Source organism: Ochlerotatus camptorhynchus, unplaced genomic scaffold, assembly GCF_037179485.1.
Source record: "Ochlerotatus camptorhynchus isolate MF236.1 unplaced genomic scaffold, CSIRO-AGI_Acam_v1.1 ptg001052l, whole genome shotgun sequence".
NCBI classification, from domain to species: domain Eukaryota; kingdom Metazoa; phylum Arthropoda; class Insecta; order Diptera; family Culicidae; genus Ochlerotatus; species Ochlerotatus camptorhynchus.
The window spans coordinates 1-53000 of record NW_027041466.1 but is presented as its reverse complement, the minus strand read 5'-3'; the positions used below and the strand labels follow the sequence as shown (position 1 = coordinate 53000).

Below are 53000 nucleotides of genomic sequence, written 5' to 3'. Positions count from 1 at the left end.
CGAGAATCGTTTCACAATAATATAATTTTCATTTTCTGGCCTAAAACTATGATATGACTGTGTTCCGGAAATTTGTTTGACATGATTATAACGGGTTTTAAGTTTTCTTTCCATCGCTTTATGATCTGCGTCTGAAAAAGGCATAGTGCATTTTTGAATCGATTTTAGAAATTGCCCATGTATAAAGCTCTTTAGCAGTTGTAATGAGATGCCCCTGCAAACTTGCTTTAGCAGCATTTTGTTTCAAGACTCCTCACATGGACCTTTACCGTGGCATGTGGCGAAAAATTTCCACTCGGCATCTATACCAAAATCCTTTTTTCATTTGGCACAAATTAAAAGCTGTCATTTTATTTTTGTACTGATCTGAGAAAAAGTGAATTTTCTTAAGGCTGGGTATCTTACTCTTGATGAAATTTATACAATTAACTACGAATAATCGAACTGAAACATGGTTGTGCTTGGTGAACTCCGCGATTGCAGTGAAACTAGTAAACATTAAATCTTTGGTATGATCATTTCCATAATAAATAGCAAATGGATGTATAGTGCACTGTGCGTTTGCCCAACGAAATCCTTGTACAGCGTCTTGTACAACAAATGAAAAGTTTTCAGAAAAATCACATATTATTATACATTCCGTTACTTTCAAGTTACTTTTGACATATTTCGAGTATTTACCTTGTTGTTCAGCTATAAAATTATATGGTGATAAATCGGATAGCTTTTCCAAAAACATGTCTATAAACTCTTGAGTTTCCAACTCCACTAAATCCATGATACAACGGTCAGCTTGACACCATTGTTTAAATTTTAAGGATTCCACATTTCCATCGGTCAGGATAGTAACCATTTCTGAAGTCAAATTTTGTATACCTGGCAATCAACATTTTTAACCAACACTGTTCTGTGGGGTTGGTGCAAAGAATTTAAAAAAAAAACAAATCATGGTATAATTTCACATCAGCTGTGGAAGTGACTTTCTATCTTGAAGAGTTTCAAAAATTAATTTAACATTTTGGTGGTAAACACACACACAAACAGTATGTGTGCCACTCGTTCCTGCCAGAATGCAATGCTTAGGGCGGTTACTTGCAAACATTGAAAACCCTATTTTAGTTGCGGGATATTGATCCTTGAAAATGGCATAAACTTCTTGCAAATTACACGATAGCAATCTTCGTTGTATATAAACCTTACCATCAACATTTTTTGTAAAAACATAGTCGCGTTTTCCTGGACAGGCTCGGCTTATTTCGTCACTGGTATAGAAATCACGCACGAGTGATAAAGTTTCTTCTGCTAAAGACGCCCTGCTCAGCCTTCTTCCTGGTGTGATCATTATCCCCTTGTCCTCCTGTAATGTTTTGGTCGGATCCGCCATATATTGAGAAACACCGAATTCCTTCGTTATTTTATTTGCTGACCAGCTTTTAGGTAAAGTCGTGAGAATCGATACTTCTCATTATTATCATGAGTTTCTAGAAACTTTTCCTTGAGTTGCTGAATGATTTCATCATCGTTTGTAGTAGGCACACTGTCAGTATTTCTGATCGATTGTAAACTGGGTACTTCTAGTGACTCTGAAAATGAAGTTAAAAAACATATTTGACATTACTGTTAACACTACACTACATTCGAGCCTGATGTTGCAAAGTTTTCAAAATGCTATAATGTGACGTCATGCTCGTTTGACTCATAGCTACCAATGTAAATACATTTTCAAAATACAATATTCACCTTGGCTGTTGACAGCAGGAACTCCGGATGGTCCAGCGGTGGGCTCTTCGGGTGCGGGTTTATACAGTTTGAGGTAGCAATTTCTGCATATGAAGGAACTGCCATCTAATTTCACTTTTTTCTTCACCGCATGAACTTGAAGAGCTTGGGTTAGATTCATCTTTAAAGCAGTTGAAACCCACAAACAACAATAAAAACACTTAAAATTCATCGTTTATAAAACACTGGCTGTACAGAATATCTTTGGATTAGCAGAGCTTTTGTTTCCGTACTGATTATTTCACTTCTAAGTTCATCCTTAAATATACCACCATGCATTGTAGGGTAGGATAGTGCAAACGCATCGTTTAAGCAAAATCGTCAATTGCTGGCGAATGGAAGCTAAAATCAAGAAAAAAGTAATGGCGTTTGGTTCATTACCATGTTTTCTACGAAGATCGAGTGATTTAGAACTACAAAAGGATGATTTTCCATGACTTTCAAGGTATTTTATAAATTGTTTCCAAAATTATAGCGGGGCAAAACGCCTGATTCATGATGCAATATGCACCACAACATTGGGGCAAGACGCACGACAACAATGGCCAAAACGCAACACAACATTGGGGTAAAATGCACCCCATGGTAGACAAACCATAACCCCTGCAAGTAGATAATCCAAAGGGATGCGGAATTTTAAATGATTATTTCTTTATGTTACATCAGAAATAAGGTCTCAAAATCTCAATAGAATGTTAAACTGTGATTCATCTAGTAAAATATCTAAAAAATATACAAAAAGTAAATTCGTTAAATGTTTTTGTGATATATGATGTTAAAAGCTTAATTTTCAGTCGATGATTTTAACAACTGTGTCCTGTTTTGCACAAAATGCTATTTTTTTTAAAGAAATCAATAGGTCAATATATGATTTTATGATCAAGAATTATTTGTGAAACCTCCAGTTGAAAACAATCACAAACCGTTATCCGGAAAACGCATCTGAGGAAAAGTTATCGATGTTTTTCAATAAGTGGGCATTTTACCCCAGGGGTGCATTATGGGCTGTTCTCCCTTACCTACGACCGAACACCTTACCTACCAAGTCTTCCGTATGATTTTAGCATGCCTATAAAAGCAGAAGCAGAAAATTGATATGGATTATGTGACTATGTCAGCTATGTACCAATGGAGACGCAGGGTAATCTAGTCGTATTGCAGTAATGAGCGAAATTTCCAATCATGTTTAGAAATTTCGCTCATTACTCCAATACTACTAGCTTACCCTGCGTCTCCATTGGTTTAAAAAAATCGTAACTAAAAAAAAAAGAAAAATGCATCGCTGATTTTTTTAAAAGTTGTGTAGAAAACCCTAAATTTAAAAAAAAATATATAAAAACGTGTTACGCCCATTGTCTACAAACCATGAAAACCATAAAAAAAAACAAATACAAGCAAATATATCAAATATATTTTTTCTGAAAATTATTTTTAATAACCTTTCATTTGATATTTTGATCATTCAAATCGGTTCAATGGTTCAACAGTTATAATTTTTTTTAAATGCCATTTTTGGAGAAAAAAATGAAAAAAAATTATTTTTTGGACCACCCTAACAGGAAAATGGTCACCCTAATGATAAAATGAAAAACAAAAATTGGGTCTAATATTTTTCGATAAGGATCAAAACTGCCAATTATTACGAAATTCTGAGAACCACTATATCGTTTTGCTATGGAATGGCTATATATATATATATATATATATTCATTCCTAACACTAATATTTCTTTTTACAGCCTAAAAATGCCAAGTAACGACGATGGCGTCATATCAAATGAACCTAAACGTCGTGTTAGTATAATCACAGATCCTGTTATGGAGAGCAGAATGGGACACGATAATTTTGGCTACGAGCCAAACACAAAACGAAAAATATCACAGGTCAGAATAGCTCAATCTCGAACGTTCGCTAACTGAATTATTTTTAACTGAAGTGAATTTACCCAAAACTTACTGAAACAAGCTTCAGTTAATGGAAACTGACGAATGAAATGCATTTAATTTTGCGAAAAATTTTCAGTCATCGAACGTTGATTGTATCACACAAAGGTTGTCCATAAATCACGTATTCAATTCTTAAAATGTATGGGTCTAAGTCACTTATAAACCCCCATCACTTACTGCCTACTCCTTATAAACCATCTACGTAGTTTATAGGCTGTTCCAGAGAAGAAGTTTTGAATATAATTTTACAATTTTCCTCTCACACCAGCAGCACTCCAGTCATTCAGAAGATGGACCCGTCAGACGAAAAAGCAATCTTCACAACGCTAACGTCGACAGCTCAGCTATAAACAGCTATGGTTAGGAACACTTAACCGTATTACCAAACATAAATATTGATTAATAATTTTTTGTTCACACAGATCAAAGAGTAAATGGAGATGTTAACAGGGTTAAAAAGCAATCATTTTCTGAAGTATTAAGCAAAATCAATCAAGAATACGAAACTGGACAGCAGAATGCACACCTTGAACAATCCTGGATTTATTCTCTCTGCATGAGGTGTAGGGTAGAATACAGTACACCTTCATGGGAACCACCTGGATGGCAAAAAATTTGCCCTTACCCGTTATGCCCTCCGTATAGGCAATTTGCAAGGATTATATCCATAATTCTCATAGGTAAGTTAAAATTACACCGTTTGAAAAAATCATGTAAATTTCTACGATAGCGCACACGTCCTTAATGTGTTTCCTTTTCTTATAAATATGTAAATTTCCAACCATGCTTGCTTCTCCGCAGCAAACAAGCTTCAGCTACATGCATTCACAAAAACCTTAATTTTTTTATCTAGTTCGTTTATTTGAAATGCACAATCGCGTTATCAAAACAGAGCTAGAGGGGTACATTCGAAGGATAGGATCAGGGGAGGAGCAAAAAATACCTTTATATTTTGACTTTTGAAATTGGAAAGTGTAATGCGAAAATGTACGCTAAATTTGGCGTGAATTTACACGATATTTCATGTAAACAATATTGTGCATATACGAGACATTTTTTGACGTAGGACAACGTCTTTCATTTCTATACTGGGGGTCACATTAAAAAAATAAAAATTCAGACATGTAACGAAAAACCCCAAAAACGGACGCAACGATAAAACGCAAATCGAACAAACGACACATTACGCATGTCCACATTAGCGAGCTCTATGCTCGGTTGATCGCTCACCATTTCACAAATGAAAGGAAGGGAGGAAAAAAGCAGCGATAGTAAAGACGCTTGCCAAATCTTTTTCTTCGTCATTTGCTTTCGAGCAACGAACTGATAAGCGTCTGACACGACGTATGAGTGAAACAACAAGCACCGCACCAATACGAAGACGACGTAGTGTTGGCACATTATTTCCATTTTCAATCTGTATTTTCACCGTAAAAAATCTTTTCACATTGTGATTTCAAAAATCACAACACATAACTTTTATTTGGATGTTTAATAGAATTGCATAGAATATTCTTTATTTATTTTATAACGCTAGTCAAATGTCCAGTTGACCGTTTGACTCACAGCTGTAATCAATCAGTGTGTGGGTTGTTCAAACGGCTTATTTACCGATTCGACCAATTTAAAAAAAATCATAGTAGGGGAAATGGCTCTAATGTTGGCCTATGGATCTAAGATTGGGCCCTTCGCTAAAAATCTGCAATTTATCAATTTAATCTGATGAACGCGTCATTGGGACGGTACTAATGGATATTTTTGGTCGCTATTGAACATTTAGTCGATTGCTGAATTTATACAAGGTCCCAAATCAGGAGCATTTAACCCGACATTACAAGAATGAAAAAAATAACATATCTTCTAACGAGCAATCAGAAATCAGAACATCTTAGTATCAGAAGCCCGTTCAAAATTAACGAAGATAATCAAATAAAAAGTGAAAATTGGGATTTGGCTAGGTGCTCGTACCTACTCAAAAGGAAAAAAGGATTATTTATGGATATTAATAAATATAATCAAGAGTTAAACATATATTCCACTTATTTTAAAAATCTGAAAATTCCGTAAATTAAAAAAAAAATCTGTGATCTGCAAATATGCAGATATCTGTTTCAAAATGTTGAGGAAAATCTGTATCATTACAGATAAATCTGTATATGTGACATCACTGAGACGACGACGAAAGCAGCCACATCGACCGCAGGAAAGGCTTCCCGCAATAGGCAGCATGACTAGGACGCCGTCATCAACCGGTGGAAACTAACGATTTTAAATAGGCTCCCTACTTGACTACCCAAGTAACCAAAAGTTCTGATATAAGGCTATTTGTGGCTTAAGCAGCTTGGTTGAAGGTGGTCTATAGAATTCTAAGCAGCCTCATTTTTAAGTCTTTATAAGAACTTGAAAGTTCCGGTACCATAATTGAAGAGCATTCTAAGCAGCTTCTGGTGGAACTTGAATGGAACTTTTAGAAAATAAATTAAAAAAGATTTTTGTCCTCTACACCAATTCTATATTAAGTTCGTACTTTTATGAAAGTTATTTCTAAAGGCAGGTATTAATGTGTATGGATGTATCAGCATTAGTAGTAGAATTGGAGCTGTTTGAAGAATTAAACCCAGTCCTAAATTCAAATGTTCGAAAATCTCTCTGTTTTTGATCGAATGGTTTTCAATTCAGTGCTTGTCAAATTTAGGTATTTGTCTGTCAGAAATGAACATGCTTTCATAGAGATTAGTGACGTTTAACGCACGCACACCGCATCACCGTGTAAAATTGTTTATGATTATTAAATGCATTTGACAGTTTGCAATGCAAATGCATATGACAGCGATTTGTTATGTATTTTCCTCGGATTTTCACTAACACACTATCACATATAGCATTAATACCACCGACAAACCGACATGAATCATCATACAAATTATATTAAATACAAATTTCTGATCAAAGCATAAAACTGACATCTGCCGTCGTGTTCGCGGAAAATACTAATCCTATACGGAACCGAAAAATTACCCATAATTAAGTTCTTTTCACTCATCTTCCATGTTCCGTTCAAAAAGCTAATTTTCAGTAAACCGCTTATAGTAGTTTACATGTGACTACGGCAAAAATAATTACTTATTCTTGAGTATTTTCTACCCAAAATTAAGTTCAATTGACTCAAATTTGAGAATATCTCATATACTCACGAGTAGCTTATTGAACGATAGTCATGAGAAAATCGAATCTCTCGTTCCGTTTTTGACAACAACAAAAAGTGAGAGTGGGAATCAAAACTCAAAATTACCCAAAATTAAGTAAAAAGAACTTAAATTTAGGGTAATTTTTTTTTCTCTGTTTAGCCACGAACACGCGTACACAGAGAAAAAATACCATAAATTTAAGTTCTTTTTACTCAATTTAGGGTAATTTTGAGTTTTGAATCCCACCACTTTTATGTTGTTCAAAAACGGAACGAGAGATTCGATTTTCTCATGACTACACTGAAACAAAAATAATAGTTAGGAATACTATTTTGCAGAAAACACTTATTTTCAGCATAACTACGCTTAATGCCGTTAAATCTACCATGATTTCAGTAAAGTTGACTATAAATATAATCAGATTTACTACCATTCTGTTAAAACTACTATGCTTACTCAAGCGGCACAGTAGTTTTGATAGAAAAAAGAGTAAAATTAAATGAATTTCGTTTCAGCCAAAATCTATTGGTGGGAGTATTTAATTTAAACCATCAATATAGTATTTTTGCTTATGCATTTTTTTCTGTGTACCGTTCAATAAGCTACTAGTGAGTATTCTGAATTTGAGTCAATTGAACTTAATTTTGGGTAGAAAATACTCACGAGTAAGTAATTTTTTGTCGAAGTCAAATGTAAACTACTATAAGCGGTTAACAGAAAATTACTTTATTGAACGGAACATAGGAGATGCGTGAAAAGACTTAATTTTGGGTAATTTTTCGGTTCCGTGTACAAAATTTATGGGTTGATTCGTGTCTAATCTATTTAGGACAAATTATTTTTATCTTGATAAAACATTTCTATGGTTTTGACAGATGGGATCGCTGCACATTTGAATCGGCCGTTATGGATTCTCAATCAGTAGTTAAGTTTAAGTTTCATTTCGGTTTGTAGGTGCCAATACAACCAGACGTGAAAATCTCAATAGCAGAGTTATTTTTAAATTTCTCATCTGTCAAATTTAATTAAATATTTAAAAAGTGAAATTCCGTCGACCTGAACTTCTCCACAAATCAATCACCGACAAACCGACATGAATGACCATAGCAAAAATAATAAAATTTCTCACTAAAGCACGCAACTGACATCTGGCTCCGTGTTCGTGGGAAATATTTAGCTAAGCCATGAACCCGCATGCAAAAGTTATGAATTGGTTCGTTTCTGATCTATTCTGGACAAATTATTTTTATCTAGATAAAAAAATTCTATGGTTTTGACAGTTCGTATCACTGCACATTTAAATCAGCCGTTTACGATTTTCGGGCATAAGTCAGAATTAAGTGTCATATCGGTTTGTTGGTGGATCAATCACGGAACTCATTTTCCAAGTCCTGTTTCTTACCCAATTTCAAGAAGGATGGGAAGGAGATCTCAAAATATCTGTATATGCATTTACCCAATCAAAAAATCTGCATATCTGAATATACAGATTCTTGGTTTAAAAACTGCTAAAAACTCTGTATAAATACAGATTATTCTGTATTTTTGGCATCCCTCCTGACAAGATCCATTTCAGGATCAATGCCCAGCATTGAAGCACAGACAAAGTTGAACCTAACATGGATAAATAAGAAAGCAACAGAGATATATCAACTTTGTCAAATGCTTTCCTAAAATCAGTAACTGATATTATAAGGCTTCTACACATAGTTTCTTTTAACCATTACGTTTAGCGAAAATGTTACAAAATGTATCAAATGAAGAGGTGTAGATCATCCTTTAACAAATCCATGTTGTTTACTGGTAATTAAAGTCTTAACCTGTGAGAATATATTATCATTAATTATGGATTCAAATAATTCAGGATTGTTTGATGATATAGCAACCCCACGGTACTTTTTTATATCAGATTTTTTATTCACTTTTAAAAATTGGGATTAAAAATGTTTTCTTCCAACTTGGAGGAAGGATGCCGGACTTCAAAGGTTGAATTGAACTGCAAAAAATAAAGCTCTACTTTTATCTAGTTCGTTTATTTGTAAGGCTCAATCGCGTTAGCTTTACGCAGCCGATAAGGGCCTGTTCATAAACTACGTAGACAGTTTTTTTGAGATTCTTGACCCCCCCCCCCTCCCCCTGCGTAGATAATTGTCCATACAAAAAAATTAAAATTTGTATGGGCCGTGGATAATTGTCAACCCCCCCCCCCCCATAAACTGTCTACGTAGTTTATGGACAGCCCCTAATTCATTGTTCTTTGTTTGTAACAAAATTCACTTACTTCCATGTCTTATAGGAGTTGGGCCCGAGGTTAGAGGGGTACATTTTCTAAATATAGGAAAAGGGGAGGAGCTTGGGGGTAGGGTTTCGTTGTATCATCAGTATTAACGGTAGTGTGGTTCTAGATTCGTCTGGAGTTCCACCGGCTATGATAACCAGTGGACGACGATGAGACTCATCGACACGGGGGACAAGACAAAAAAAAACTAATAAAAATATACAAAAGACAAACGAAATAAATTCTTATACTAGACATTTGCAGAAACACATAAATCGACTGCATGTAGCAGAGATCGCGGGTAACCAACACGTCTCTGATAGAGATATAGGGTTGTCTTCCTTGGGCCTCGAGGGTATTCAAAAGTCGCTCTCTGGCGGCGTCATTATCCGTACATTGCCAAACTGCGTGATCGATGTCATCGTACCCGTTTCCACACCGACAGATGTTGTTGGAAATCCTCCCCAACTCGAAGTTGATTGCTGCCACACCGAAAAACCGACATGAATGACCATAGCAAAAAAAATTAAATTTCTCACTAAAGCACACTACTGACATCTGGCTCCGTGTTCGTGGGACATATTTAGCTAAGCCATGAAGCCGCATGCAAAAGTTATGAATTGGTTCGCGTCTGATCTATTTTGGACATTTTTTTTTATCTAGATCAAAAAATCCTATGGTATAAATCAGAATTAAGTGTAATGTCGGTTAGTCGGTGGCTACCAGCTCAGCAACATAAACGGAACAAGGTTCCTGAAGTTTGCGGAAGGCGCTAGAGTTTTCATTGAAGACACCGAAACCAGTGGATCCATTTGAGACGTAACCAGTCTGTAAAATATCATGTCACGCTTGGTTGGTGATAATGGTGAAGTGAGCACGGTCTGGAGTATACCAAGGAAGACACACATCCGAAGATATGTAGTGAAGGTAGATTCTCATAAATCGAGATTGTGTCTTCAGTCCAAGAATTTCTACAAAATTTGCAATTATAAGTGTGTTCGTCACTCCGCATTTGATTAGTATCCTGAGAGAGAGCTCCCAGAAATGGTTCTGGAGAGGTGTTACTCCTGCCAGAACCTCGAGACTCATGTTATGCGTTGAGTACATACAGCCGAGAGCAATACGTAGACAACGATATTGAATTCGTTCCAATATTATTGGGTGACATTTTCTTGCCGAGAGAAACCAGAAAGAGCCGCCCAACTAACATTTTCAGCTTTATAAGCCAGCTTTTCTAGCATTGTGCTGTAAAGTAGTTGAAAAAAAGCTGCAGATACAGCTACAAGCAGAAGCTAGCAAAATAGTTTTGGAAAGCGTTAACTCAACTTTGTCACAACCATTATTCAATTTGTCAGTCGCACTGAATAACAGCAGCCAATAAACGCTAATGCCACTTATATGCAAATATTAATCAACTTTCAATGGTAGCTGCAAAACAAAGCTAATAGCGAAGACAACAAATCATAGCGTTCGTATGAGAAAATCGAAGAGTTGTCAGTCTTCTTGATTTGTTGTCTTCGCTAATAGATTGACATTTTTGTTTCAAATACGTAATATGGGTATTCCAAGTGCACTATGAATCTGCATTTGGGCTGGGTACGACTTTCGAGTAACCACTACCAGTTCCGTTTTCTGCGGCGAGAATTCGATCCCTAGATTCCTATCCCAAAAAGAAAAGTTATCTAAGGAACTTTGCAATGGTCCATGCAAGTCCACGGCATGTGGATCTCTTACGGAAACCACACCGTCATCTGCATGTTGTCTTAGCGTGCATTGTTCTGCCAAACAGTTGTCGATATCTTTGACATAAAAGTTATAACGAAGAGAGCTGAGACATGAGCCTTGGGGCAGGCCCATATAACTAATTCTGGAAGTTGTCAGATGTCCAAGGGAAAAGTTCATTTGCTTTTCTGACAGAAAATTGTACAAGAAATTATTTAAAATGCCAGAAAGTCCACATCTGTGCAGATTGTCCAACAGAATTTCAATGGAAACTGAATCAAAAGCCCCCTTAATGTCCAAGAATACTGAAGCCAATTGCTTCTTGTGCGCAAAAGCCAGTTGAATATTTGTGGAAAGCAGCGCTAGATAATCGTTTGTTCCTTTGCTATTGCGGAAACCAAACTTCGTATTTGATAGCAAGTTATTTGCTCCAACCCACTGATCGAATCTCCGAAGCTTTATTTTCTCCAACAATTTCCTAATGCACGAAAGCACAGCAATCTGACGGTATGAGTTATGGTCAGTCGCTGGTTTGGCGGGTTTTTTGATGGCTATTACTTTGACCTGTCTCCATTCAGGCGGTACAATGTTGTTTTCTAGTGAAGAATTGAATAAGTCTGGTAAGCGTCTTTTAGCGATATCTGGGAGATTTATCAGAAGATTGAATTTAATTATATCGCTTCCCGGTGAGGAGTTGTTCGATGAAAGAAGAGCCATAGAGAATTCCAGCATTGTGAATGGTCTATCCAGAGAGCCGCCGCTCGAAGACGCTTCTCGAAGCATATGTTGTGCTGGAACTGAGTCCTGACAAACCTTTTCAGCGAAATGTAATATCCATCGGTTGGAGTATTCTTCACTCTCATTAGAAACGAGCCACCCTCCACGAGGTGTTCATTGAGGTTTCTTGTGAGAATCCCCTTTTTTTAAGCTTTGATTAATTATGTCAGCTTTATCTCAAGCTTTGAATATTCCTCGAAGTATGTGTATGTCTACGAAAAGCTTTAAAAGCATCAGATTTTTCAACATAAAGGGTGTCCATGATGAAATTGCCACACACAAAATTGATTCGCAAAATTCGAGTTTTCATCCGATTGCCATCAAATTTTCAGGGATTGAGAAATAACTATTAAACTTCATTTTACCATTTTACTCGTATTTTATTTACAGTCCATACGCAAATGCCCGCACCTTGGCCTTAACCCCGGCCATAAGATTCTGCACAACCTGTGAATCAACCGTTTTTTGCATGTAAACCCATACTTTCTTCAGTTCCTCGACTGTCTTCACTACCTTAGGTCGTTTAAGAAGGTGCTGCTTCATAATCGCCCAGTACTTCTCGATGGGGCGGAGCTCCGGAGTGTTGGGAGGGTTGAACATTTTCGGCACGAAATTTACCTTATTGTCCGCATACCACTTCAGCACGTCCTTGGAGTAGTGGCATGAGGCCAAATCCGTCCAGAAGATTGTTGGGACGTTGTGGGCCTTCAGGAGAGGAAGCAGCCGCTTCTGGAGGCACTCTTTTATGTACACCTGTCCGTTCATCGTGTCCTGGGTCACGAAAGGTGCACTCCGCTTCCCGCACGTGCAGATGGCTTGCCAAACCAGGAATTTCTTCGCAAATTTGGACATCTTCTGAGTGCGGACATGCTCCGGAACGCTGAACTTATCCTTGGCCGTGAAAAACAGGTTGCCGGGGATCTGTTTGAAGTCGGCCTTCACATATGTTTCGTCGTCCATGATGCAGCATTCAACTTTCGTCAGCATGTTGAGGTACAACTTCCTGGCACGGGTTTTGGCGGACTTGTTCTGCTTCTCGTCGCGATTAGGGGCCTTTTGTACCTTGAACGTTCGAAGCCCAGCCTTAGTTTTGGCCTTCTGGACAAAACTTCGGCTTAGGTGCAGCTTCTTAGCCACATCCCTAACGGAGGCGTTCGGATTTCGGTTGAAGGCCCCAACTACGCGGTTGTGACTTTTGGTGTTGTACGGAATACTTTTTCCTTCACTTCTGGGCTTCCGATCGGTGGTCAACCGTTCCTCGAACCGCTTAATCACTCGCGACACCGTGGAATTCGCGATTCCCAACGTTTTAGCGATGGAACGATGCGAGAGATCCTTGTTCTCGTGATGAATGCGCAAGATTTTATCACGCACGAGCTGTTCTTTTGACTCCATTTCCGCGAGTTTTGATCACAGGACTTTAAAACTTGCAGGATGTAAATAATGCACTATGAACTAAATCCACCCAAATTTTCATTAAATTCTACCCAACGGTTAAAAAGTTAGACAATAGACAAGTTGAAATCGTCACATAAATCGTAAAAAATAGCCGCTCTATTAGGTTTTGCACCGTCGGGGTTAATCTCAATCTGATGACAGTTCAGTGGTACTGTTTACGTGGACTTAGTCAATGTTTTCTTGGGTGGATTTTCTCGATAATTTTTCAGACTGCAGTGAGATGTAAACCACACTTCTGCAATGTCCACGAGCAACATCCTTTCAACGCGCTGTTCCTCGACAATTTTTAAGTTAAAATTCGAAAATTTTAGAATTTTTTTTTTCGAAAAAAGGACTAAGTGCTTGTAAACAGTACCACTGAACTGTCAAAAAGGTTCAGCCGATTAACACTGAGTTCATTTATGACGTCACGCTGCAGTACCTAATTGTCATCGTATAGATCGCCCCACCTAGTACCATGGGAGTTCATATCACCCAGGTCATATAAGGTGTTTGTTCTTCACATTTATTTGGCAAGCGACGATTTCGACGCTTGATAGAGCAGGAAGTGAAGTTTTGTAGAAACACACAGAGAAATCTATCATCGAAACAAACATATTTAAGGTAAATTTAAACGTAAACTCAGTTTGTTCTGGCCACAAAAATAAATTAGGTTGATTTCAAACGTGTTCCATGTTAAAAGTCATGTGAAACCAATGTTTAAAATAAATATAAAGTTACGTTTATTTCAAATATATTCATATTCAAAATACATGAAATTCGATAGTTATCTAAAAAACTTAATTTTTTATACCTCAGCATAGCGGCATTTCTCTTATTGAATACAATGGTTATGGTTATAAATGGGCTAGAAATCTTTTGCAAGCAGGTAGTCGGTTTTTTGCGCATATCGTCAACCTCGTCGTCAACAGGTCAACAGGTCAACAGTATCGTTGCGAACAGTTTCTTCAAATGACGATACAAATCAGCCGGGTGTTGGTACTCTTCGTCCGGTCCCTTGTGTAAAAGTTCAAGTTCAAATAAAAAGGAAACCCGCTTCAGCAAGCCGCAAGTACGTAGTTCAATTGCATGCCCATAGCTTGCCTTTTAACGGCGCCGGTGGTGTAGAGGTAAGCGTGATTACCTCTCACCCCAGCAGGCCTGGGTTCAATCCCAGTCGGCGCCGCCGGGATGTTCTGAGGCATAACATCTCTGATCACGCCTTCCTTTGGATGGGAAGTAAAGCCGTTGGTCCCCGGTTCATGAGTTGATGGGTCGATAGGTAAGGTCCAGGTGTGGGAGCTGCCTTCCTGGCACGTCGGTAGCATTGGTGCTCAGCACGGAAAACAAGATCGACGGAAAAAACAAACCAAAGGAAAAAAAAATAGCTTGCCTTTTGATATTCCTGGCGCAGTGGCTCGACGTTTTTTGACTCCAGCACGATGGAATAGTTGATGCTGACTCAAGAGCTGGTGATCGAGCCGGTGATTTGATAATCGGAGTTTCCACCGGCAGTTCCGATCGCTGCAGCTTTCAGGCTTAGCGGCGCCGGTGGTGTAGTGGTAAGCGTGATTACCTATCACCCCAGCAGGCGCTGCCGGGATGTTCTGAGGCATAACATCTCTGATCACGTAAGTAAAACGCTGTACAGACTGGAGAGTTATAACACGTTATAACGGTTGTCAAATAATTGCAACACAGAAACCTCTCTGTAGTCTGAACGTACCATAAAGCCGTTGGTCCCCGGTTCATTAGTAGATGAGTCGATAGGTAGGGTCCAGGTGTGGGAGCTGCCTCCCTGGCGTCGGTAGCATTGGTGCTCAGCACGGAAAACAAGATCGACGGAAAACAAATCAAAGGGAAAAAAAAAGCTTTCAGGCTCGGTCGTACATGATATTGACTGAATGTACATGAGGGCACGTTGGAAATAAATTTTGGTTGAAGGAAAAATACCTGCCTGCGGCAGCACATAGGGTTCTCAGGGCCAATATTTGTATTTGTATTTGTATTTGTATTTAAAATAATTCATCTGACAATTTAGTCTTAATGAATATATTAGAGTTAATTTAACACAGACCTAATCCGATTTGCAAAACGTTCGGTTGGTTCATTGAACTCGAAAAACTCTTCGACAGCCGTAAACGCACGAATACACGCTGAGATTGGTTCGTTGTTCCCAAACATGGTTCGGTGAAAACTTGGTTGCAGTAGCGTTGTATTCCGAAGAGATTTGCTCGGCACACGAAAGTTCAACATCGCAAGCAGGTCGGGGGCATCAGTTTCACCATTCAACAGCTTAGCAATAAGCAACGATTGCTGTACTTTCCGTCGTTGTTCCAGTGTGTCTAAGCCCAATAGTCGGCATCTATCAGGATACGGCGGCAAATTGTCAGGATCACTCCACGGCAAGTTTCTCAGTGCCAGACGAATGAACCGTTTCTGAACCCGTTCGATCCTTAGGCACCACGTGACATGGTGAGGATGCCAAACGACGGACACACATTTTGATTTAAATGAACAAAATTCGTTTCCGTGACAGGTAGCACTTTTTGATCCCTAAAAGTGCTCCTCCATAAGAATCGTCTCTATCCAGGCGATTAATGTTAAAATCAAGGAAGTTGAGTTCTTTATCGGACGAAAGCCATGTTTCGCAGAAAGCAAATATATCACAATCAGAATTGTGAAGTAATAATTTGAACGAGTCTAGTTTAGGCACTAGACTACGGCAGTTACACTGTAGCACAGTGATCATATCTTCGACCTCGTTCGATGAATTATCCATCGAAAGATATGATTGATGCAAGGAGGGGCCATGAAACAGTAAATTGCTTTAGATATGAGATATGTTTCTAATATTGGAAGAAAGGCAGAAACTAAGCTTCTAAGAGGGTCTTGTATGTTGAACATATTTAATATGAATTCCATACTGTCCTGCAGCCAGGAAGAGTCACCCTCATCGGATGAGTCAGAGTCCGATTCTTCAGCTGACAAAATCGAAAATATGACCGACAATTATATACCCTCTGTACAAACAACCGCACCGGAACACCACACAATGTTTGGGAGAACTGATCCAGCGAAAGTCACCCGAAACGATTTTAAATGCTGATAAACTTTCTTGCTATCTTGCAAAGATACTGAATGCAGTTGCCTGACATCCAGTATCTGTACCTGGTCTCCAATTTTTGAGTTTTTGAAGCAACCCGTTGCTCGTTTTAAGTCCCCTACACTCAGACTCGTGTCGTAGACCCCGCCTTCTATCTCCTCATCTCAAGAAGGGATGTAGATGTTATGCTCAACACTAAACAGCTCGTGCTCAGCAATTTTATTGCTGCTTCATAAATCGGTGCTTCTACACGCAGTTTGTTGAAACTCTCCTTATGTACCAAGATTCCCGGATACTTACGCAGCAAGTCTATATTGACACTGAGTTTTCAAAGCCCAAGTAACCACGAAGCCCGCTAATAGCCCGATAATCGCCCTTTGTGCAATATAAGGTTAATATAGGGCTTCCATACTTTTTATCAGCCGTATATCAGCTTTATATTGCAAAAAGGGCGATTAGCGAGGTTGATGGTTACTTGGGAGGTTTATTTTTAGGCCGAAAAAAGACAACCCATGGTCCTTTCGAAGACGGTTGGTAGTATCTAGTTCACGCAACATACGTATCCGAATACACTATAAGCAAAGATGAATACTAAGATGAAACTGTCGGAAGAAAAACTTTCTATTTTAGTGTCCTCTTTCACGGTCCCTTTCATCCAATGAATACCCCCCGTATGCTATAAGTGTTGCGCAAATGCGGTGCACAACCGCTTAAAGAGAAAAGAAATACCTTTAAAAAACCTTCACAAATTAATTCAATTGCCTACTAGTTGTGAATATTTTGTTGCCCAGTGTATGAGCAACCAAACAAAACAAAACAAAATATAAAAAAATACTACAGGAAGTTGCACCACTATAGCCCTCACAACCCATGGTGACCAGCAAAAGATGATTAGCGATTTCTCGGTTTTTTCCCGGTATGTCCAATATACAATTGAAAAAGAAATAAATCGAATTTCAAGATAGCAAAATTGTGTATTTGTGGAAATGTATACCAGATACAAGGACCGAATCTTTTTCAAACCAAAAATAAAAACTTACAGTGAAGTTAATGAAGCATATTCTTCAGACGCTTATCGATCAGAGCCGCCTCTCGCTGAGCATCCGCCAATAAACGTGCTTTTTTGGTCTCGAGCTCCTTCATAAGCCGGGTTGCTTCTCGTTTTCTTTGCTTCTCCTTTTCAATTTCCGTGTTTTCGGCCTTCAGATGTTCCTTAAAGTCTTTGTACCGTTCATACGCATTCCGAGCGTAGTGCATCATTGACTTGTTGATGGTGATCTTAAAAACTCCATCTGTTTTCAACACTACATCGTACACAACGCGCTGCGCGACGAGGCTTACTTCCAACTGGTTGACTACAAGGCACTCCATGTTAACCGAAAATCCTCTTTCGAGAGTGGCGTTTCCGTGGCTGATAATCAACATTTTTTTCACGAAGTTTACGAAGTTAGGCAACTCTGCAGGCGAGCTTTTGACTGTATCCATCTAAAACTCATCCAATCGAGTGTGTTGTCTCCGATAACTGGCAGCAGCAGCTTTCGTTGTTGGCAACTTATGTCGTTTTCGTTTTTGCGGTGTAGCACTGGTGTAGTGTAAGCAGGAATAAGCGCGAGTCTTTGACAGCTCAACATCATTTGTTTGTAAACAAAGGTGCATCCTATATCCACACCCTAAAATATTTCGGTGTACGGCAGTGTAGCACCGGTGTAGCTACACCGCAAAAACGAAAACGACATTAGAAAGCAGCGAGAATTCTTGCTTTACTTTGTCTGCTACTGTATCAGATTGATGGTTTCTCGCCACAAGATGCTCTAGACAGAGATCTAATCGTTTTTTTACAAATATCGAATGAACTGTTCAAAATCTGTGGGTTGAGACAAGATACATATCTCGTTAACGGATAACCCAATGGAAATCGTTCAACAATTTTTTTTTTCAATTAATCCTTTGTAAAATGCCTTGCACTCGTTACGAAATAGTAAATACTTTTGTTCAGAAATTGTTTCCTTCTCTTTATTTCCGATTGATGTTAGAGCAGCTTTTGTAGCGAAACCAATGTCAATTTTGGAAGACGGGAGAAAATTATGTTCGTCAAGAGATTGTAGGCATGAGAGAAATATATAAATAATTAAATATGAACGATTAGATACTGTAAACATATGTTTTCGCAGAGCTTGGCCCCCTTTGAATGGAAGGTTACTCCAGACCGACCGAGCAATCATCTCGCTCTTGTTGGAAGCTAATGGTTACATGGTCCACCCTGCATCAACTCGCCATCATATGAAAGACACATTCTGTGTTTGTTCTCAGTGCTCTCACAGGTGAAATGAGGTTAAATAGTAACCCAAACAACCACTTATCAGGAAGAAAGCTTCTTGTTCAACATCAGTGCTTATTACGTCTGCGTTTTCGCGGAAAATTCTCGCCTGATCTCGATTCGACTCGATTACAGCAGCTGCTACCGAGAATTTCAATGTGACGTGTGATTAATCACAAAGCGAATTAAATTCCACTCGTTACTTCCTTCCACGGTGATGGGCGCTGTATTTGATTAAATATGTGTAATCTCCGAGGATGATGACGACGCCTGCTCGGAAGTCATCAACAGATTAGGAAAGTTGCTTGTCGCAAATGTGGCTTTAAGCTGACAAGGTTTGCGTCGGACATATCTGCAAACCACAATGCCAAAGTTTGCCCACATTGTTTCCCCAATACTGGCGAAGACACCGCCCACCGATGCATTTTGCTATTAGCAATGTTGCAAGTTTTAGCATCACTTGGGGGGTCCTTATGCCGGCTGATCAGGGTGTGAGTGTTTGTTCGGTGTAGTTTTGGACTATTATCTGTTCCGAGAACTGTACATCAGTTCCGAGAACTGTAGATCTCCGAGGAAGGATGGCGGTTGGAACCACAAACGAATTTCGAACTGATTTCAGCTTCGGTCTCTCCTGTGGCACATTAAGCTTTGCTGTGCTTGAGAACGTTGTTATCGAGATGTTGAATCAATTACATTGTCTTGCTTAGTTCTTCCAGTGCATACTTTGTACTTGTTCCGGCATGGGATGGTCATCTGAAACTCGTTAAAAACATATTGTAGTCAACTGGGGATAGTTGCTGTCGGATTTCTCGCCTCTCTTCATTTTGTTCGCTGTTTTCGATCCACTCGTTACTACAATAGTCTGAAAACTGATCCTATTTTTTATTTTTTTACAACTGCTTGCTGAGATCTCAGAAATATTTTTTTTTAGTATCTGCTTCAAAATTGAACGCATTCTAACCAATTTATTTTCGACTTTTCAAAAGGGAGTAAACTTAAATCTTTTACATATTTTTAATTTGCTATATAATCTACTAGAACTGCATTGGTATTTCTCACTTTATTTTGTTATTTGTTTGCTGATTATTATTATTTATATATGTATTATTATTTGTATGTATATTTATATATAATTATTTATAGATGTATATTTTTATTATTATTTGTATTTGAATTCATATTTAAGTATTTATATATTTCTCTCATGCCTACAGAGATTTTTCAGAAAGCGCTTTTGATTTACCTTTAATTGCTTCTGGTTTTAAAGCCTTTTCCATTGTCAATCTCAGAAGATCCTTAAGGTCGTCATATAAAAAAGGAGCCATTGGAGATTCTGATTGAAACCCCTTTAAAAAAGGTTCCACACTTGCAGCTGCAGTAATTGCTACTGTCTCGAATGCTTTAGATTTCACCACTGTCGTAAAGCTTCTCTTATAATCAGTGCTCGATTCTATGAGTTTTTTGTCGTTTTGGTTCTTCACAGCGCGTACGTATTTCTTCAAACACGGAAACATATCATTGGCTCTTTTTGCCACACCTTGGTTCTCCACCCATCTAACCGCACAAAATTTGAAGGGGAATACATTCGATCCAGTAACGGCAGTGAAATCCGCACGACGTAATGACACGTTTTTAAACAAGTTATACACAGCAAACAAGAAATCATCAATGCACCACTCTGTTTTTTTCATCCCGTTCTTGAAAGCGTTGTGTACGACATGGAGGCCACAACTCCCGATGTTCAACAAGCTGAAATTCGTACCCCACAGTTCCTTCAATTCCTCATTCAATTCGTGATGCAGGCATAAGTTGACGTTAGGACCGTCCATTGATATTTGAATTGTTTTTCCGATCAAACTAGGATTGGCAGAAAAACAATCTTTCAATCCTTTTAACAGATCCTTTGCTCGCATTGATGAAAGAAACACAGAACCCACATATCTACTAGCGACACACTGGGTTTCTTCACACCAGAATCGTATGCCAAAATCTAGTTGCTGACGCTGCGAAATCTTGTTCAACGTTTCATCAAATCCAATTACAATGTCAGAACAGACCTCAATCTTCTTCAGCAAGTTGTCAGAAAAATACGGTGCTAATCCATGAGTAATAAGATAGCTGATCTTTGTCTGACCCATTCGAGCTTAGATACAATATCGCTATCTTGAAACATCAACCGGAACAAATCAACCTGATCTCCAGCTCCCCGATACGAGTTGTGAGTCATAACAGTTTCCAAGGACCACAAAATTTCAGCCGTAGTAACTTTCTTGTTGAGAAAATACTTGGACATAACACCTGAAGCATTTGGAGTAACGTTATCAAGTTTGGCACTCATGAGAGGGACAGGTTCCACGAGTTTTGTGGTGTCGTGTGGTGTTAAGGTTCAGAAAATTAAAGTAAATCATTGCTTTAACCATCAGTCAATCGATTGGCAGGAGTGCGTATTGTACTTAAGGGGTTACGCCTACCTGCAAGACCGAAAACGACGCAACATATTGAAAATCGGTTTTCTGCCGTTTATTGAACACACATTAAATGGTACATTTATCAGTCGATGCTGTAAAAACGAGGTCCTGATGCCCCACACGGCTGCTCCCCGTGGACGATGTTCTGAAAAACGCTTTTTGCGGTGCCAACTACGGTTTGTGATGTAATCATCTGAAATAAAAAAAAAACCATGCCAAATCGTTAAGCATGTGTTAAACTAGTCCTTGATCATTCGGTTTTTTTTTTAATTTTTTTGACAAAATGGCGGCCTTGCAAAGTTGAAGTACCGATTTTTGATCCTTAAAATTTGTCTTTGATCGGCTGTAAAAAATCGAAATTAAATTATAGACGAAATCCGAACGATCGTGGACAGCACAAAATAGCACTGAACAGAAATCAAAACGAATCGGACGAATCGAATGTATACATTTCGAGAAATTTTTGGCACCGGTTTTGAAAATATGATTCCGAGATAATCGCGTTTAAAGTTTCAAGTTGGGTTTAGTCCACTATAAGTGAATATTTTTGTACGTCGCATAACTTTCACAATTTTCATCGGATCAACTTGATCTTCTGAGGAAATATTCTTGACTTTATATACTTTCGATTAGGACAATAAAAAAAAATCGATTTTTTGAAAGTTTGCAGGTAGGCGTAACCCCTTAACATTCAGTAGTAATAATGTAGTACCATGATCTACACTGGAAGCACATTAATTTAAATTTGGCACTTACCGATAATCGGTGGCTCACCGCCAGTAGCAACTGTGAATGCACTCAAGGATACATTGGTGCTATGAGTTTTCAATTCTTGTTGATGCTTTTTCCCTTTCTCATGACTTGAGAACGCCACTTTTCCCATGGTGTCGATCCTGAAGGATTTATCGCACCACACGCATCTCGCAGATTTTTTATCTTTAGCATCAGCAGCACACCATGGGCATAATTCCTTGTATTTTGAAGAAAATGTTGTAGACATTTTTCCATTTTTATGCTTTTCTGACTATAGTATACACTACCACCGATGCGATGTACGGTATACATAGGTGAGGCAGAAGAGAGGTGGTCGACTCTTTCATTCTCTCGGTGTTATGTGACGTCACGTCGAATCATGTACCCTAGCAGCACGCTTGTTACAAATCAATTGTAGAAACTTATATACGACTTATTTCAGTCATAAACAAGTTGCTGTAACTTATTGTGATGAAAGTGTGCTACTCAGATATAAGAACACCGGGAGAATGAAAGAGTCGACTAGTTTCCTTCTGCCTCACCTGTAGATTTCACACATCGACCTTTCACACCGCTGTCGTTGTCAGGCAGCCACTCGCAACAGAGTACATAATGGGAACGAATGAAAAAAGGAACAGTCAATCCGAACGGGTTTACCCTGGAAGTCGAAAGCTAAAAGAGAATAAAAACACACGGTTAACCAGTTTAACTCAGAGGAGGTTTCAAAATGACTCAGAGAATTTCCTCCCTATAGGAAAAATAACTCAGTATCGTAAAAAGTGGGGTGCTATGAGTTAGCCGTGCATGTTGCTGATGTAATATTTTTCCCGATGTTTTATCAAATTTCCCGACTTTTTCCCGGTTTTTTCCCGGTGATTTAGAATTCCCGGTTTTTCCCCGGTTTTCCCGATTTCCCGGTTCACTGGTCACCTTGACAACCCTATCAGGGAAGAGGGCAAAGCCACGAGCAAAATTTTATAACAAAATCGAGGCAATTGGGCTAGAGTATTGTATAGTATACTTATACGGCGCCGGCAGTGTGAGTTGGTTCAGCCACTCCGTTTGCTGCTTGCTTTTTGTTGCTTGCACGGAAACCGCAAAATACGCAAACATGACTATAAAGGATTCAATTTTGACTATAAAGTATGCATATTCGGCTATAACGGGACTACACCTAAAATGTGTGTATTTTTTACACCTTTTATGAATATTTGTTACTCATAAATGCATAAATATGTGTGCTGCTTTTGAGTAGTAATGAGATAATGATGGTGAGATTATGCGGCAATGATGAATAGTTCACCTATCCAGCTTTCCATGTTCGGTAATGGCGGCCTGTTTGTATGAATAAATGTATCCTTCACTGTGCTTTTTGACACTATCTGGATGTTCGAATTTCAACCCCTTCCCTTTCCCTCTCCCAGGAACAGTAGAAAATGGAACAACATACGCCCTCCAGTTAGTGTCAAAAAGCACAGTGAAGGATACATTTATTCATACAAACAGGCCGCCATTACTGAGCATGGAAAGCTGGATAGCGTCGCTAATGGGGTGTTTACACTTATGCTATTTCACTAGCGCTAATGAGCTAGCTGCTAGCAAAAAAGCTCACTAGCATAATACAAACAGGGCATCAGCGTCTACCAGCATGAAATTCCAGGAGCAACTGAAATTCGTGCTAGTTAGCGAGTACACTAGCGCGAGTTAATCCGCACAGATGTAAACACCCCATAAAGGTGGCTACTTCCTCTGCTGACTGTGGTTGCCTTGGGCACTGAACTTCGTCCACGGTATGTAGTAACGCGCGATATAAAAAAAAACTGGGTGGGGAAAAAACTTCACCGGCTACGAAACCAATACCCGCAACGGAGACACGAACAAAATACGTCCGGCTAATTCAAGCTATCGGCGAGGAATCAATAAAGCTCTTACTAACTCCTACGACAGAAAATGTAGAAATATAGGTGGTAAAGCATCTGATCCAGCAGAGTAAAATTTTCATGGATTTTCCTCATATTCGAGAAGTTTTTCCTGGTCTTTCACGGCCCGGAATATTCAACTCACTTTTAACTAAATCCAGTTTTGCCGAAATTGAGTCAACTTGAGTCGTTCTGAATGGCCCTGTGTACCATATAGACAGGCCAGTGACAAGGCCTTTACCAACAGCAGCGTTTGACAGTAGGCAGCATGTCCCGGGCTCAAATCATTTATTTTGCTGTGCTGGGCCCGCTGTCACCGTATAATATGTTGCCTAAGCGCCTGCCACTGGGCTGCCTATAGACGAGTGCACTGATGAATTTGAGTGCACTCAATCGATAAAAAGTGACACAACAGCGGGGCCCTGTTTATTAAAAATGAACACATTAATAATGCTCGCGTAATATTTGAAACGGGCGTATACACTTTTGTACACAAAACTTGTTAAGCCCTTTTCACGCGAACCGAATACGCCTACGCATACTAAGGCTGTGAACCATTTGCCAAGTTAAATTTAACTCGTGATTAAAAGTGACATTTCGAAAGTTATTTTCTATGTTCGAAAATCCCCGCGCTATCGATCGACCGGTTTTCGACCCACCGTTGTCAAAATTTAACTTCTTGTCTGTCAGAAATAACCATGCTCGGATAGCAGGGTTCATCGATAACTTTCCATCTGTCAAATTTTAACAAATAGTTTAAAAAAATCGCCAAATGGTTCAGAGCCTAACAACACCATCGGGTAGGAGAAATTCCTCCCTTCTCGATTGTATTTTTGGTATGCGTGGCCGTACTTAGGTTCTCGTGAAAATTAACTAGCAAATTGTGTGCAATAGTTGATAGGACCTTTTTAAATGTTACGCGAGCGTTATTCATGTGTTCATTTTTTGTAAACAGGGCCCCGCTGTTGTGTCACTTTTTGTCGAGTGAGTGAACTCAAATCCATCCGTGCACTCGTCTATTAGGTTTTGCACCGTCGGGGTTAACCTCAATCTGATGACAGTTCAGTCACAGACATAACACTCGCAAGATGTTCATCGAACAAGCATTTATCGGTCAATTTAAAAGTATCTTAGTTGGTAGTACCGCCACCTGTGGCGCGCATAGTCAATTCCCTTGCGTTTGACGTTTACACACTACCGCCATCTGTTCAGCGTAATACCCACCACAGTGTACTCAACAGATGGCGGTAATGTTTTAACGACGATGTTTTACAATGAGAAATATTCAATGTGTTATGTCTGTTTGTCAGTGGTTCAGTGGTACTGTTTACGTGGACTTAGTCGATTTTTTCTTGGGTAGATTTTTTTTGATAATTTTTCAGATAGCAGTGAGATGTAAACCACACTTTTGCAATGTCCACGAGCAACATCCTTTCACCACGCATTTCCTCGAAAATTTTCAAGTTAAAATACGGAAATTTTAAAATATATATTTTTCGAAAAAACGACTAAGTGCTTGCAAACAGTACCACTGAACTGTCAAAAAGGTTCAGCCGGCTAACACTGAGTTCATTTGTGACGTCACGCTGCAGTACCTAATTAGGTTTTGCACCGTCGGGGTTAACCTCAATCTGATGACAGTTTAGTGGTACTGCTTACGTGGACTTAGCCGATTTTTTCTTGGGTGGATTTTCTCGATAATTTTTCAGACTGCAGTGAGATGTAAACCACATTTCTGCAATGTTCAGAAATTTTAGAAATTTTTTTTCGAAAAAACGACTAAGTGCTTGTAAACAGTACCACTGAACTGTCAAAAAGGTTCAGCCGATTTACACTGAGTTCATTTAGACGTCACGCTGCAGAACCTAATTAGGTTCTGCAGCGTGACGTCACGAATGAACTCAGTGTTAATCGGCTGAACCTTTTTGACAGTTCAGTGGTACTGTTTACAAGCACTTAGTCGTTTTTTCGAAAAAAAAAATTATCGAGAAAATCCACCCAAGAAAAAATCGGCTAAGTCCACGTAAACAGTACCACTAAACTGTCATCAGATTGAGGTTAACCCCGACGGTGCAAAACCTAATTAGGTACTGCAGCGTGACGTCACAAATGAACTCAGTGTTAATAGGCTGAACCTTTTTGACAGTTCAGTGGTACTGTTTACAAGCACTTAGTCGTTTTTTCGAAAAAACAAATTCTAAAATTTCTGAATTTTAACTTGAAAATTGTCGAGGAACAGCGCGGTGAAAACATGTTGCTCGTGGACAATGCAGAAGTGTGGTTTACATCTCACTGCAGTCTGAAAAATTATCGAGAAAATCTACCCAAGAAAAAAACGACTAAGTCCACGTAAACAGTACCACTGAACTGTCATCAGATTGAGGTTAACCCCGACGGTGCAAAACCTAATAGGAGTAACGAGCTAGAAAGCCACCGTCAGCGTCAATACTTACACGTTATTTCAAAACTACTTCAATTTGGGTAGAATCCTCCCAGATCTGTCACAACTGAACCTGAGAATGAAAACTCGCGCAAGTAAGCCACCACGATGTTTGTGTATATACCATAGTAGTAGTATATAGTCCCCATAACTGATAGAATTGCTAGGTTACATGGATTGACTTTGAATTACAAGATATATACAAAAGAGGCCATTGAGCCATTGCTTATGTTTCCGACATTGGCCCATATGAAGACTCAGTGTCGAATCACAAAAATTTAATTTTGGCAGATCGATCTCCAACTATACCAGTTATACCACTGAGGAAACACAAAAAAGGGGTCAACTTTTAGTCAGCAGTTTTGCATGAAGTTCCACACATGTTATGTGGTAATAGGGTTGGGTTTGCAGCAGGGTTCGTTTTGGTAAACGATAAGCGGAATTGATGTCCTAACCATCATACAACACGAAGGAGCTTGGGATTGAACCCACGGTTTTCTGCTCAGTAAGCAAAAACGTTTGCCACTAGGCTGACGAGCCCCTTTTTAATCATCGAGTTGCTGTTATTACCATGTAGTCATGTTAACAAATAAAACGATTGAAGAATCTTGAATGTGGATGGGCTTGAGATTAGACTCATGATGTTCTGCTCAGTAAGCAAAACCGGTTGCTCTAAGGCCACCGAGCCCCTCATATCACATTGTAGCGTTACTCAAGTTTTTATAACTATTCAAACCCGGCACCGACGACACCGAAAAGTTTTACAAAGTACACGTTAAACAAGCGATCTAACCATACATTTTTAATATGAAAGGACCTGGAACCGTGTTTTTCTGCTCAGTAAGCAAGCCACTGCAACCGACGATCTTTGAATCCTAAAACTAAAAGCTACGAAAGAGTACTTAGGCCTTCATTAAGATCCACTTTCACGCGACGTTCAATGTTTCGATTTTCTCTTTACGCATGGTTCAGGCAATCATAACAAGCTATGACCGACGTGACGATTTTTAAGACCTGGTTAAACAAGCTATTCAAATGAAATTACGTTCTCGAATTTCACTTGGCATGTAATGAACAACAGAAATACGCGATAATTCATATTTTCAGCGGTTGATGGGTAATTTTAAATATACTAACGGTACTGCCTACGACTACGACGGCGATTACGACAGCGACTATGACGGCGCCTACGACAACGACAACAGCGAATCTGTAACTTACCATTTGTCTAGGATAAACATCTTTGCCCGGCACCTCCATTGGTTCTTCATGTCCGCTATCTGTCACTGTTTGCAAAAAATCTAATAGCTATTACCTTTGTTGCAATACTTCCTGTATTGCCATGGTCATCTGGGAGGCATCTAGTGGTTTCCCCAGGAACCTTTCACGGCCACCACTACCGCCCGTCCAGTCTTGGGCGTATCCAGCGAGACATCCTTCAGCTTACTCACATCTCCGACACTCAATGCAAATCGCAGGCACACTTATAGCAACAATCAATACGAAACTAACGATTTTAAATTGGCTCACTACTTGACTAGCCTATTGGTCCCAAGCAAAACGATTAACGTACCACATTCTAGTCAAAATTCTAGTACTACACAATGTTTGTTTTGATTCGCTATGAAAGTTTGACAGATAAAATAAGGGGTTTGTCGATTTTCCTATGTTTCGAGGGGTGAATCGATTAGCTTGGGACCGAAGATAGTACCAGAGCTGAGCCAACAAGTTGAGCACGTTTCTTCGGGACCTACTAGTCTTAGAGTTACCTCTATGCTTATAGTACGTTCAGACTACATTGTTATAACATGTTATAGCGCTATCTTGATGGTGGTTTCTGTGTTGCAATTATTTGACAACCGTTATAACATGTTATAACTCTCCAGTCTGTATAGGGTTACCACACGTACTCCTTTTAGAGTACATGTACTTACTCTTTTCTGGCGGAAAATTGCGTGTACTATTCTTTTTTGCAACATGATGCCGTTTGTACTCTTTTTCTAGTCTCCATCCCTCCTAGCAAAAAAAAATATTTTCTCTCAGTCTACATATGCCATTATTTTTCCCAAATAGTACATTTTCTCTCGAATTTATGAGATAAATGTTCATTTATTAAGACATGATACGAAAACGTCGCGAATTGCTTCGAAAAAAATATGGTTTGCTTGCACGGCTAGCACCTGTAACAAAAACACTTTCACTTGCCCCTCAGAATATTGTAAATTGTAATTTTTATTGCAGTAGCACCCTTCGTTTGACAGCTTGTCGCAAATCAGTCCGCTCGCGGGTTTTTAATTGTTTGTTTTGTTTACCACGTTCAGCCACGTTAAAAAATGTTGTTGTCTTCGAGGGAATATCAATGTGAATTTGCTTTTATTTGTCCGAATCTAATATTTACTTTTTAACTTGCATAGTTTTAAAGATCGGTAAGTGAAAGAGTTTGTAATTGCAACACAGAAACCACCATCAAGATAGCGCTATAACATGTTTTAACTCTGTAGTCTGAACAAGGCATAAGTTGGCTTACTATGCTGTGCAACACAATTACAGTGTCCTAAGCTGTGATTGTGGAAATAAAATGTACAAGAAGGTATTTCTAGACTCAGAGGTTGCTGTTAAATTTGAATGTGCTAAGACTAAAACTGAGGCGATCGTTAATGTAGAATTGGGATCACATTCCGTCAAAATGTGCCTGGATGAGATGCGTGAATTGAATATTCCATACATCGGAGCATGCACCGATGGAAGCAACCATGGATCGATCAAAATGTTTCCGGTGCTCGTTCAGTACTTCCATCCAGCAAAGGGGATTCAACATGTAATGCTGTCATTTGAGTCTCTGGAGAATGAAACAGCGGTACGTATATCTGAATTCTGACCAAAAATTTGAAGAAGCATGATTTGCTTAACAAATGCATTGCATTTGGCGGTGATAATTGCTCCACAAATTTTGGTGGCATCAATCGTGCAGGGCATAATAACGTGTATTATCACATGAAACAAGTAACTCAGTGTGATTTGGTGGGGATCGGTTGCCCTGCCCATCTGTTGCATAATACTGCTCGCCATGGATTTGATCGCTTGAATGTAGATATTGAGGCTCTGGTTTTGAAAGTTTACGGATATTTCTCGATATACACAGTTCAAACAGAAGAATTGAAAAAAAAAATCTGTTCTTTTGTTGACACCGAGTACAAGAAAGTCCTGAAACACTCGAAAACTAGGTGGCTTTCTCTAATGCCTACCGTCGAGAGAATTCTTCATCTTTATCCGGCTCTCAAAAGTTATTTCAACTCGATCGACAGCCCACCAAAACTTTTGGAGGATTTCTTCAAGGATGAAATCAATGAAGCATACCTATGGTTCGTGCACTCCCTAATGTCAATGCTTCACATTAACATCCAAAGCATTGAGGCGGCAGACAACAGTTTGATCGAAGCTGTTTGTGTTATCGAGAACGTACGAAAGCAACTTGGGGAAAGATTTTCTCAGAAGTTTCTACCTCTGCAAGTCAAGAAGATTCTGCGGGATAGCCTCAAATCATACGTTGCAGAAAAAATTTATAATTCCTTTGTGCAAGTGTACAAAACCTGCATCGACTATCTGTATAAATAGGCGAAACACTTCAATGAGCTTAAAGTTTTCGAATGGATGGTTCTGGATAAACTACCGCAGTGGGATGACGTCACAGGATCACTGGAGTACCTATCTGATAAAAATGTCCAAATCAACGAAAGTTTGCTATTCGATCAAGTGTCGAATTTGTCTTCATTCTTGGAATCCAGCGGCGATGACGAGGATTTCAGGAAGTTACATGCAGTTCACAAATAGACCAAATATTTCAAAAGCGTTGTTTCTAGTGCTAGTACGGAACTTCTCAAGATTGCGCAATTCTTTTTCGCAATACCAAGCCAGAATGCGAACATCGAGCGCCTGTTCAGCTTCATGAACAACTACTGGTCGGATGAGCGTAACCGTTTGCTGCCAAAATCTGTTGAATCGTTGATCATGGTTAAATTCAATTACAAGATGGATTGCATGCAATTTTATGAGATGATCGAAAACAATAAAACATTGTTGGATAGTGTCAGAAGCAGTGACAAGTACAAAAGGTAGTTTTTTGTACGGTTTTATGAGTGTGTATTTTTAAAATCATATGCTTGATCACAATAGAAATGTTGTAAATGTTAACTTTGTGTTTTCATTAATTCTAAGAAATTATGTACTCTTTTGTACTCTTTTCCACAAAAATCATATGTGTAATCTTTTCAGTTGTGTACTATGTGGTAACCCTAAGTCTGTACAGCGTTTTACGCTAGTTACAAAAAAAACACACCCGTGCAAAGAAACGGATCCAATAAACGTCACTCGATCTCGCGAAAGCACACCCGTCATCGTCGAACGGCAAAAAAAAGGAATCGGTGGGCAATTTTGTGATACGGATTTCCAAAATCAACCGGGAATGCACGAATTTCATCACACCCAACTACGAAACACGTTCAGAAGCACTTTTGGTACACTTTCGTTCGAAAACACTTAATTTTTTTTTCAAAAATAGTTGCGAGTGAACCAACATCATCACCGCGTAAATAAACTAAAATTTGAATTATCACTCGCGATGCCACAAATTTCTGGACCGGGAGAAAAAATAAAATCTTCTGTTGCTTGCAAACATGATGAATCATGTTTTCTTTCTCGATTCTAAAACTTCCGAAAGAGAGAAAACCACCACTCACACACGTATAACCGTCCGGGAGGCAGAGTGCCAGCGCTAATCCGGCAAATGCAGCCGAAAACTATGAAAGCGAATGCACGCACAAAACTGAGAACAAACTTGAAACACAACCGTATCCAAAGGCTTTCGAAACTCGACTCTTTGGCAACATTAGAAGGCAAAAAGGAGACAAACTCATAAGAGATGAACCAGCCCAAGGCTAAAAATCTCTCTAATAAAGCAAAAAAAAAGGAGGCAAACTATCAAAAGTAAGAAAAAGTGAACTGGTCACTGGGAACCATTTTCTAGTCGTGTACTATCATCATATCTATAATATATGGCTTTTAAAAACTGATACTAGATGGCATTACAACAAACGCTTCAATTGGTTGTTATCTCGCCTATTTTTACCATTCTATACTGGGTGAATAGTAAACCGGATTTAAAGCACCTGAAAGTTTTTGGGTGCTCGGCATACGTACGCGTTCTGGATGCTAGGCGCTCTAAACTGGATCACAAGGCAGTTAAACCTAAATTTGTCGGTTATTCGGAGGAGCATAAAGGGTATCACTTCCTCGACCCTTGCACGAATCGCATAACTGTTAGTCGGGATGCGAAGTTTTTAGAGTTTGAAGATGATACGGAAATACAGAAGCAACAAAGTGAGATATCCGCAGTTGAAAATCCAGAATGTGAAATCGAAATTCCACTGAATACCTCTGAGGACCAGAATGAGACAACGGAAGCAGGAGCATCCTTTCGTGATGGAAATAGCGATTCGGAGATTGATGGTTTTGTCAGCGCCGATGACAGCTCGAATGATCCTCGAGGATCCAGTGGCAAACGTGCGCAGGAGGAGCAAAGATTGCGTCGACAGGATAGACGAACAAGGGGTGTTCTACCACACCGGTTAGATGACTATGTGGTGGGTGTTGCCAAAAGCGCGACAGAAGAACCCACAGATTATCACGAGGCAGTCCAAGTAAAGGAGTACAAAGACGCCTTGGACGCCGAAATGCGGTCACATGAAGAAAACACAACAAGGGAACTTTTTCCGTTGCTAAATGGAAAGAAGGCAATAGGTTCACGATGGGTGTTTAAACTTAAGCGAGATGAATGCGGAGACATCGTTAAGCACAAAGCGAGACAGGTGGCACAGGGTTTTTTTTTCCAGCGCTACGGTGTAGACTATTTAGATGTTTTTGCATCGGTGACTCGTCATGAGACCCTGCGCGCACTACTGGCAGTAGCGGGAAAGAACAAAATGAGCCTCAAGCATTTTTTTTGCCAAAACGGCTTATTTACATGGAACGGTGGAGGAAGAAATATTTATGCGTTAGCCTCCAGGGTATGTAGCCTCAGGAAAGAAAGAGTTCGTTTGTCGCCTTAAAAGAAGCATTTACGGGCTCAAAAAAGCGGTGCGATGCTGGAACCGTGCCCTCCATGCAGTGCTCATCAAAATGGGTTTCAACCAATGTAAGTCCGAAGAGATGAACTAGCCAATGGCTAAAAATCTCTATAATAAAGAGAAAAAAAATGTAAGTCCGACAGTTGCCTGTACGTTCGACATGAGGGGCAGACCACTATTTTCTTGATCGTTTATGTCGATGACCTCTTGGTTGGATGTGAGAATCAAGCGAAGATTGATGATGTATTCGAAGCGCTGAAGAAGGAGCTGGACATAGTCAACCTTGTAGTGGTGAAGCATTTCCTGGGCTATGACATTTAGCTCGAGGAAGGAATTTGTAGTTTGAGATTGAAAAGTCACACCGAATCGCTGGTAAGAAGGTCGAATAATCAATTAATCGATCAACGAACCGAAAAGTTAAATATTTGTTATCGGTTATATCATGCCGACATAAGCATTAACTTCTCCAGAGGATCATCAACCATCGTTTCAAACATGTGCTGTACTCTCATTGTAGTACAAATGACAGCACAGCGAACAAAAAATAATCGATTAGTTATTAATCGAGTAATTAAAAAATGAGACATCTCTGATTTTGGTGTGATTGTTTTGATAAAAAAGAGCGCAAAATTTCATCTCTACCGAGGGGGCAGCAAATCCACTAAATTACCTTGCATTCGGGGGGTATTCATTGGACGAAAGGAACCGTGAAAGAGGACACTAAAATAGAAAGTTTTTCATCCGACAGTTTCCTCTTAGTATTCTTCTTTGGTATAAATGCTAAAAGGTGGTATAAGTGTAAATAAATTTTGAGTGTAAAAAGCATTCTCTCCACCGCTAGGTGTCACTACCAATTGAAATTTAAATGCCTCCGTTTCTGATTCCCATGTTACCTATCTGTTCTGTGAATGGACGCTAGCTACACAAGGTCCATAAGTGACAGCAAACCGTTTGCGAATATAACCTTGTACCGAAGTTTAGTTGCTGCTCTTTTATATGTCGCGGTTAACGCTAGACCGGACGTGGCCGTCAGTGTATCTTTTCTCGTACGGAAAGCTAACGGACCAACAAACCAGGATTGGAAAGCTACCAACACGCAGAAAAAAATATCGTTGAAACAAACATATTTGAGGTAAATTTAAACGTATACTCAGTTTGTTCTGGCCACAAAAATAAACAAGGTTTATTTCAAACGTATTCCATGTTTGAAGTCATGTGATAATAATGTTTAAAATAAAAATAATGTTACGTTTATTTTAAAAATATTCGTGTTGAAAATAAACGTGAATATTTTTGTTTGGTTTGACAACTATGCGAACAAAAAAAATATGTTTATTTTATACATCCTTCTTATGTTTGAAAGAAACATACTTAATTTTAAATTATATTAGCATTAAGGATAAAGCAAAAAAAATGGATTGCAAAGATATGAAAAAACGAACTGCAGACAGGGCATCTAAACTCCTGCTCTTTTTCGGGTGCGATTAAGGGTGGGTTCTGGATGTTGGGGTCCTGGTGCGAGATGCGTAGACCCGTCGGGGTGAGTGTCCGGAGGTTCCAGTTCAGTAAAACCAGTGAAACTTTGTGATATTAGCGTCGTTTTGTCGTTTCTAACGCTGATCCTCATACCGGCCTCTTTATACGTTCGGTGTTGAAGGAGGCGCCGCCCCGGTTGATCCGGAATAGATTCGAAATCCATTTAGGATTTTTGTTTTTCTTCTGACATCAGTTGTGGAGGAGGATGATCCAGGGATTGGCATCAGAAACAACAGAGTGACGTCAATACTGTGGGGTTCTTCCGGTTTTATCGAGCTGGAACTTTGTTAAGACACTTACACGCTCATTCATTTTTACTCTAAAGTGAGTAGAAATCCACTCACTTTCGGTAAAAGTGGAACTACTCTAAAGAGAGTAAACCCAAGTTACTCACTTTTGAGTAATGGATGCATTTGTCAAATTCAGAGTAACTTCTACTCAGTTCCGGTTTTCGGGAAATTAGCAAAACTGAGTGAATGTTACTCAGTTCTTGTAAAATATATCGGTATTTAAAATGAGTAATTTGAATTGACATTTAGAGAATGTGAGAAAAGTAAACACATTTATTAAGAGATAAAATAATAACATTAAGGTTACATCTCGTTACATTGCAAAGATACCATTAATTTTAAAGACTTCTCATATGGAGAACATTGGTACATCAGTCCTCTGAAAGTTGATTCGAACTTTCTATACATATCATTGCTCACAAAATCAGATTTAAGAAATCTACCTTCTGGCTTGTTGATATAAAGTCGAGTATGAAGTGCAAAGTAATGCTGGCGATTGAATTGCTCCAGACATTGAGATCATTCGAACGTCTCCCGATCCTACACAATAGTTGATTGGCATCTTGCCTAATGTTCCTCTTTCGCCAGGTCCAAAATTTCCTTCTGCTGCAAAATCCACACATCCTCTTTGTTCTGCAATGGTTCCTGTTTGGTTTCGAAATAGTTGGTTTCTGAAGATGCTGCAATGCTCGTCGATGTTGATTCTACAATTTTAAATTATTATATCTATAGGAATTTCATGATTGAAGAAAAAACGGGGACTACGAACATTTTGTAACTCTTTGACAAATGCACGATGAGTGATTTTTTGGATGGTTACTCTAAATTGAGTAATCATTGATTTAAGATAAACAGAGTAAATGTTACTCAGTTTGCTAAATTAATGTTACTCAGTTTTTGACATTTTGAATAAAAATACCAAACTGAGTAGAAGTTACTCACTTTAGAGTAAAAATAAACGAGCGTGTACCTAGGTGTGCCGTTTTCAGTTGATTGGCAAAGCTGGGGCAATTTTTTTCCCAATGTAAACAAGAAGGGGAAAAAAGGCAGGGCACGCTAAAAATCGTTTACCCAAATTCTATATTGTTGAAATAAACATGCTTTTGACTTTAATTCAAACGTATATATTTTTGTAGCAAATATGTTTTTAATTTATTTTGAATTATTCATATGTTTATATAATGAACATTTATATTTTTGATTTAAATGAACAAAATTCGGTTCCGTGAAGCAAGTACTCAGATACCTTAAGGGGACAAAAGCGCTTAAGTTAAAGTTTGGACCTGGTAACGATGGATGGAAACTCATCGGCTACTCGGACGCCAATTGGGCCGGCGACCTGGCAAGCTGGCGCTCTACAACGAGATTTGTTTTTTTTTTCGGTGGTGGACCTATAGCCGGAGCCAGCCGTCAGCAATCCTGTGTAAGTCTGTCTTCTATGGAGGCAGAATATATCTCTTTGAGTGATGCCTGTCAAGAAATTAGCTAGCTTCGTAGATTTATGGCTGATTTTGGAGCACAACCGCTTGAAACAACTACAGTGTTCGAGGACAACCGAAGTTGTCTTAGTTTTGTCCAGGCAGAACGGGCTACAAAACACTCAGCATATCGATACAAGGCGACACTTCATCAGAGATTTGTGTGATCGAGACGAGGTGAAGCTGTTGTACCAACAATCAATACGAAACTAACGATTTTAAATTGGCTCACTACTTGACTAGCCTATTGGTCCCAAGCAAATCGATTAACGTATCCCATTCTAGTATAAATTCCAGTACTACACTATGTTTGTTTTGATTCGTTATGAAAGTTTGACAGATAAAATGAGGGGTTCGTGGATTTTCCTATGTTTCGAGGGGTACATCGATTAGCTTGGGACCGAAGATAGTACCAGAGCTGAGCCAAAAAGTTGAGCTCGATTCTTCGGGACCTTCTGGTCTTAGAGTTACCTCTATGGTTGTACTGTCCGTCAGAGCAAATAACAGCAGATGCACTTACGAAGCCGTTGCGTGCCATTAGGTTTTGGCAACTTCTTGAACAACTTGGAGTATCAAACTAAGCAGACTCGAAGCACGTGTTGAGGAGAAGTGTGGGAGAGAGCAACACATCTACCTTCTGCACTAATCATCTTGTTACAATCATCCATAGTTTTTGCAGTGGACAATTGCCAACTTTAACAAAGTAAAACAAAGATGCTCCGAAGTAGCGCGAACCAAATTTTCATTATACCTTTTCAGTACTTTGTACAGTTAACACTCGAATCAAACTTTTGTTATATCCTACGTTTTCTTGTGCTTTTATTATCAGGGATATCCCTTTTCCACGGTCTATTACGTGTAGTTCGCTTTGCGTTAAGTGGTTTTGCACACACTGTCTTCTACTCAGTAAGCAAACCAGGCAAACAAGCTCCTTTTATTACAATACACTAATGGGTATTCCAATGTATTTACATTATCAAATAAAGTAATTAACGAATTTTGAATGTGAAGGGGCTTGAGATTAAACTCATGATGTTCTACTCAATAAGCAAAAAGGGTCACTGTAAGGCCACCAAGCCCCTCATATCACATCATACAAACTACGACCGCGTTGTTGTTGCAACTATTCAAAACTAGCCCCGACGGTGACGTTGATGACGATGTTATGCTTCACAAAACACACGATAGTTAAGCGATGTTACTATAAGGCTCCTTAATATGATAGGATTCATCAATTTTCCGAAGACGAGTTATCCAACGACCTACTAGAACTAGTTAACTAACTATTAATTATGAAGTTCATTCAAATAGAGTCCCGGCCAACCATTTCGTTAATTCTCTTCAATTTTCTATACATCGATCTTCAAAGCCATTGATAAGAAAAATCGATAGCGATCGTCACCATTTCATGAATAATTGTAGAGATGCTAAAAGTCTAATCGTGAATCGTTTATAAAGATCTTTCTCAAAATATTGCTACCAATCGTTACCAATGTTTAAATATCGATTGTGTTGCCAGATCAAAATATCGATTTCTGTTGTAAAATCAAAATATCGAAACACAACTGCTGATTTTATTTGTGATTTTTTATCTGCATAATTTCTAGTTTCGATCCCATGTCAACTGGGGTGTACTGATTTCGTTGTTGGTTGCTAATCCTTGGATCCACGGCTGCTGTTGATGAGCTTATCAACGACAGCAAACACACTCTAGTATGTGGTGTATTGACATTTCTTTAAATCTTTTCATACATGAATTCAATATGTATTTGTCATAACCATCAGCCATGTAGGTGTAATAGAGGTAAAAAAGGTATTAATTTTATTCATAGGGTTCCAAATGCCGAGAATCCCACCACGCATGCTATCACGGATTATAAAATATATAGACGTAAACTTGAAGAACTACAATGGTAAACATTTGCTGCGTCGCGGCCATCGGTCTTCTCGTTCATTTACCGGCAGATTGCTTCTTCCGATGAAATGCCGAATATGTCGATAAATAATATAAACATTGCCATCTGTCACCTGGTGTGTCTCGAACTCTCTTTAACCAGCGATGCAAATCGATAACAAGGAGATTATAAATGTGCGTCGACGGCAATCTTTGTTGTTCTTTGTCAAAGTTCAAAGCTACGATGATATCAGTATTTAAATATTTAATGATGAATATTTGTAAAGAATACTAAAGTCTATGTGACAAATCGAAATTAAAAGAAATTTAGTATGGCACCTTTATAGATTAATATCATATGACCGATGAAGAAATAATCTTAAATGTAAGTATCGATTAATAAAAATTTGTAAATGTGTACATCGAAATCATAGAAAATTTAAAGTAAAGAATTGCCGACGTAAAGCTTTATTTCTGTATAAAGAACTTTGAAGAAGTTTCACGAACGGTTGGTCGGGGTTTTGTCTATGAGTTTATTGCAGGTTTGACAAACGGTTTGAAAACCGTGTAAACTGGTATCAAGCCGACATTAACATTGGTAAGAGTGTTTATTTTATCGAATTCATTGACTCTAAAATAACATCATCTCCCAGCAAGGGCGTAGCCAGGTTTCGAACTAGGGAGGGACGAAAAAAAAATTACCATGGAAAATTTGGCCGAATGCCATTTCACCGAACGCCATTTTCCCGAAAACCTTTGTGATGCTGAGTTTAGGGGGCAGTCGTAAGGTCGACTAAGGTTTAGGAAAGCTTCAAGAAGCCTGGCCTGTAGTGAAGTTGGCACGGTGTGGTATCCACTACTTGCCTAGTGCAGCTCCACTAAAACCCATTCCTTACTCTCTCCTCTGCCTGGATGCCCGGTGGACCAATGTGAAGCGACTACTTCGGGGTGGGGGCTATGCTCATGCACTTGTCGTTCTCTCATCGCTAGCTGGCGTTGCTAGATCGCTGCTCTTCTCTCCATTTACGCTGCAACTCCGATATAATCTGCGTGACTGTCCTGCTGACGGCATTCCAAGTGCCCTCCTCTCGACACATTTCAACGACGACATTCTCCACGTTAAGGACGGGCATCTCCGTTCGCACTGCCTCGAACCTTGGACAGTCGAAGACCACATGCTCCGGCGTTTCATCGATACTCACTCCGGACAAAGGGGTGACGCTGTGGACACTCCGGACAAAGGGGTGACGCTGCGTGTCCGAACCGATGCAGGTATTTCCTGAAGCAGCCGTGGCCAGACAGGAACTGCGTTAGGTGGAAATTGACTTCTCCGTGTGAGAGTGTGTGTGAGAGTGTGTGTGAGTGTATATGAGTGTGTGTGTGTGTTTTGTTTTTTTTTTGGCAAGGAGGAAACCTTCAAAAAGACCATCGTGCCACCGCTTGACGACTGGGTGCACAGTCGCGGTGACACGGTGTGTGAGATTTTTACCGCACTAAAACCTCCTTGGACGCCTTGCCCTTTTCCCCCGGAACCACTTGTCGTATTACAATAGAGGTAACTCTAAGACTAGTAGGTCCCGAAGAAACGAGCTCAACTTTTTGGCTCAGCTCTGGTACTATCTTCGGTCCCAAGCTAATCGATTCCCCCCTCGAAACATAGGAAAAATCACTAACCCCTTATTTTATCTGTCAAACTTTCAAAGCGAATAAAAACAAACATTGTGTAGTACTAGAATTTTGACTAGAATGGGGTACGTTAATCGATTTGCTTGGGACCAATAGGCTAGTCAGCCAATATAAAATCGTTAGTTTCCACCGGTTGGTATTACTTCGGAGGGGGCCGTGCTTTACGCACCTCACTTTACCTCAGCTAACTTGCGCTTCCAGTCCGCTGATCGTCTCTCCAATTTGTGAGCCATTTAGCTCCCAGCGTCACGTTCTACTCGGTTATCCCCGGTGGTGGATTCAACCTACTCCCGGCTTCGGCTTTCAGTTCGCACTTGTATGAACACATTGCTACTTTCTAGTTGGTCCTCTCGCCATTTTCGCTGCAGCGCTGACATGATCTGCGTTACTGCTCTGCTGACGGCGTTAAAAGTGCCCTCCTCTCGACACATTTCTTCGACGACATTCTCCGTGTTAAGGGCGAGCATCTCCTCTCGCACAGCATCAAATCTAGGACATTCGAAGACCACGTGCTCTGGTGATTCTTCCACATTCCCACACTCCGGACAGAAGGGTGACGTTGTGTGTCCGAACCGATGCAGGTACTTCCTGAAGCAGCCATGACCAGACAGGAACTTCTTCAAGTGGAAGTTGACTTCTTCATGCTTCCTGTTCACCCAGGTCGAAAGAATCGGTATTAGCCTGTGTGTCCATCTACCGTTCTCTGCTGCATCCCACTCCTGCTGCCACTTAGCCATCGACACTGTTCTCACCATTTTTCGTACTCCTCTGGTTTCTCTCGTCATATAGCACTCGTAGTCCTCCGCCAGGGTGATGCCGATTGGGATCATACCAGCGATAACGCATACTGCCTCCATCGAAATGTTTCTGTACGCACACATGACTCGCATGGCCATGAGCCGGAACGTACTGCTCAATTTCCTTTGGTTCTGCTTCGTTTTCAGCGCTTCAATCCAGGCTGGACCTCCGTACCTTAGTATCGATGAGGACACACTAGCCAGAAGACGCCTCTTGCTGCTGCTTGGACCAGAATTGTTCGGCATGATTCTGGCTATTGCGTTGATGACCTTCACCGCCTTCTCGCAAGCATATTCGATGTGGCTGTTAAAGTTTAGCCGGTCGTCGATCATCACTCCCAGATACTTCAGCACGCGCTTCGAAACAATGGTGTGCTCTCCAACGGTGATTTCTGCCCGCTGCACTATCTGCAGCTTCGCTCCTTGCATCCAGTTACCAATCGTATCTATCGCCTCAGCCGCCAGCATTTCCACTTCTTCCAGCGTCTCACCGGTTACCGTCAAGACGACACACACTGGGGCAGATCAGTGATTTTCTCGGAAAAAATTAATAACTTTTGAACAAAGCATCCAATCAGAATACTGTCTTGGGTAAAGTTGTTTGTATTAGTTAAGCGCTTCTTCTGAATAAATTAATTAGTTCGCAACTTGGTCGTAGAGATGGCGCGCGAATCTAACTTTTGAATAAAGCATCCTAGACGTATAGTGTTTTCAACAAAGTTTTTTATCTATTAAAATGAAGGAAAGTTGCAGAAGACATAAAACTTCCATAACCTTTAGTTTCGGAGATATAGGGTATATTGAAAAATATGATGTCAAAATTCGTATTTCTTAACTTTTTTGTATATTTTCATATGTTTGCTCTGGTTTCTGCATTTATTCCAACGAAAACAAACTAGATGCAAATTTTCATTGCACTATTTGTGGAATTTAAAGTGGTTTTAGTGAAATATTCTCGAAAAACATGATATTTTGCCTCTATTTTAGGTGGGTGGGATTCTCGTAGGGGCAGCTAAGGGCAGCTGGACTTTGTCTCTTTTGCTAGCTCATGTCATTGTCTAACATATACCAGAAAACTGAAGACATGATATTCGATGATTTTTTTTAATTTCACCTTTTGTAAACCGTTACAAGTATCTCTACTAATAAGGAAACCTGTCAGTTATGTATAATTTTAATTCGTTAAACTTTTTAAATTGCAGAAGCAGTAATGGTTTAAAGATTAAACTATCTCTTAAGTTGAAGTATTTAGAAATCAGTTGTCCTTAATTATCACTATTTGTCAAATGAATCCGGTGGTTGTAATAATGCCAATACCTCGCTATTTTTTTTATTAATTGGGCTGAATTTTTCTTCGGTCTTTTTCGCAGACTTGTAATTAATGGATCTGGTTGTAAAAATAGTTTGATGTGCTTGTGTGATCTATTATCTTTACTAAAATTAATTTTGAGACACCACTAAACGAAATGCATGTTGAGCATATGGCATAGAATAAACAACTGTTGAAAATTTACATTGAAGGTGAATCCATTATAGCAACTTTGTGGATTATTGCTCAACACCGGAAATTGATCACTGAACTGAGACGAGAAAAAAATTCACGCTTATGGATACCAACTACTGAAACATTGACGCACATTAATAATTCTCGATTACTTTTTCGAGAGATGTATCAGCTTTGTAAACAATGCATTTGATCGTCGTTTTGGCGTAACTGGTAGTTCGCTCACGTATACTAACACTACCATCAGATAGGGGAAATTTTCTCCTGCATGATAGTGGTGTTCGTATGCGTGGATGAGCTACCAGTTACACCAAACCGACGATCAAATGCATTGTTTACAAAAGCTGATACGTCTCTTCGAAAAAGTAATCGATAATTGTACGTTGTACCAGGGCTCTACAATTTCGAAGCTCTAAAATGAACTCGTGTTTTGTTTCTCTCATACATACGTGTTCGACGCTTCATTTCTATAACGCCTAGCTAGACTATCAGCAAGAAACGAAAATAAAAAAGAAGGACGCTTAGAAGGAAAGGCTGGCTGTGGAACTTCTCGTCGTTGCTTTGCTCATAGCTTTCAATGTAACTAACGTCGATTTTCTAGTTAAACGAACTTCATTATGGCTTTCAATCCCCTTTCACGAACACTCTATCACCGCTCTTTCAATTTGTTTAAAATGCGTTAGGTCCCGTTTTCGATCATTTTTTTTAGATAAATATATGGATGGAAGATAAATTAGAAATATGACGTGTAATCTTCAAGTGTTTTGACGTGAGAAATGCTTTAAATGTGTTATTTCATTTTCCGTCATATACGTCATGAAACCTCTGTTGATGTGTTTCATGAAAGAGAAAACTATCAAACTCGAGCGTTCTTTCGCTCATCCATTTCGACGAAGCTTGAAAGGAAGACCAATGGAGCGACGGGAGAAAGAGAGACAAGCGATTGAACATTTGTTTGTGCACGCCGACTGAGGTTCTAGAATGCTGCGAAGCTGTTCGACTTTAACAGAAAAAGAAAGCCAGCAGTCTCTTCGTCGCATCTATTTGGTCGATTGAAGCTGATATTGTGACGCCCTGCGTTGTACACGATCACGTTGGCACGGCAGCACACAGCGATGATGTCACATATACAACTATACCTGGGTAATGCAGCTGATTGAGCTGACGTATACATGGTGGAAAGGGACGGATAATCGTGTATTAAGCAGAGAGTCAAAAACAGATGATAGCATCAAAAACATGGCCACCAGCCAGGCCCCTGGTTCGCTGGCAGCTCATAATAAGTAAACAATCTCAAAATTCAGCACAGCATTTAAAAATGGTGACATGTCAAAAATTTATATAATGTTTTTCATTATGTGAAACAGTTCATTTCAATGTAAAGGATGTTTTTATCGGTATATATAAAGTGAAATTAAAAAAAATCATCGAATATCATGTCTTCAGTTTTCTGGTGTATGTTAGACAATGACATGAGCTAGCAAAAGAGACAAAGTCCAGCTGCCCTTAGCTGCCCTTTCGAGAATCCCACCCACCTAAAATAGAGGCAAAATATCATGTTTTTCGAGAATATTTCACTAAAACCACTATAAATTCCACAAACAGTTCAATGAAAATTCGCACCTAGTTTGTTTTCGTTGGAATAAATGCAGAAACCAGAGCAAACATATGAAAATATACAAAAAAGTTAAGAAATACGAATTTTGACATCATATTTTTCAATATACCCTATATCTCCGAAACTAAAGGTTATGGAAGTTTTATGTCTTCTGCAACTTTCCTTCATTTTAATAGATAAAAAACTTTGTTGAAAACACCATACGTCTAGGATGCTTTATTCAAAAGTTAGATTCGCGCGCCATCTCTACGACCAAGTTGCGAACTAATTAATTTATTCAGAAGAAGCGTTTAACTAATACAAACAACTTTACTGAAAACAGTATTCTGATTGGATGCTTCGTTCAAAAGTTATTAATTTTTTCCGAGAAAATCACTGATCTGCCCCAGTGTGCGACATCTTCCGCAAAGCCAAAGATCTCAACTCCTTTGGGCAGCTTGAGCGTCAGCACGCCATTGTACAAGTTCTAAAAAAATTAAAATTTTCTCAACTCGAGGGAGTTGCCTCTATCTTTGAGGCAGGAAATATTTCGAAAAGGAAAGTTGAGCAAGTTTCTTCGGGACCTTCTGGTCTTACAGTTAACTATATGGTATAAGCATGTATAAGTATCACTCAAAAATGCCTACATAATTTGTGGATGAACCATGTTTGTCGCAGTAAATTATTAATTACTGTAATTATAATTTATAATCTTGGTATAGTAAAATGCTTAAGATTTTAGTAGAGACTCACGTTTTCTTTTTGACATGACTGAAAGCCATACCTACCAAGAAAGCAAGTTGAAAAATTCATTCTCCACTAATAAACGCTTATAGATACCTAGCAGAGTGTGTCCGGCCTTGCTCGGGATTTAATATAAGCTTGAGTTTATGCGCCGATTAAAAAAAAATGTTATATTGTACGTAGCTCCCCCCCCCCCCTCTTATCTAAGGAGCTACTCCCTATGACCACCTCCTTATACCTCCACATGACAAATTTGGTTCCATCTGCTTGACTAAATAGTTCTCGAGTTATGCAGAAATTTCTGAATAAAATAATCTTCAAAACATAGAACCGCCAAACATAGGACTTCACCAACGACATCTCGTGGGCTTCCCGTGGAAAAAAGCTTTTTTTATATATTTATTAAGGAGACTTGCAGCCCTGGGAAAAAGCTTGCTCGCTGATTCGCAAACAATGTTGTATGCAAGAAAAATCGAATATATAGAAACGTCAAAGTGATCCGATGCCAGCGCTGCGGCGAGTAGTTCGCGAAAACGATAACATTTAAACCAATAGTTAAATGCGCAAACGATGATCCAGAATGAAGAGTTACGTCTATTTGTCAGCAGACAGACAGGCAGAAATTCATTTTTTTATATATATAGATGAACTTGATCTGCCTAATTTAATTTCAGGATTATTGCTATGGACAACAGCCTACGTCATTATAGGCGATTCTGCAGCGCCAGGCGGCCAACTATTTCAATTAGCGGTGTTAACCGTAGCAGCAAACTTCGGAGGATTTCTCATATCGCTAACAACGCTTCCACGACTTATTGGCATGTTACTGGTTGGTTTATTATTTCAGGTAGTCAAGTTATACTAAATAGTTTAATGTAGAGTAATTAATATCCCAAAATGTGTTATTACAGAATGTCGGGTGGGTAAACCTAGATGGGGAATTCACCAAAGTTACCGCAGAGCTTCGGAAATTTGCACTGGTCATCATTCTGACCCGCGCTGGGCTAGAAATGGATCCTAAAGCATTTAAAAAAGTGTACGTCACCATTCTGAAGCTGGGTCTTATTCCTTGGACTGTAGAATTCGTATTAATCGGAGTATTGACGCATTATCTACTTGATCTACCATGGATGTGGGGTATGATGTTAGGTTCAATTATCGCCGCAGTGTCCCCAGCTGTAGTAGTACCTTGCCTATTCAGATTGAGAACCAAAGGATACGGTGTTGCCAAGGGAATTCCAACACTAATCATTGCTGTAGCCGGTATCGACGATGCAGCTTCCGTTGCCGTCTTTGGCATCATTTCTAGCATTATGTTCACCTCGCAAGGCTTAGCGTTCCAAATTGCACAAGCACCAGTTTGCGTTTTTGGTGGACTAGGATTCGGTGTGTTTTGGGGTTTCTTGTGTAAATACATTCCAGAAAAAGGAGACGCTTATGTAATTCCTATTCGTACATTGATGCTATTTGGTGGAGGATTACTGGCAGTATTTGGAAGTGAGAAAATACACTTTGAAGGAGCCGGTCCCCTTGCTGTTGTTTTCGCAGCTTTTACCGCTTCGTGTTTTTGGTGCGGAGAAGGATGGGACCTTGAAGACAATCCTGTATCAACGGCATTTGAAATTTTCTGGATGATTTTTGAACCCATACTGTTTGGAATAACCGGTGCTTCAATCAAGGTAGCTTTAAAGGTAAATATCTTATTCCACACATTCACTTTCAAATCTAATTCCAGATACGTGAACTAGATCCCCACATGGTAGCCATAGGGACTGGCTGCATATATTTGTGTATAATCGTCCGAATTGCTGTAACTGTTGGCATTGCATTTGGAGACAAATTAAACGTCAAAGAAAAGGTAACTTCGGGATCCTCGTGAAAACATGTTTAACTCTCAATTAAGGCTCAGAACCATTTGGTTGATTATTTTAACTTTTGGTTAAAATTTGACAGATGGAAAGTTATCGATTAACCCTGCTATCCGAGCGTAGTTATTTCTGACAGACAAGAAGTTAAATTTTGACAATCGTGGTTGAGTTCTTCCCGAAAACCGGTCGATTGACAGCACAGGGATTTTCGAACATAGAGGATAACTTTCGAAATGTCACTTTTAACAACGAGTTTAATTTAACACGGCAAATGGTCCACAGTCTAAGGTCACAGTCTCTGAACCATTTGGTGGATTTTCTTAACTTTTGGTTAAAATTTGACAAATGGAAAGTTATCGATTAACCCTGCTATCCAAGCGTGGTTATTTCTGACAGACAAGAAGTTAAATTTTGATAACCGTGGGTGAGTTCTTCTCGAAAACCGGTCGATCGACAGCACAGGGATTTTCGAAGATAGAGAATAACTTTTGAAATGTCACTTTTAACCACGAGTTAAATTTAACTCGGCAAATGGTTCACAGCCTAAGGACACGGTTGACAGAATCTTTTTTTCATACTTCATGCAACTTGACATTTTCCAGAGTCCATTTCATCCAAGAGTCCAAGAGTTCATTCTTTTTCTTTGTAGGAAACTTATACCATGCCTTAACTGTCTACGTATTTAGTTAATGAACAGCCTCTTAGGCTGTGAACCATTTGCCGAGTTAAATTTAACTCGTGGTTAAAAGTGACATTTTGCAAGCTATTTTCTATGTTCGAAAATCCCTGTGCTGTCGATCGACCGGTTTTCGAGAAGAACTTATCCAAGGTTGTCAAAATTTAACTTCTTGTCTGTCAGAAATAACCACGCTCGGATAGCAGGATTAATCGATAACTTTTCATCTGTCAAATTTTAACTAAAAGTTGAAATAATCCACCAAATGGTTCGGAGCCTTAGGCTGTGAACCATTTGCCGAGTTAAATTTAACTCGTGGTTAAAAGTGACATTTCGAAAGTTATTTCTTATGTTCGAAAATCCCCGTGCTGTCGATCGACCGGTTTTCGAGCCACGGTCGTCAAAATTTAACTTCTTGTCTGTCAGAAGTAACCACGCTCGGATAGCAGGGTTAATCGATAACTTTTCATCTGTCAAATTTTAACCAAAAGCTAAAATAATCCACCAAATGGTTCAGAGCCTTAATACTATGTTCAGACTGATCATACCCCGTTCACATTACAGCCTATATCACGTAATATAGGCTGTCTTGCAATGAGCACTCATACATAGGATTTCCAGTGAAAACTAGATGTAAGAGTGTTCATTGCAAGACAGTGTATATCACGTGATATACGCTGTAATGTGAACGGGTTATGAGCAGTTATAACATGTTATAGAGATTAGTGACGTTTACCGCTCGCACACTAACGGGGGTCTATCGTCGTTTAAATTTATTTATTATTTTCCTCGGACTAACCTCAAAATGTATCTAAGGGCCCATGCATTAATTATGTCACGCTAAATCGAGGATAAATTTACCCCCCCCCCCCCCCATTGTGACGTTTTTCCTATACCTAATGCATTGCTTGTCACAAAATCTTAGACCCCCACCCCCCCTTGAGCGTGACATAATATATGCATCAACCATAATTACCCTAATAATATGCATCAACCAAACATATCCTATTTCAAAAAGGCCACAATGAGATTCACAGCGATTTCTTATGTATTTTCCTCGGATTTTCACTACCAAAGTTTCACACAGCGCCCCAATACAACCAGGCGTGAAAAAGCTAACTTGATAACATTTTTCTTGTCGATTAATTATTATAATATGTTATAACTCTGTAGTCTTAACAAGACATAGGTTTGCTTCAAGGTGATTCCTTTTTCGAGTCACACTTTGCAATTTCACATGTAAAAATTATAAGGTTTCTGTGAATGTACGTAGCTAAAACTACTACTTGTTGTTTGCTGCGGAGAAGCAAGGAATGTTTGAAATTTTCAGATGTATACACCTCGTAGATCTTAAGATGTGTGCTCTTAAAATTGCGAGGCGTAAATGTGTTTCCTCGTAGAGTCCGTTTTTCCATCACACCTCGCAATTTAATTCTCCGCAGCAAACAACAAGTAGTAGTTTAAGCCACGTATTCACAGAAACCTTATTTTTTGTACATGTGAAATCGCGAAGTGTAACACGAAAACAGGACGCTACAGGGAATAACCTTAACAGTTTTTAATGTATCTTGATAGATGGTATAAAATTTTGGAAATTTGCTTTGCTAAACGTCAGTGCCTTTGAATAATTACACTTTACGAAGGAGTAATGCTAATCTATGGTATGCTTGCAGATTTTTGTGGCTATTTCCTGGATGTCAAAAGCAACTGTGCAGGCAGCTCTTGGACCAGTCGCTCTTAAAGCGGTTTCATCGCAACATCGATCAGAAGACGAGAAACACTACGCAGAGCTAGTTAAAAATTTCTGCATTCTTAGCATTATACTTTCCGCTCCACTGGGAGCGTTACTAATATCAATAAGCGGTACTAAACTGTTGAAAAAGACGAAACCGATGCTGGAGCCACCAGAAGGTAATATTTCAAAACCAAATAATGTCTGTGACTAAATCCAGGATTTTCTTAATCTTTTAGGCTGGCGAAGAAGTCATCGACCATCACTACACGACATCAGTATTATTGACGAAGAGGAAGAGCGTGAAGATATTGAGGGTATCGCTGATGAAGACACTGCTGCCAATACACTATCTAACGCACAATCAGCCTCTGTATTTACGGTTACGAAGTAAAATAAGATTTATATGCTATTATGTGACAAAAAAACATTCCTTATAATTGTACTTTGTTTAAGGTTCTAAAACTCATCGGACCCTGAAATTTTACTATCGCACTAGTGTGTATCAAAATTCCAAACAATTTATCTGCACACTCTTCATCCGGATGTATAGCACAAACACTTTACACAATCTAGGCAAGCCAAAAACAACATTAGGACACCAAAAATCATTTGAAACATCATTGAAATAAATGCTCTAAAACATAATCAACTTATTGCTTAATTGATGATTCATCATCTTACATACAATGAGCTTGTACCCTTCCAAACACAAATAAAATAAAATAGAAAGGCAACTTGAATATTTTTGATATTTCGCTTTCTAACACCCCAATGGATCTGGGTTCAATCCCAGCCGAGGTCGGTGGGATTTTTCTGAAGCATAAAAATCTCTGGTCACGTCTTCCTTCGGAAGGGAAGTAAAGCCGTTGGTCCCGGCCCGGTATGTTGAATGGGTGCGATATCCTACGCAGGTGTGGAAGCTGCCTTCCTGCACATTCGATTGCCGTCAATGGATTGACACTAGATTGCGGAACAGAGACCGACGTTAAATAAAGGAAAGAAGAAGATTTTTGATATTTCTACTTTCAGGTACAAGCATATAAACCTCAAAGGTGCAAGCATATAATATAGAGATGAACAAGCCAACGGCTAAAAATCTCTCTAATAATGTTAAAAAAAAAATACAAGCGTATAAAAACTTCCATTTACTGCGATGTTAAATCGTAATGATTCAGCTACCATTCAAAAGGTATGGCTATCTAGTTTCATTTGGAAACCCGATTGTACCGGAACGGAAAAAAAACCCGGAAGAGTGCCGAGCACAATGCGTATCGATTCATGTTGACATGACTAGTTTTCGGAAATTTGATTACCAAACTTTAATATTGACTATCTACTATCAAACGGAACACACAAGGAACCGATTGGACATGTGGTTGGTCAGTCGGAATTAGAAAATTTGTCAGAGGTGGCTCTGCGCAAATTCGGATTCAATTCCTGGAAGTAGATCTAGAGATTCGCGATTTTTTCTAGATTGCATACAAACATGAGCATAGGGAAATATGCCTTCATTATATACCGAGTGGCAAGAAAACGGTCCTCTGGATATCCGAGGTCTCCCTTAGCTCAGTCGGTAAAGGTGCAGCTACAAAGCAAGACCATGCTGGAGGTGGCTGGGTTCGATTCCCGGTCCGGTCTAGGAATTTTTCGAGTTGGAAAATTTCTAGACTTCCCTGGGCATAGAAGTATGATTGGACTTGTCACGCAATTATATTAATGCAAAAATGGTACAGGCATCGAAAGCTCTCAATTAATAACTGTGGAAGTGTCTCTAGAACACTAAGTTGAGAGCACGCAATAAGCTAATATGCGATATGCAATAACTTGAAATGCGAAGAAGAAGAAGAAGGATATCCTTAATCACAGGGAAAATGGTCAATTCCTGAAAGTAGACCTGGAGATCCAAGATTTTGTCTAATTTGCATGCAATCATGAACATAGAGGAAATATGCCATCATCATATCGATTTTATTACTGGGTGGCCAGAAAACGGTCCTCTGGATATCCGGAATCTCCAGCAAAATCGAGGGGGGGCGACACATCTAAATCTCAATTCTAGATGCTAAAAAAATCTCACACTAGCGAATCAATCTTCGAAAAATCATCTTTAAATTCTCGCATCTACTTGCATCGTGCTTCATCTTTTTGCAGGAAATCTTCAAAATCGACATAAATCTCCCTTTTATCTACTCAGCGTGCGTGCAGCTAGCCACAGCAAAACACAATCTTTTCTGCATCGTAGATAGAGTTGTCCCCCTCGGGCAAAATGGTCAAATTTTTACGCAGAAAACAACATTATCGAAATAAAAATATTTGAGGTAAATATACACGTAAACTCAGTTTGTTCTGGCCACAAAAATAGATTTGATTGATTTCAAACGTATTTTATGAATTAAGTCATGTGACATCAATGTTTAAAATAAAAATCATCCTACGTTTATTTTAGAAATATTCGTATTAAAAATAAACGTTGTAACCCTCGTCCAGGATGACAATTATTTATATGATTTGAGTAGTAGCTATACTGAAGATCCGAGAGATGTCGCCCCTTCAGTGGTAGGAAAATCATTTTTGCAGTATGGAGAATATCAGAAAATCCACGATTTGTGACTAATGCCCTGGACAGACTATGGCTTATATCATGTTATATAGACTGTCTTGCAATGAGCACTCATACATAGGATTTCCAATGAAACTAGATGTATGCGTGCTCATTGCAAGACAGCCTATATTACATGATATAAGCCATAGTCTGTCCAGGGTATAAACATGCTTTCACAGAAAAAAAAAAAAACAAATAAACGAGTGTTTACCTTATCACCATCGTAATGTACACATGCAATTTTTGTGCATCTAAAACTGCCCATAAAGATAATGAATAAAAAATGAAAATTTTCATGCACTTCCAAATGGCTTCCTACCATTCCCATAGACTTCTCTGTCCCCTTTAGTATTAGTAAGCGATTTCACTACTACATATGTTCTACTGATGGAAAATAAAAAAAAAAAACAAATCGCTGTCAAGTCCACTTTAGAAAAATGGTAGGAAATCAAATTTATATTTAGTTTGTTTTTATTTAAAGCAAAAACTATTAATTTCAAGGATTGTGAAGCTGCAGCACAAAGATATCGTCGGAAATTGGAATGTGCTACGGTATCGACCCGTCAACATTACAAACGACACCGCAAGAAGTGCCGTTAATGATAACATTTGCCAACATCTACCAGTTTCTGGTTTTGGATCCCAACCCGTTTACTGGTGGTAATAATCATAAAACTGCAGAACTTTCATTGCTTCTTTTCCGCAGCTTTATTCTGCTTCTTCTCCCCGCTTCCAACTTTCTTTTCTCTTCTTCCTTTTCTTCCTCCTCTTCCTCTCTCGCTCAACCTTTTTTCTTTTGTCGTTCCTCAATCCTTTGTTTCTTTGCGTTCTCTTTATCAATTTTCGTCCACTCTACTTTCATGTGTATTTCCGGTCATTCCTCGCTGGTAGCTACTACTGGGAATGCTCTCTTGCCCATTTCTGTCTGCTCTCTGTAAGGAGCATCCAACAATGACGTAGCATATTTTTGATCAATTTTAGACTCCTCCTCCCCCCTCGTAACGTATTTGGCTATATCCAATGCATGGCCGGTCACAAATTCTGAAACCCCACCTCCCCCCATCAAATGCTACGTCATTTATGAATGTTCCCTAATTTGTATATGCGTGTTGGTGATATCTTGTAGGGGAGCTGCGTTGTTTTACTTTTCGGCTGGTTCTTGACGCTCTTCATTAAAAGATATTAATAATATAACATTAACAATACGAATAAAATGAGAGAGTTTTAGCGATTCAATAGGCATCTCTTATGGTGGTGAATGGAACGGCAAAATCCCTGGATGCTTCTCGGTAAGATTTCCCCGCACGCATCATTGTCACGGTCTTCTCCAAATCCTCCGGCGTGTATTTAGCTTCCATGATCTGCTGAAAAACATTGGATAAAGTAGAATCGTTATTGTTAATGCACAAGTGTACGGATTTAGAATCAACTGTTATATATGGATCGAAATCCGCACAGTAATAATTTGGATAAATAAATACCATATGAATGATCCATTGCTTAGAATTGAGATATAAAACGATAAACACTTACCCTTCCGATCGACCTTCAGGAAACTACTAGCAAAAATCACTTAAATACGCTTAACAACTGGAAGTAAATCCGAGAGATTTTCTTAGAAAATCGTTAAGAACGCAACCGATTGACAGAAATGCCCGACACGTGATGAGGTTTTTATTTTTCTTATTTTAATTGCATTACATTCTTATAAGGCAAATTTTGGATATTTTTACGTGTGGTCCTCCTCATCAGGTTTTGCTGTTCGCAATTAAACGCAACGACGATTTTTGGTCGTACTGTAAAAACACGGCGATAGATTTTTTCAAACATGTTATTTTTCCTGAATTGGTTGGTAAGAAATTTACGAATTTATTAATAATATAATATATTAAATAATTAAAACAAACAATATAAAAATCACTTTATTTAACAAGAATAAAACATCGCAAAGAGAAGGAACAACACTAGGGCATAAGTTTACCAGGGCTGCAGCTATGACTAGTATTTGATCGATCGTGGGAGTCTCGTTGTTCCAGTGCTGCAGCATTGTTATGGAATGGTGTCCATCAACACTAAGAACTTTTCAAATGGTTGTAGCTGTTGGTTTTTTTTTCTTGAAAGCTGGATAAGCAATATGGTTAAAAAATCCAGAAGATTTCACGATTTCGTTGTCCAAAGTTCGACCGCCAAAGGCTTCAGATACATACAATATGGATCCAGATGCGCTGACTCCGATCAACACTTTGACAGTGTTGTGCTTTTTATAATTAGAAAACACGTTGGCTCTAGCAATCATGGCTCTAGAATTTGGCGATTTAATATGTATTTCGAAGCAGTCAAT

At 39.1% G+C, this 53000-nt stretch overlaps 1 protein-coding gene across 3 annotated transcripts; it reads left to right on the top strand.

Moving 5' to 3' along the window:
• The first annotated feature begins 3514 nt into the window (after positions 1-3514).
• On the top strand, positions 3515-48785 carry Nha1 (Na[+]/H[+] hydrogen antiporter 1). 3 transcript variants are annotated; one of them, XM_065238874.1, is made up of 9 exons: positions 3515-3662; positions 3994-4084; positions 4148-4405; positions 44453-44625; positions 44690-45457; positions 45514-45636; positions 47996-48233; positions 48294-48444; positions 48511-48785. In XM_065238874.1, the coding sequence occupies exons 1-9, from the start codon at positions 3525-3527 to the stop codon at positions 48515-48517; spliced, it is 1947 nt and encodes a 648-aa protein (XP_065094946.1). In that variant the 5' UTR covers positions 3515-3524; the 3' UTR covers positions 48518-48785. The 3 variants fall into 3 exon arrangements, with proteins under 3 accessions (XP_065094946.1, XP_065094947.1, XP_065094948.1); XM_065238875.1 differs by having other exon boundaries at positions 3997-4084; positions 48294-48785; XM_065238876.1 differs by lacking the exon at positions 45514-45636 and having other exon boundaries at positions 44690-45469.
• Positions 48786-53000: the final 4215 nt, after the last annotated feature.

Bases quoted from the DNA above. Each gene is read 5' to 3' on its own strand.
- Nha1 (XM_065238874.1), top strand. From the start codon at position 3,525: ATGCCAAGTAACGACGATGGCGTCATATCAAATGAACCTAAACGTCGT. The intron at 4,085-4,147 runs GTTAGGAACACT...TTGTTCACACAG, and splicing joins CTCAGCTATAAACAGCTATG to ATCAAAGAGTAAATGGAGAT. The intron at 45,637-47,995 runs GTAACTTCGGGA...GTATGCTTGCAG, and splicing joins AATTAAACGTCAAAGAAAAG to ATTTTTGTGGCTATTTCCTG.